This window comes from Cygnus olor, chromosome 4, assembly GCF_009769625.2.
Source record: "Cygnus olor isolate bCygOlo1 chromosome 4, bCygOlo1.pri.v2, whole genome shotgun sequence".
Taxonomy (NCBI): Eukaryota; Metazoa; Chordata; class Aves; order Anseriformes; family Anatidae; genus Cygnus; species Cygnus olor.
In genome coordinates, this window is record NC_049172.1 from 71,807,567 (window position 1) to 71,877,025 (window position 69,459).

Here is a 69,459-nt window from a genome sequence, read left to right on the forward strand (position 1 = left end):
CTCAGCTCTGCCACAGGCATAGGCGGCACGCTCCTAGACGAGCGTGGTCTGAGGTCTTCTTTTGCCAAGCTAGGAAAAAAGAAGAAAAAACTGTAAACAAAGCAGAAGGAAGGCAGCTAAGTATCTGGCATGACCTCCTGTGTCAGGTTTGAGAGAGGTTTTTTTTAGCACAAAGTCCTTTCTACACAATCCTGTCATTGTGAGAGAGACTGTAAGGAAGCTTGCTCTGGGCTGCGAGGGCAGACAGACTCACAGAGGGAAACAAAAGGGCAGGGAAGGGACACTCATCCCGAGAGTCACAGATCGCAAGCACCGACACGAGTTATTTGGCCCAGGAACTTCAGGGTGCATGCAGATGTTGCAGCCGAGGTGTTGTCTGAGACAAAACCCATGTGCATTGAGGGCATCCTGCATGGTCCCTTGATCTGGACTTGCACGAAGCTGCAGCAACAACACCTCTGTTGATTTCTATAAGCCAGGTAAAAGAGCCAGATCTTCCATGGTGCTGAGAAGTCAGACATCACAGCGGTCACCCAACACCTCGCCCAGGCGGCTCCGGCCTCCTGCACTGCAGCAACGTGGGGCAGCACAAAGCACGAGGCTCGAGGCTGGGACTTCCAGGCCCCTGGACAGACCTACAGACAAACGCTGCAGTTCAGCATCACTTGAGAGCAGGGAAAGCACGCTGCGTTGGTGTCCTCTTTCCCTGCCCTCCTTTGCAACAACGCAGGGAAGAGCTGTGCTGTTTGTACTAGCTACTTGCTTATCCACAGACAACTTTATGAGAATGAATCAAATATTATAATTTAGTTTGCACCTGAAGTCAAACAAACGTAAGGATGCAGACTTCACAGAATTGATTAACACTCTGAAGAAAGCACGTATACATACCGTGGTACTTCGGTGTGTTATTCACTGCTGACGTTACTAACACAAGGGAGTGCACACAAATAGAAGTCGTGATTTCTACTGACTTGTACACTAAGGGAAGCTTTTGTCACTGCAGCTCAGGAAGAGCATCAAGAGACTGGTATAATGCAACTAGGGAAGAAACATTTCAAGGGAAAAAGCTTAGTATATTAAATATACTTGTTTAGAGCTATTTCTCATATAGCACCCTACTAACAATAAATGTGCTTCCACTTGTAGAGCTAGAGTTTATAATGCAGATGGCTTGCAAGTGCCTAGCACTAAGTTTTGAGGAAAACAACTTTATTTAAACTATTTGTTACGTGCCAGAAGTGCAGCAGCACCAGCAGTGCCCAGAACCCTGCTTTAACTGGTATCATTCTGAATTCTAAGAAATCCGACTTCCTTTTAAAGGTCTCCCTTGAATCACCCTTTCTGCCCACGCATGGACTTTCAGTCTTCCCCACAGATCTCCGAAGAAAAAAAAAACACAACGCACCACTTCTTTCCCCCTTTCTGCCCTTGATATTTTGGTTTTATTTCAAGCTTTCATGTCTTAAGTAGAGAAAGAGCTGGGACTTGAGCCTGCGGGTGCAAGAAAGAAAGGTCTGTAGCCCGAGGGTCTGTATTTCTGCCTGGTGGTGCTGTGTATCGACCCTACAGCAAAGCTGGGCTGTGATGCAAGTGGTATTCAGCACCCTGTGCGAAGTAGGCTCCTGCAGGGGTTCAGGACTTGGGAACCCACACTGTCAGTCACTTGTGGAAATTGAGACTTATGCCCGAACAGCAGGGATTGCCAACAGGCACCTAGTAGCTATCCTGGGCAGGCGTTTTTCTGTAGCTCTAAGAAAACTGTTCGATAGGAGTTAATGCCTAAATCTTCATGAGAAATAACTGGTGGAATAGCACTTCATTGCTTTCAGCTGGAAATTGATCTCCCTGAAATAAAATACAGAATAGTGTTGCTCTTTTTTTTTTTTCCCTCCCATAGCTTTCCTGCTGAAAGATTTATGGTACTGAACCTACTTCTGGTTTCTTTTTTTTTTTTTTTTGTGACTCATTTTTGTGCTATCTGCATTCTGCGCCAGTTCAGCTGTACAGTCAGACCTGCTACAGCGGGTCTGGGTTAAAAACGATCCTGTGCCTAGCTGCTTAGCACCTCACTCTCAAAATACCAGCAGGATAGGAAATGGGGACAGCTGGAAGGACATGAGCACATCTGGCAGGGCTGAACACTCCTCCCTCAGGTTGTTCCTGCTGGTGGACGAGAAGAGCAGCCAGCAGCTGTAAGATGCTAAGGCTAAAAAAGCTGCAGCGGGACGACCTCATCTGGCACCAGGGGCTCAGCGAGTCGTTAAGCACACGAGAAGCTTGTAGAAAGGCTGGGAAGAGAAAACCCAAATCCCTCAGTCCCCAGCCCGGTGCTTTAACCTCGGTGCTCTGGCCGGTGAGCACAGGCGTTAAGCGCACTGTCAGCTTCTGTAGCGGAGGATGGCAGTGCTGGCCAACAGCTCTGCTCTGAAAAAGCACACTTTAATTTAGTTAGACTGCTAATAGTCCTCCAGCTAGCTCAAACACCGGTTGTACGCCGCAATCTGATTCCACAGAAACATGGTAAATTGGAGATGTAGCTACAGGCATTGCACTCAAGTGATTTACCTGGTTTTCAACTGAAACGCTCTCAGTCTTTAGAAAAATACCCTCGGACAAGTTCGCAGCTGGGGGATGATGAGGGGATGTCTCAGAAGCCAAGGGTAGGGTTAACTTGGCAGGTGGCAGCGCTCTCTGTGCCTCGCTGAAACCACAGGCGGAGTTCAGGGCATGCAGGGCAAGTGCAGCAGTTCTCCCTTTTATCTCAAGACTTGAAACGAGATCCTTCCCCAGTGAAACCAACTTCTTGCTCGCTTTACGGGACACAGAAAGAGATGTCCTATTTCAGTTGTGGTATTTTTCAAACGTACCTAGCACTAGGATCTCACTATGAATGTTTTCACATGTTGCTGCCAGTCACAGAAAAAACAAACTGTAAAAAAAAGTCATAAAAGGGAAACCAAACAATTAAAAAGTGACAGTATCTTGCAGAAAAGCATGTTCATACCACTCAACATAGGACACTGAAGCTGACAGCTGCTTTCAGAGGCGAGCATTGAGGCTCCACGTGTTTCATTGAACAAGCAACTCGAACAGCTTCAGGCATTTCTTGTTAACCCTGCTCCAGCAGAAGGCTGCCTTGCCTCCCTCTGATGCTCACTGCCCTTGTCAGGGTTTAAGCTGAAGTTTGCTGTGAGTGAGAACAGCTGAGGGACAGCGAGGATCCCCAGGGATGGTGACCTTCAGGGGACAGGAAGGGAAATGAGCAGCAGCAGTCTGCTTTGGGAGCAGTGACATACAACAGGACAGAATAGCTCAGCTGGAGCAGACCCACGAAAATCATCGAGTCCAAGCACTTCAGGGCTAACCAAAAGTTAAAGCACATTACTGAGGGCATCGTACAAATACCTCTTGAGCAGTGCCAGGCAGGGGCATCAGCCACCTCTCCAGGAACCTGTCCCAGTGTCTGAGCCCTCCTGCATAAAACACCCCTGACTCCGAGGGGTCTCCAGACAGACCTACAGGTCTGTCTGCTCAGACGTGACAGAAAGATCTGTGACTCCATTTGTTTCTCAAATCAGAACTGGAATGCTTTGGTAGCTTTAATGAGAAGAACAGATGAACAGAATTAGCTTTCACTATTGACAGTGGGTATTCCTTTGCTACCAAGAAGTGGAAAAAAAAAGACATTTACAATAAGGGTAAATAAAGCCATCAATTTCTTTGCTTAGTATTTTTAAATGCCTAGCATGTAGACAGATATTGGCACAAATGTGATAGGCTAGGAACAAAGCAATCAAGAAACACATGAACAATAATCATTATTTATGGCTTCAGAAGATTGGATAACCTACCTAATATAGAGCTGTATGTCACTTGTGCTAGATCAGACAATCAGCTATGCCTCATTTGCAGCATTTGCACCACAGATTAATCTTTGTTTCATCAAAATATGGCACGAGCACTTCTTTCAGGATCTTATCTCATGTTTGATGCCACGAAGTTTTGTTTAGAGCTATTCTACATAGCTTGTGCAACTACTTTCCAGTGGGTGGGGCAGGAAGGTATGGAGCTCAAATGCAGATTTGGGAACGATCACAGAAAGAACAGAAGAAATTCCCAAATCATGCTTTTCCTGTATTTTCAGAGCTGTTGACCTCTAGCTCCTGACTTCCAAGACTGCAACTCTTATTTGAAAAGCAAGCAAACTGGCACTTATTTCTCTTCAACAAATCTGTTCCTTGTGTACATGCCATGATGTGGTCATCATGGCCTTACCACCTGCTGGAGGTCTAATTGCTTCCTTAGACCGACTTCCTAACAAGAGTGCACGACCATACAGAAAAAGGGTTTCCTACTAAGACACAGGCCATATTTGTGCAGTCCCATCTGTCAGAGTAGCAGAAATATCAAAGATCTTGCAGTGCCCCAAAGCTGAAACGGGTGTCCTGGGAGAACAAGTCATTATTTGTCTTACATGGGAAGCAAGCTGCAGCACTGCTCAGGTTACTCCCAGAGCCATGTTATTCTCAGAGCCTATAAAGAAAGAGTGCTTAAAAATGTCCTCAGTTGCACTGCAGGCCAATGCAAGCAGCCTGCAGTTTGCAGTTTTCAACAGCTCACAGCTATTACCAACAGTTAACAAAACTCATGATTGAATCTGCTCTCTTCCCAAATAAATAATGAGGAAAGCAGTTGTTACCGTGTGACCTGAGACTTCCCCATCAGAGGAGCAGGGGTTAAGGAAAGCCAAGAAAGAGTCCTTTGAAAGATACAGAAAGGCACGCAATTACTGAGTGAAGAAAAAATAGCCACCGAGCAAAGTAAAGGCATTATCAGCCTCAAAGCAGGTTAGAAATGGGGACCAGAGCAAGGACTCTATACACACCTTAAAGCTGAAACCTCCTGGACTTCTGACACCAGGTTCCTGAGACTCCTAGGACAAACTTCTGACCAATGAATTGTTATTGGCACCTTTGTGTTCCTGCTCAACTTTGTATGGTTGTGCGTGAAGCTAGTTAAGCTTGACTGCTAGAGGATGGACCAAGTTACCTGACAGCTCAGACGCCAACTGCTCAGATTTATTACGTTAGCAAACAGCAATCCTAAATCCAGGACTGCAACCTGCAACTAAACAAATACTTAAGAAAAACACAGTACGTTATTCACAAGGCTTTTCAACCTACTTCTTCCTGCAAAACCAAAACAAACCAGCCAGAATTCAAGGCTTGAGGGCCCTGGTCTCTATGCCACCCCACACCACAACCACCCACAACAAGAAGATTCAGTTGGGCAGATATACCGAAAGCAGCAGCTCAGCACAGGTGCCCCTACAAACAGGGTACCCAGTGGTGCCACTTGACAACATGGGGCTTTCAGATCCCACATCAAGGCTAAGAAAAAGCTTTCGTGCAACCTGAAGGCACTGAGAGAAACTAAATGGTGTCTTGTGACATTGCTTTTAAATACATAGGACAAACGCAGGACATCAGTTCACGTGCCACAATAAGGCAAATCCGTATTATGAACAAAGGTCTGATGACACTATTTAAAACAAATAAAACGCTGTTACTGATTCTCCAGAGTATTATTTGGGTCATAAATCTGGCTTCATTCTAACATTCCTCCTTTAAACTACTTTGAGCAAGTGAAGTGCAGAAGAGCCTCATGTTAGCTATTACTTTTCTGTACTGCACGTTTTCTGGCTTTTCTAAATTAAACTAAGAATCAGGATTACAATGAGAAAAACATATTAGACGTAAATCTGACAACCAGTTGCATGTTTAATAAACTTTTTTCACTCTCAGAAACGTGTGGAAAAAAAATAACAGTAGCAAATAAGAACTGGAATCAAAAGCCTTTCACGTTCTTCTTTAAGAGTTGTCAGTGAAATGTTACGGATGTAGCTGGGAACTCCATAATGCCCTTACTTATCGTGTCGACCTTATGTACTTTCCTGGAAAAATAAATCTCTATTAGTATTAGGACAAAAAAGCTACACATTCTGGTGAATTTCCAAGAATATTCTGTAAGCTACTGACCCTTATCTGAGGAATATTCCAGAAGAGATTATAGACTTTCAAGCTCACATCACTGCAATGGCTGGTGTACATGTAACAATGAACAATTGATGCATACCTACTACCCAAAAGCCTGTCATAAGACTGGCTTTTCCTCTCTTCCAGATGGGAACAAAACCTTTGTTTTTAAGCAGACAAAAACAGCCACAGCACAGCACAAAGTGCTTTAGAGAAACTATAACCAGAATCAGCTTCTTAAAGCCAAACAAAACCTTTATCAGTATCCAAAGACAGATTCATCCCAAAGCAGCTCTTCTTCTGTTTTGACATTTGTCTGTGGTTTCTGTTTATCCTTTCTGTGCTTTCTGCTCTCTTTCTCAGCAGGGTTTTCTTTAAGACTTTTGCCTTTATAAAGCTTTGATTTCTTCTCATTTACCGAGTCTATGTCAAATTTAATTCGCTTTTGCCTCTCATTTTCTTTTCCAAAACCTGCATCTTCACTATTTTCCTTCCTTTTTGGTGTTGTGGCTTCTTTCTTACACTTCAGCTCTTCACTAATGTATTTTTCCTCCTCATTGTGTTTTATCTGAAGTTTCTGTTCTCTGTAGCAGCTAGTAAAAGTTTCATCAACCTCAAGTTTGCAGTAATCTTTAGATTCTGCAACTGATAGTCTAAAGCTTTTCTCTCTGATGGTGGCCACTTCAGATGTTTGCTCTTCTATACAGTGTCCCACGTTACAGTTACAATTAGGTGTCCTTTCCAGGGCATGCTCACAAGCTGACGGCCAACTGGGAGATCCCTTTTCCCCAGTATTTGTAGGTGACTGGGTTTCTGAGAAAGTGTTGGAGTGCCAGCTTTGTTCACACTTAAAGGTTGAAGATACAACCTCACCATCTTTATTTTGAAACTCTTCCTCTTCTGCTGTTCTCAAATATGTTCTTTGCTCTGGACCTCTAGCTTTCGAAACTTCAATGCAATCTGTTAATTCATCTGGAAAGGAGTCATAAGTTTTCTTTGAATTCTCCACGAGATTGACAACCTTTGTTGCTCTGCATAAATTGGATAGAGAAATCATAGTTATTAATACCGATCAATTTGCTTAGGATTTGTTGAGTTAAAAAAGAAGTCATGAGGGCAGAAAGACATACACGATAAAACTATTTATATTTCCAGCGTTACAAAAAGATCATATTCCAAGTGTGTTGCTCCCTGTACCTACATGAAACCTCTTATACATGATCATATTTCCAAATCAGCTGAAATTACAGGGAACAGATTCAGTCCCACTATCGTGGTTATATTATTATTGCACCTTCAATTAAAATGTCTTATCAGTATGGCTAACGTGAAAATAATTTTGATATTTGGCCTACTTGCACAGCAATCTCAAAAAAGGTACATCTTAAATCACCACAATACCCATTCTGCAATTAACACAGGCTACGGTGCCTTTTCCAGGTTAAAGAGAAAGTAAGAACTATCATCTATCCCATAAATCATCTTATGCCAAATGTAAGATGCATGCTGATGAACCTTTAAGGCCACAGAGTCAATAGAGACCTGGCACTTTTCAGGATCAAGGTCTATTTGCTCTGTCAACAGGAATCTTAAAATTCAGACCATTTCCTTCTAGGCTGACTAAGCACTGAGGGTGCTGTGCCAAAATAGGTGCTGCTGTCCCCAGATAAGCAAATATTTGGGGATAGTAAAATAAGTGGGAAAACCACAAGGTTCAGGACCTTTTTTGTGGGCTGCCATCGAAGATGCAGCTGTAGGCGCTCCAAGAGTGAACATCAGTCATAAGCATGATGTTTAATACAGACAGTGACCCTTAAAGACAATAAACCAAAACCCAATTAAAACAAAAACAATAACAAAAAAACAACAAAAAGCCCACAAGAACAACAAAACCAAAAAACCACAATAACTGGTCGAAGTCCCTTAACAGCAGACAGCTGGGCTACTGAAGAAAGCAAAGTCTTTAGTAGAAACTTGAAAGTAGAATCTACAGAGGAAGAGTAACAAAAGACTTACTGACTTACCTAATCTGGTGTTTCTTCCCTTGCACGTGGGACTTGTACGCTTCTATAGACGAAAGCATGATATTACAAACACGGCACGTGTAAGGACCACGCCAAACCACAGAGGATAAGGAATCTGTAGGTTAGAAAGACTGCAAATGAAAGGCAAAACTCATCACAATCCCCCCCATGCAAGAGTCCTAACATGCTGTTCCCATAATCAGCTCCTACAGACAGATACAAAGTCTCTGCTGCAACATATCTCAATTTTACACTCTTACATTCTCTTCTCCTTCAAGCTGTGTTACTCATAGACATAAGTATATAAAAATAACAAAATAATTACAAGAACACCAAGCAACTGTTTTCCCCATGCAAACCCAAGAGCAAAATGCAGTGTTAATTCCAATGGGCTGTTGCTTTGCATCAAAATGCACGATTTTCTTTAAATTATAGCATAACTTATTGAATGACAATAACAACGACTTGAAACAATGACTTCTGAGTATCAAGTAGGATTTTGAATTCTTTACTAAATGATCAACAGTTCTGTTGCGCAAGACCAGACGATCAACAGTTCTGTTACACAAGACCCATTAAAATAAATGGAAGTTGCACTGGTACTACACCAGGGCCTTGGACACAGTGCTAGAGCTGGAGACTGTCCTGATGGGAGGCTGGAGAATAATGACCATTTAGGAACCAAATTTCCTTATGTGGGAAGACTGAAGGAATTACAGCAATCAGTTTGGTGAACAAAAGATTAAGGGAAGACATTATAAGAATTAAAGTTGTCCGAGACAAAGAACTCCAGCATTTCATTGACTAAACAGAAAGAAAGAAATTAATCTGTTCTGCAGCACAGGAGAAGACTATCATTTCCTTGCATGAATCAGAGCAGCCCCTTGCACAAATCAGAGCTAACTACTCAAGCTGTCCCCATTTGCTCACTTTCTGCTTACCATTTGTTCTGGATTCTGCAAGGAGAGCTTCGTCTCCCAGCTCCTCCATTATTTTTTTCCGTGCTATGTTTCTTCTGTGTTTCTTACCAACATAATGCTGCTGGGCCGAGAGCAGATTATCGAAGGGAGCACAGCAGAGCTGGCAGTACTTTGTATCATTTAACTCTAAACTTCTGTTGGAGGTTGATGCAAACTCTTCAGCTTTTGAAGGCAGCAAGGGCTTCTCAGCTGATGGCTTCTGTAAAGCTGGAGAGATGGAAGCAGAGGATAAACCTGCTGATGGCACAGCAAAGGAAGGGCTAAACCAATTCCATTGAGCAAAATAGGTAACTGCAGAACGGTGGAGCTGGAAGGGAGAACAGCCTGCTGGGGGCTGAACTGCTTGCCAGAGCCTATAAAGTACCTTACAAAGTCCTTACAAAGATACAAGAGCATGGTGTGATAAGGAACACATGGAATATTCAGAAACCCCACCATCAGATACCAGTATTAATCAACTCTGTTTGACAGTTGCTCTCTCTAAGGTCCTTAAACAGTCCAAGAAGAGACTTACCCTGCAGAGGGCGAGTTCAGCAACTTGTACAGGACTAACACCAGTTCAGTGTTGCTTGAGGACTACTTTTTTTTTTTTTAATTAAACATATTAATTTATCAGAGTAATATCTTGTTTGGACTGCAGTGAATATTTTGAGCAACTGTAAGCGTCTTAAAACGCTTAAAATCGATAAAAAAAAATCAGAAATATTTGCCTTTAGCTAGAAAGATAGAGTTTGAAAGAAAAGTTCCCCAGATTCAGAGTTGTGTCTTTGTTTATCCACCTAAGGAGTTACCACACCACAGCTCCATGGCTTCGGCAGAACAGAAGGCATAGAGACATGCAGGTGTAGAAAGACACCTCTGTATTTGCTTCAGAGAGTAACAGGAAAGCACGTGCAATGCAAATTATTTAGTTCTTACCAGAAACAGGCTGCATGCTCTGTGCTGCCATCAGGACTTTGTCTCTTGATGCTTGCTTCAGGTTTTTAGCGTGGATCTTTCCCAAGTAGTGAGACAACGCAGTAATTGGGGAGGAAAAAATCATGTTGCAGAGACTGCAGTATTTGTTTTTATCTGCTTCACCGCTCCCATCCACCTGAAAACAGGCAAGGGCAAGCTCAGTCATAAGCACTTACCGACGGACAAGAAAACAGTTTAGTTAGCCACAAAGAGGAATAGTCACCTGAAAATTAATATAGTTTGTTTTCTTCTTTTTGCCATTCTCCTGCCTCTCATCCTTCTCAGCGTGCGTTTGGGTGTAAAGACAAACTTCCCGAGCATGCTTTTTGCTCTGAGAAGAGATTGGAATTATTCCTGTTTCATTAACAAGGGGCCAAGCAGTGGTATATCCAGCGACTGGGATTTCATTCATCCAAAATTGCCTTCAACACTTGCCAAACTGCATTTGCATAAAGCAGAGCCACAACCAGACAGAGGCCAGCTCATGTAACAACACCGTTCTTTAATCAGTAATACAGTATTTAGCATTACTCCTAACATTTTGCCTCAGGCAGCCCTCAGAGTCACCTACTCTCAACTCACTGGGGAACCAAAAATCCTTACACACCCTCCTACAAACATGGACGTTAAAACAGGTATGGAAGGGAACGAGTCCATGTTACAGAGTAGGTCTGCTGAGCTTCTTTAACACTAAACCTGGTGGGTTTGACATCAAGGCCACCCTGAGTGGCGGCACAGAGGACTGACGGGCAGCATGACCTAATTTACCTTCTTAAAGAAGCCTGGTCTCCCTGTACAGTCTGTGGAGAGAAACAGGTTTCCCTGAAGAAGGTGACATAATCTCCAGCTTTGAGCAAGTCTATGGAGATTTCTACTGTGGATTTATTAGTCCAGTAATCTAAAATCCCATATTATGTATATTTCCCTTGTCTGTGATTATTTTTTAATTCTTAAATACTTTCTCAGTGCATAACCACCTTTGGACTCCTGCACTTATAACATACTTACCCACATGCCACGCTACACACTGGTAACACACAAAGTCAAACAAGTGGCTTGTCTTTTCTAATCGATGCCTTCCAAGTGGCTGTTAAGGATTCTGAGGAGCTACACAGGATATCATATCAGTATTATCACAGACAAAGAGGTCCTATCACGGCTGGCTAGACAACACAAAGAGAACTGAGGAGAAAGAGTCAGTTACTTCCATCTCGATTCATTTTGCAATGGTGAAGTCAGGTAACTTTGCAATTGCATCTTTTATCCTCAATTGGATTTGGATCCAAGAAAGAGAAACTCAAACTGAGAGTCTGGACTCTGAAGTTCTGACAGTACAAGTGCTGCTTAACATAAATCAAAGCAAGGAAATACTACATCTTGCAAGACCTGAATCTTAATTAATAACACGAATAACAAGAAAGACCCCTGAGAGCAACTGACACTGTGAACTGACTGTGGCAAAAAGATAGAAATGTCTGTGCCTGAAAACCGTCAATATCAAGTTTCAAAATAAAGCTCAATTTCCTACGTTGACAGCAATATCCCAGGGTACACACTTGTTGCAGAAAACTCCTTCAGCATGATTCATACAACCTGCCTCACACAGACACCTGCAGACAGAGCAGCATGTGTCCCCCTCTGGGTGAAGGGTAATGAACTCCTCTCTAGTTAGCGCTGCCCCATGCTGTATGTATGTTCCGGGCTCATGCGGTGTAGATCTGCGTCAATCCCATACACAGCATTGCCCAAACCTGCTCAATTCCTTCTGTAATTGTCCTGCAATATGCAGATGACTGCCCTTCAGTAACACAACATTTAAACCTGGCTAACGGCTAAGCCTAGCATAAACTTTAAGAAAGACTATAAAGAGCCTTAAGTATCTTTTTATAACACCGTACAGAAACCCCAAAGAAACCAAAACCCCAGTGCTTGCTGGGAGAAGTCCTCCCTTCCAGCCTACCTCATAGTGGGACATCGTTTGGGACTCAGACTGCAGCACTGCCCTGCAAACCTTACAGAATGTGTCGGTGAACAGGTCCTTCCTCGTTGCCTCATCTAAAACATCTTCTAAACACAGAGCAAAAAAACAAAAACCAACAGTCAGTAGACAGGACAAGATATATTTGTATGTCTTTGCTTACTCAAATTACCGACCACTTGAATATTCACGTGCAGCAGAAGACGAGGGAACCAGCGTTCATCCACTCAATCACACCGTGCCTTGTCGTGGCTTCAAAGCAACGCTGCAGAGCCACCCAAACCTTCCTGCTTACAGAGGTATTGCTCTCACAGACTTAAGTATTACTGTAAGTGTACCTGGACTTTAGAAAGAAGGAAGATAGAGCCTCTTGATCGGGTTTTCAGTTCACTTCAGATAGGGCATATTGTCAGAAATAACGAGACTAATGGCCTAAGGTGATGTTTTCAGCTGGGCTAGGTCACACAGTTACTTAAATATGGGAATACTGTTTAAAGAAGAGATGTAAAGAAAATCTGGGAGCAGCTCAGTACATGAGAAAGGCCAGGAGGTATCAGAAGCTTCCGAAGGTTGTACCTGTGCCACATAAACCATTTATTTTCTTAAGTTATATGGAACAAAACTGCTCCAACTGTTTGTTTTGATTTTCTTGCCCTGTTCCCCCTTAACTCATGGCATGTACACACTTCAGTTCCTACTGAGATTGGCCCAGACTTAACGGTAATCCTGAATAATTTTATGTGAAGCCACATTTGATTTGGGGGGACGCCCTCATCAGCACTTAAAAGCAGTGATCACGTCAATCAAGAGCATTAAAACACTCTTCATACGAACACAGCTGTGTAGGCAAAACCCTCGTGAAGATAAAGCTACAGCACCACCCCATCCTTTCTCCTCTTAATGAGGTTTTAATTCATCAGGGGCACCGGCTTAACTCATATTGCTTCCAACAGTTCCCTGGCAGGGGCAGGCCGTGCTCTCAGGGAGTGAGCTTACCCCTGCTGCTATACGGCCAAATCTTTTTCTGTGCTGCCAGCCTCTAAGGCTACCTGTTTCTTTCTCATCCCCAGCGGGTTGCACTTTAAATATAAGGATGCTGGAATTTCACTTGTTGGCATGCCCTGCCCTTAAAAATAAGCCAAAATTAAACCACTTTAAAGCAAATGTAAAGGAAGCCACACAACTAGACAGTTTAAGGAGACCATGCTCTTTAAGTGAAATAGAGGTTACAGGACCATGGCGGGTTGGCCTTGGCTCCTTCCCATGGGGTGAGCTCTTCAAGAACTGCTCCCACACGGCTCCATATCACGGGGTCCATCCCCCAGGAGCAAACTGCTCCAGCACGGGTCCCCCACGGGTGGGCAGCAGCTCCCCCCAGACCCCCTGCTCCTGCGTGGGCTCCTCTCCATGGGCTGCAGCTCCGGCCCGGGGCCTGCTCCTGCGGGGGCTCTCCATGGGCCGCAGCCTCCTCCAGGCCACATCCACCTGCTCCACCGGGGGCTCCTCCACGGGCTGCAGCGTGGAGATCTGCTCCATGTGGGACCCATGGGCTGCAGGGGGACAGCCTGCTCCACCAGGGGCCTCTCCACAGGCCGCAGGGGAACTGCTGCTGTGTGCCTGGAGCCCCTCCTGCCCTCCTGCTGCACTGACCTTGGGGGCTGCAGGGCTGCTCCTTTCATGTTTTCTCTCCCAGCTGCTGTGCCTTTTAAAATCCTTTCTTAAATACGTTATTGCAGAGGTACCACTGATGGGCTTGGCTCTGGCCAGCAGCAGGTCCCTTTTGGAGCAGCTGGAGCCAGCTCTGCTCTGACATAGGGCAGCTGCTGGGCTCTGCTCACAGACACCCCGACACCCCCAAACCCTTGCCAATACAAAAGGAAAATATTGTGGAAAGTACCACGATGTCCTAACTGAGCTTTACCTCTCCACATTTATCCAGCAGATGATACCGTCCTTCCATCCTGGAAACCACACGCGGAGCAGTTTGCTTTCTGTGCTTTGCACAAAGCCTGGAGAGACTGGGGGAGAGGAAAGCAATGCCCGCTGTAGTCTCAAGGCTCAGAGCCAAAAGGCATCTAGAAACCCATAAAGACATTCAGACTCCACCATTATTTTTAAATATCGTTCTTTTGGCCACTTGCTATGGTCCAAGGGAATATGAAAAAGCAGTGTGTCCTGTAGCTAGCTAGCGATGGCAAGCTGTGGGATGATCTGCTCGCAGAGCATCCTGATCCACCAGGAGGAGACAGCAGCTGCTCGCGATGCCAGCCTCAAGCACAGCTACCTGGCACCTCTGATCCACTTTTAAAAACCACGACCTGGTAATTTCGGACTCGAACCACATGAAAACCATATGAACGCACCCTTTTCCTTATTGTTTTCCGTAGAGTTAGCTGACTTTTGGGTAAATATATTTGCCCTGCATCATGTATTTCTTCGCAGTCTTATAATGAATGGCACGGAGGCAAATTCAGGAATAAATCAGCGTGCCTCCCGCTGAAACCCCAACCAGGCTGCAAGATGAAAATGGTCTTCAGCCTGACCTGGGCAACTGCAGTCCCCTTCCCAACGGGGACCTCGCACATCTGCGGCCCTCTTGGCTAAACGAGGCTCCTCTGCTCACTTCCAGGGAAGGGTCAGGAACAAGCCTGCCCTTTCTGCTTTTCACGGTGCCTCAAGACCATTTGCGACACTCAAAAATGACAGAGCACGGGGAGATTTATGCTACCGCTGCCTGCGAGCAACTGGTTCTAGGAATAGTAAGTTGGACTCGTGAGAAACCACGTTGTGTTTCTGCAGCAGAGAACTAATTTTCTGTATTCCAAGGTAGCTGTGCAGTCATAACAAGGAGAAATGCTCAGTAGATAAGCAGAGAGTAGAAGGCCTCACTGTTCCAAAATAAGGCAGAAGCTTGAGAAAAACAGCATGAGCAGTGTGGGAACAGTAAAACAAAGATCACAGGTTCTCAAAACATAAGAAAAGAGGGAAAAAATGGAAAAGGGAGAAATTAAAGGGTTGAAAAAAAAGAAAAATTGTACATATATGGTACAGAGGAGCGTCGAGTAGCTTGTGAACCTGTAGTACTCAGCCATGAGGAAACAGGGGAGGTGATCAGGTGTCGGGTAATAGGGAATAAAAGGTTATGATTTGTTTCCTACAATGCGCTCCTAACTGGCAGGATGCCCGCCACTGCAATCGCGAATAAAACAGCTTCACAGAAGACCCTGACCGAAGGAAATTATTTGAGATTTTTCTCACAAACTTGAGGTCTTCAGCCTTCAGATTCACAAGACGTCTCTCCTGGCAATGAAGAGAAACTTAAAAACCAGCTTACCTTACAGTTCGCAACCACGCTATCACAAACTTTTCAGAGATTTAATCAAAAGCAGCAGCCTTGCAGGACTGCTGTTTGACCTCATCATTTCGATGCCCCCAAAACGTTTAAATAAAGCTACTGGCATCACAAATTAAGAGTAATTGTTTGAACAAGCTTTTGGCCATTAAAAAAGACAGTTCTGCTGCAAAGCAGACCGACTGCTGTTTGTCACAAAGGGACTGCTCCTTAATAAAAGGATATGGAAAAATGTTTTAGAAATATATGACGTTTTTAAAAATGCAAGATATAAACCATCATGCCACATGATAAAAAGTCAACCAGCAGTAATAATGTAGCTTCTAGGGTATTTTTTTCCCTCTTATTTTCACGTTAATGGCATTGTTGGTTCATGTCATTCTTTGTACGTCTTACAGCCTGTCCTTGCCCCAGTTTTCTCAGCTCTGGTATGAGATCTGCGGTACACGCTCCTGCCACAGACATGCCGTGAGACTTCAAGCTTTGTGAAGTTCACGGGCATCTCAGAAAAGACGTGCTACAACTGCAAACATGAACAGCAGCTGGTGCAACTAAAAGGATGCACAACATGAAGTTTCACGTACAGGAGTTTCTGGCAGTCAAAGGATAAATCTGATCCCACTGAAATACCAAGAAGAGCTTTGCAAGGGACTCTAACACAACCAAATAACCTCATATGCTTGCCAGCTCCCAGTAATGCGAGCGCAAAGATCCCCCCAAACCCTCACAGATGTAATGCCGTGCTCCTGCAAAGCATGAAGCACTCCACAGGGCTGAAAACCAGAGTTCAGTTCTTGATTTGCAGGTGTCTAGGAAGGATTAGACCCCATTTTTAGTGCATATTGCCATAGAATATAGGGACTCCAAGCATGCAATAACACAAGTACAATTTAATACGGGTCAGACAGAAGCTTTGTTAACTATGACCGGAGCAAGAGAACATTCAGATGGGGATTTCTCCCACCTGATCACATGGACCTGACTTATACCCTGTTTCAGAGCAAAGGAAAAAAGTGAGAAATAACAAAGCCAGATATCCATCTCTGGGGACGGACTCCTTCAGCAGCCTGTTAGCTGCCACAGCTGAGGATACGGAGAGATGGCTCCTGGAGGAGCGGCACACCCAGTGTTATCTTAGCTCAGAAGTGGGGGTAGAAGTGGGAGCTGGAAAAAAATCACGGCCTGCCAGCTTTAAGTCGAAAGGAATGTTCTTTTAGTTAGCATAACCTTCTTAGCCAGACCTCTCAAATCTTAAACGTTAATAATTTTACCACCACAGCAGGAATCTCAGCCTGTTTCAGGTCTAGATTCTTTTCCAGGCACCCTGCAGGTTACCTTAGGTAGGTGATACCTCCACAAAAATATCCAAACCATTCCCTTCTTGGGCTCCCTAATGCCTGCAGTGCTACGTGCTCCTGATCCCAGAGGAGCACGAGAAAGCTGCCTTCTTCAATAACCCATAAAACAAGTATATGATCACTGGATTTGCAACGTCGTGCAGCTCTGACCTAAACACCACCACGTACCAAATGAATACTAAGGCTGCTTCTTATCCCACTGCTATCTCCCCATGCACCCAAATCGCTCCGTTAATGGCATGGATTTAAAAACGCATACAGGTATTGACACTTCTGGATGACTGTCTGAAACCACGCTGCATGACTGCAGCGCGCACAGTTCATTTGAGACCTAAGGATGAGATTAAGAAAATGAACATAAGATCTGGTTATCTACAGAAACGAGGACTCAGCTGATAATTGGCATTTGGAGATCTCCAGAGATCTATTTCATGCTGTTTTTTAAATGCAGAGAATAAACCCAGCCTATATCCGTAGGGAACGAAGAACGCATTCCTAAAACATGCTCTATATGACTGTTTTAGCATTCAAATACTGAAACATTGGTACTGAGAAGGCAATGGGAGGGCAGGTGCTCAATATCGATTCAAATAAATAAATAGAGGTGGCTTTTGGAAATCTGGCACCAAACAAGCTGCCTAATAATAAGAAATCAGACTGAGCCACTGTCTGAACTGAAAGCCAGATACTCGCTTACCACTTCTCAATTCCCATTTACTACCTTAGAAGCACATCCAGCATATTTTTTTTTAATTTTTATTTTTTAACCTTGTTGAATTGTTGTGCCACTGAAGAAACGTATTAAATCCCTGATGTGAGAAGGCTTGGGGGCATTTTTAACACGATTGCACTTGTCTATTTTTACCACTTGTAAGAAGTTCCAGGATGTTTGTCTTTTTCTAACTTTAAACCTTTGTTATCTGTTTTCTTACTCTTGCTAGGTAAATTTTAGAGGAGTTTTTGTGGTGTACCATGTAGGAAAGGCAGGGAAAATAATGTCATCCCTCTGGGCAATATAAAGTTGGTAATACTAAAACTAATTAAAATATCAGAAGCCAGGCAATTTAAAAGACAGCCTGTTCAACCTCAGATTTTCTACCACTTGATTAAAAAGGAAACGCACCCAGCCTCCGTGTAACATTAATTTTTCCTTCTCAGTTCTTGAGGGTAGAGAATACAGAAAGAAAAATAATGTAGTAAGGAAAAAGTACAAGCTAGACAAATCCCTAAAGGCAAAGGCACCAAGTTTCAATTTCAAGGTATTCAACTTGGAAAATGACATAGCCAAGTTCTGCCCTCAAATGCCAACAGCAAAGATAGCATCTTAATGAGAAATAAATAGATATACATGAATCAAGTTCAACAGTAGCAAGTCCTCAAGAGAGAAATATTGACTGGCGTTGTTTTCTCATTTTACAAGCCCTTTCACAGGGCTGTCTCCAAGGCATGCTCTGCGCTGGCACAAGCAATGGGGCGAGCACATCTTATCAAGCTGCCACCCGTCAGCATCAGCAGAGTAACTGACTGGGCATGCCGGATCCTTCCCGGCTGCAAAGTAAACCTGGCTCGTTTAAATCACACACACTGCACTACCTTGCTTTGCTCCACAAGCAGGAACAGCAGGACACTGCTGCATCCCTGACATCCAGCCGCTTTCGGTCATGGTGCAGCAGGCAGACGTAGCCACTACACGGTGGGAATCAGAAAGCAATCTTAGAAATTACCCAGAACAGATATGCACAGTCACCCAGCTCAAAGATAACGGACTTTAAAACCGTTATCAAATACACTCAGGTGTGGCATTACAGAACTGGATTCCTGGATGAGAAGGGGAGGGTGAACCAAACTGATTTCTATTTCTGCAGCTAGGTAAAGGCATTTCTCCAAGGAAGCAATACTGTAGTACTAAATGTTAATTTTCTCAAGTGAGTTTAGTCCCTGAATATCTTTCTGTATGATTTTTTCCCCTTTCAAAGCTCATGTGATTGTAAAACAAAGAAATACCAGACTGGATTCTGCTGTTTGAAAATGAATGCTGTAGAACTGAACTTCCAGCACATTTCATAAACTAGATTCATCACCCAAACTGCAAGACTGACTTTTTATTTCCACAGAATACCATAACAAGACATCCTCCAAACATTTACACGTCTTCAAAGGTGTTATTGCAGATTTCTATATTTCATATCTGCATGCTATCACAGATTTGCCGAAGACTGCACACAAGCACAGGCCTTTGGAGCATACACCACCACCAAACCAAGCAGTTAGAGTTAGCATTGCCCAAACTTTCTGAAACTGAATCAAAACAGTGCAAAAAGCCTTTTATGGCCAGATGGATCCACGATCTGCCCTGACACACAACAGAAGGAGCTTACAACTGATGGGAAACACAATGCTCACCCTTTTGCCCAGGGTAAATGGTAACGAGATGCTTTGTCAGCTCTGGAAAGCAGTGCCCTGAAGGAAACAGAAAATGTTTTACAGCATTAAGATGGAAATACAATATATCAATCGCTACTAATAAAGTGGAGGTGTCCACTTCTTGCAACACAGCTCCTTGCTTCTCTTCATTTTTCTCCCTCTTGGCCCACTTCCATACACTACCCTGTCTCTGACCTCTGCTCCCCACCTCCTATCACACCCAGGGGAGGCAGATCAGCATCTCACAGTTGAAGCATGTTGAAATCAGCTATTCTCCTTTTAACACAAAAAAAGTTGCCTTTTTTTTTTTAAATATCAACTGACTTGTACTACAATAAGTTGCTCAGGATTTCAGAAAGTATATCTTTGATTTATTTTATTTTTAAGTCTCTATGGACATATTTAAATCCAGCTGTACTTTTTGAGAGACGGTCAAAACATTAATAAGGGTTCAACAGAAAGCTCATTAAAGTCTATGGGGGGAGGCTGGTTCCTTTTAAAAGCAGACTTAATGCATTAGACTTCTTAAATACAGCAGGATAAGTTGCTAGTTTCCTTGCCAGTCATTAACTTATTTCCTTACAATAACAGAACCATTTCCCTATCCACTCCTTGGGTCTTAAGGACACATAAAAAATACAGCCCTGACTCCCCACTTTGTAAATGCTCTGAGGCAGGTTTAGACAAGTTACCTACCCTTCAGCCAGGTTCTCTTCTGACAAATAAATGCTCCCATGAGATTGTATAAGAGGTAGCAGTTTGTGTAATGTTATTTCTCAGCCTAGTCCCAGCGTTATTTAAGAGGAATTGTGGAATGCTGGGTGAGAAACATGAGACGTGAATCGGTACCCAATTTGTTTTATTTCTCCTCCGGTAGGTGGAGGATGGAGATGTGCAAAATAAAAAAGGAGGGAGATGGGAAAATTAGTAATTTAGAACACAAGCACGTGCCGCATACTGAGTCTTGAAAAAGGAAATGTGTTTGTAAACTACATAACTACACTCTTACAGGTACGAAGTGTTATTATCTGGTTGCTACTAAGCCAAAACAAACCCCTTAAGATAAAACAAGCCACCAAACCAAAACTACACATTAAAAGATGTGTGTATGTGAAGAAATCAGCAAGAACTGCTGCCTCAGAAAGTTTATTTCTGTGTGTTATTTAAATACAGAAATAAACTTTATTTAAAACTTATTGCTAATTTCGTATTTAAGAAAAGGATACCTACCCTCCCTCCCTCAACAAGCTATCAAACCAGAAAATATCAGTAACATCCACTTACATTGCTCTGCTTAGCCCAGACATGAACTGACCATATAACCAGCAATCCCTGCTGTGTCTGGCTAACAACAAGCCTTGTGCCTTTTGTATACTAAAAGTCAGGGTGTGAGCTGCCTCTAACCAGTGAGGAGCTAAGAAACACTACCCTCAGGACCCTTAAAATCCCTTGAAATTCCCTGAAAATGGAATTCAAACCTAAACATAACAAGAGTGTATTCATAACTTGCCCCAAGTATATTCCTTTGAGGAGTATATGTAATTATGTTGCTTTTTTCTCCCCCAGAAAGCTGACTGCTTAAAATAGTTGTCAGTTTCTCTAAACAGCCAAACAGCTACAAGTGATTAATTCCTCTGGAGTTATTTCTGTTTAACAGACTACTACTAAATTTAACTGACAATGGGGAAATCCGCTGTTAGTAGATGTTTTACATATTTAACAAAAGACTGTGTTTATGCATTGCTAAGTTTGTAGCTAGCTTTTTTTTTTAAAAAATACAAAAACAAAATCAACCAAGAAATACCAACCAAACAAAAACCCATAAAACAGACCAGCCAATGACTATAAAAACATGAACCAAAGCCTTTCAACATATGAATATTTTATACCCATTATGAATGGTTTGGCATTCCTGGAAGTTCAACGCTGTTTTTAGCCACTTGCTAGCTTTTTAGCAGGATGATATCTCACAGGACGGATTATATCTGGGAAGGAGAAGACGTGGAAAGTTCTTATCCCTCCTCAGCCACAACAGTAAGATTGATTTTCAGAGCTCTGTGTCACAGGTCTGGTATATAAAAGTAATCCGTTTGACATCTTACTATCCCAGAAGTATGACATTAGTTTATGAAGCAAAGAGGAAAGCCACTTTGCACCAAAGAATTAAATGTATGGCTACCTTTCAAGAGCTCAGAATCAAAGAGTTTAGACCTATATTAGATATCCTACCTGCTCCTCACACATGTAGGACACCATCTCTCGTTGCATTTTGCTCCTTATTAATTTCTGCCTTTGGTTTCAGATTCCTATTACTTTTCAATACTGGCATCGCACCAACACTCTTTATTTCACAGAGGGAACAGCACAGCCGTGTTCCTGCCACTTCCACCACCACAGTAGTGTAAATGTACTACAAACCATCCAACTATTTCAGTTCAAACGTATTACAAACCCTTCTCCTCCCTCTCCCTCGCCCTGGGGCCACTCACCTCCACGGCCGAGCTGGGGCTGTGGGACCGCGTCCCGGTCCCGGTCCCGGCCCCCCCTCAGCCGCCATGTCCCCTCAGAGCCCCTTAACGGGCACGGCTCCGCCGGCAGGGCCGCCTTGACCGAGCCCTGAGGGCCGAGACACCTCAGCGGGCTCCTCCTTTGGCCCACCCCGGCTTCATCCTCGCCCCCCGCGGGGCCCGGCCCAGCCTGCCCCGGCCTCCGCCTCCCCTCAGCGCCCGCAGCCTCCGAACGGCTACTGCAGGCTTCGTCCTGGGGTCTTGTCCTCACACCTGTACCCAAAACACCCCCCAAAACATCCCCAAACGCAGCCCACCCTCTCTTTGTCTTAAATCACCCCCCAAAAACACTGGTCCTTCCTCTTCAGGGCTTAAATCCCCTCCGTTTAGTCAGCCTGCCTTGCTGGTGTGTGTCCCCAGAGGTAAGGAAAAGCACATTTCCCCCAAATATTCCTTGCTTTTGCCCCAAAAAGGGGTTTGTTTCATGGGACAGCAGCGTGGGTACTGCAAGGCCACCGTCACCCTGCAGAAGTGAGATCACATAATGTGAGATCACATTAATGTTAAAGCAGAATTATAATTGCAGCCCAGCAATTAGCTGGACAGGACCAGTGCAAGCAGCACCAGCCTAGGACAGTATTATTATTGTTGTTGTTATTTAATATTCTTATTGTTTTCTCTTTTTCTTTCTAATTCACAACTTGTCTGAGGACTGTGTTCAGCTCTGCACTGAGCAGAGGCTGCAAGGAAGAAGATTCAGCGGGGACTATATTTGATAACGTTCTGATTTGGATAAATGTTTAGAGGGCAGTAGATGGTGCTGTTTGTCCTCCCGGTAGGAGGACAGGCCGCTCATCCCTCCACCCCGCACCAGCCAGGGATATATCCAAAAGAGAGAATAATCTGTTGTTTAAGGGTCTGTCTTTCTCAGTACTCCAAAATTGGCATGGCTTTCCAGCTGGCTTCGAAATGTCATGTTTCCAAGTGGTTGAAAGTAGAGCCACCGCTCCAAATAGATGTTTAAGCAGGACACCCCATTTCACAGCTTCTCTTGGCCCTCTCCAGCTTTCTCAGTGATTTTTCTTTGCACGGACAGTTTTACCACTGCATTTTAGCACACAGTTGTGCATGAAACTGTGGCTTAGTGGTATTTCGATGCTCATCCCAGGCAGATGTGATGTGCAGCTGGATGGCCGATCTCCCCTGCGACCCAGCTGAAGACGCACCACCATGGCATTCACTGGGCTGCAAGGAGAGAAATGAGATTTTTGCTCAATTATGTATTTTTTGGCAGTGCGAATGAGTGAGGGGTACAGCACACCCAATGCAGTGGTGGCTGTCTGTGCAGAGACCCGCTCTGTTGTAATTCTGTCCTAGAAGGAATTTGGTCTTCTGTTTTTAGTTTACTTCTTTGTAAAGATATAATTTTGTTTTGTTTTGTTTTCTGGAATTCAGAAGCAGTGAATGTTTAGTGTGCTTAATGACTGGCTTCAGTATAGCCACATTCCAAATAAATTTTGCACCTAATTTTGAGGTGCTAAAGCACTGCTGATGAATATATGTATCTAAAAGGCACTTAACGCCCAGGGGAATTAAACATGGGTAACAGGTGAGGCCAGCACATCCTGACATCACATAATGTGTTACACCAGAAGATGATTGCAATTAAAATTCTAATTGCTTTTAGTGGCTGATTGCCACTAGTGACTTTTCTGTGCTGCACAGCGTAAATGCTAAGAGGTTTGTGCTGACAGCTCTACGACAGCTCTGGCCATCCTCAGTAGGAGTGGAGCAGTCTGGTTGTTTGGGGAATATTGCTAATAATCACATGAAGACCCAGATCACCCTGACTTTATGGAGTTCTGGATTGATATCATTTGCGCTTGGCACACTCAGGCAAACTGCAACAGAAGATATTTGAACTGAAGCGTGATACCATACTTCATTTGCAGGAAAGGAAAATTGCCAGAAGCTTTCAGCAGAAGATGCTGAGCAGTTCTGAGACTGTCTTGAAGAGGACAGTACTTCCTACTGCCTTGGTTAGGTAAAGCAAGTCCTCTGCAGTCTAGGGATGCACAGGAACTATCCTCCTTACGTCTCTGCACCTTACTTTCCATATCTATTAATCAGATATTTTTCTTCTGTGCAGCAAGGAGGTGTGGGAAGAGGTTTGCAAACAGTGATGTCTGTATGGTGCTTAGAGATCCATGAGGAAACAGAATCGGCTTTCTTAGCAGTGGGAGGCTGAGATGGTAGAGAACCAGCCACACAAAATGCTATTAAAGGATAAAAAAAAATGCTGAATGACAGTCTAGGCTGGGCTGAATTTCCATAGCAAGGCTCACCGTTATACATGGAGGCCTTCCTTTGCATCACCTTGAACATGCTCTAGCTGCTGGAGACAGAGGGCAAAAAAAGGGAGTGGGTTCTCATGGGCTTGATCTCTCTGGTTTTCTCTTCACCCTCCTTTACCCTATGGTGGGTCAAATTCTGCCTTCTCAAGGCTGAGAACTGGAGGTGGGGAGAGTCCTCAAATGTGCTGACGTTTCTGAGTTTAGTGCATCCAAAATTGTGCAAATATCTAAGATGTTCTGCTTGCTTCTGCAGCCCGTGCCAAACCGCCTGCTGCCCTTCCAGCTCCTTCCACGCTGCTCTGTGTGCTCACCGCCGGCATTTGGGAAGCGACGGCCCTTTTCCAGGCCTCAGTGGTCATGGAGGAGGCAGAGGATTTCAGGGCGCAAGTTTCTCTGCTCTCCCTGCCTCTAAATATGCCGTCCATCTCCTGGAGGGTAAAAATAACGCAGCATTGTTTAATTTCTGGAAAAAGCCAGATGACAGTGGAAGGGGTCAGAAATATGCATACCAGCCCTCCCCGTCCCACTGTCTCAGCTGTTGCTTCCTGAGAGACAGAAACATGTGGTTGCTAAAAATACCCCTGCAAAGAGAATACATTCCCTCTCCAATGGGAGCGTATAAATTAATCCGAGTCCTAACATATACAACCGCTCGTGGCTGGGAGCAACAATTCCAAACGTGGGTTTTGGAGAGGGGTTTCCTAATGCAGCAGAAGACCCAGCCCTGCACCTTCTTCCCTGCGTAGGCTGCCAATATTGCACGGGAGATCTTCTCCTCCTGCCTTTCCTGCTCCCACCCCCTCGCCCTCCTATGGGAAACGGTGTGGCCGGGGGTGGGGGTAGGCCAGCCCTTTTATAAGCGTGGTCCTGTGGCAAGACGAAGTTGACAGGAGTGACGGGAGATTTGGCTCACTCTGAGTTACCCTGGGGGTCCCGGGGATGACTAAAGGGGGAATGGAGTCAGTCGAAGTGTTCACGTCTGAAGGCAAAGGCAGGGGCTTGAAAGCGCAGAAGGAATTCCTGCCCGGGGATGTCATCTTTGCGGAGCCAGCCTACGCTGCCGTGGTTTTTGATAGGTAAGAGAAAAGTACTCATAAACTGAGATCGAAAGTTGTCTCGATGCAAAATGTCATCTGGCTGGGCGGGTGAGAGTTTGAAAGTGTCTGGATAGCATCAGAGAGGGGCGTGAAGGGAAGTCAGAAGCACTTCTGTAAAATCAAATCCTAGCTTACAGTGAATATCCTTCCCGGGCTCAGACCTGCTTTTTTACTTTGAACATGGCACGATCTTCTTCCAGGATGCGACCTTGCGAGGTGCTCACTGCTGTCAGCTTTTACCAAAGGCAGTGAAAGCTGCATGTGCTCGGTGCCTCACAAAACGGGACCCATGTTACACTGCAGTGAGCTGCCAGAAGTGCGTGTAACTCAGTTACAGCAGCCTCAGACATGCTTTGCTGAAGCCTCCAACGTAAAATGTGTGATAAAAGTGAGTTACACTGTGCTGTGCTCGTGTGTATTATCCCCCCAACCTCTACATGCAAATTCATAGCCAACTATCTTCAAACTAGAGGCTCCTGGGGATCTGCAAGTGGTATTGTTTCTCTTCATTAATTTTGTATTTCTAACTAGCTAAGTTAACTGGAGACAGGTTTCTACTTTCACTCTTGTGCGAGAGTAATTTTAACCTTTTTGTTCATGCTGATACAGCTAGAAGCTAAAATTTTGGTGCAGGTGCATTTTTCTTTTCTGCAGCTTATTTTAAGGATGAACAGCATTCAGTCAACCTGCACTGCTGGAGTGGCAGTGGCTGGTAGGTGCCCACTTCGCCCTTCAAATCAATGGAAAATTTACTTAATTAGCCTGAAAGCTAAACGACACGAAGAGACAATTTCTGTGTTAATCTCCTTTGGAATGAATTTAGTCTAGAGCCTCCGACATGAATGGAATTTGTTCAGCCTTATAATGCAGTAACCGAGAATAGAATTGTCCTTTTCATTTTTTTATTTTTTCACCAAAGTGCCAGTGCCTTTAGCTGCACACTAACTAGGGCAGTGGGTGACCCTGCCTAGCTGGGCTTTCCGTGATTGAATCAGTCTGCTAATGGAGTCTGCTAATTCAAGCAGAGCTTGTTACTTTGTTTTAACGCTGGTCATCTTGGAGCCTTTAAGTAAGTGCTGTAGCTACAGCTGGTATGTGCTACTGTGTGATCTGACACTAGCAGAGAATTAGGGTCAAATAGTAGGAAATATTTTTTTTTTTTGTCTTTCATTCACTTTTTCCTTGCCCTTTTACTGTCAGTGGATGAACATAGTTGTGAATCTATACCATAGCAACAATGATACTATTTTTAATTTTTATTTTAATATGTCTTTACAAGAGCTCACAATTAAAAATCTTTTTTCTTGTTTGTTTGTTTGTTTTTAAAATGTTAATTTATTGACTTCTTAACCCCAAGTTCAATTACAGTAGTTAGTGACAAAACCTCTCTCCTTGACGTGTCCTTCTAGCTCTCATACTTTCATTGCATTGTGTCACTAGTTGGGATCTTGCTGTGATACTGGTGTTTGCCTCAGAAGTTCCTATGGACGATGACTTCTCCATATGCCTTATTAAATATACTAATTAAATCACTGAAAACATTTTCCCTTTTGATTGCTGGTTGACAATTTCTGTTCTTCTACCCGAAATGTTGTGAGCATTGATGCACATAGTAGAGCAGCCAGGCTGCAGTAGCTTAGATTTCCAACAGCAAACATCAGAAGCGGAGAGAGGTGCCTCCCTCTTAGCCAGGCTGTGGTTTTTTAACTACCAGAGCAGCAAAGAGGTAAAACATCTCTCCTCTGTGACTACAGAGAATGGGGATGGTTTCAGTCATTCTTATCTCTGCTGCTCTTCATGCTGCCGTTGCCAATAGCAGTGGGCTCTCACCCTCCTGGGGCATGTTCTCTATCCCACAGCTACTTTGTTGTGGTCAGTAAGTGAAATCCATTCCCAAAATCTCTGAAGCAGGCATTGCCAGCTGAATACTTGTCAGTTAGCACTCAGCAGGGGATATCCCTGGGCCTGAGATCTAAAGGGAGCGTTCATTTTTCTCGTCAAAACTGTTCTAATGTTTTTCACATGCACACCTTGGTTTTGAAGGTACCTTGCACCACTCTCCCAGGGGTATCAGTTGCATATAACTCAACTGAATTGACTGAAATAAAAGGTAGCCTGGACCTTGCTAGGACCAGTAAGAATAAATCCACACTAGCCATGGTGGTTTTGCCCGGAGAGAAACTGCTGTTTACCTTTGCATTGGTGAAGAGTCCAATGAAGGGCATGTGTTTTTCCATGTTTTTTTTTTCCGAGGTCCTAAATTGGTATTGACCCTACGCTGTTAAAAACGTGCTCAACCTGCACAGGGACACCCAAATCAGTCCATCATCCTAATTACCATCAGCATCTTAGTCTCTTGCTGAAAGCAGTGTATACATGAGTTATGGAAAGGGAATTCAAATTTAGTGACTGGTAGGTTTACTTTTTTGGCTGAGGTCCTACCAAATAGGAGACTAGATTTTCCACAGAGCTCAGCTCTCTTTGGCGTATAAGGGAAGCACAAGAGTGCAGAGCACTTTGAAAATTTGGTCTGTACTTTGCAGCTATTTTAGGAGCTCAGTTCTATGGGAAGTCTGGTCACAGTGTGATGTTGAGCCCCTGTTTATGCTGGTGAAAACCAAGTTCTGTCTGTTATTTATATTGATGGCCATAATACTATAAGACCACACTGCAATCTTCTGTGTGACTGCATGCAGTGTGGCAACACAGCAGGTGAAGTGAAGGCGTCTTTTCTTGATTAGTGGGAGCAGCTCTTCAGAGTACAGCATTGTTTTCTGGGTGTGGCCAGACTACAGAAAATGATTCCACTAACATGATCAAAGGGCTGGAGCAGCTCTCCTATGAAGACAGGCTCACCTACCTCTGGTGAGCCAAATGGCTTTCCACACCCCACTGGGTGTTTGACTGGATCTCTGCTTAGCTAGGGCACAGATGCAGTGTCTAAACGTGCAGACTGCATCTCACCCGGGAAACCCCTGAAGGTCCCAGGGACCTAAGTCACTGAGGCTGTTGGGCGCATGTCCTCTTTAATCCAGTGACAGTCATCTGAGGCAGCAGTGCCTGAGACTTCTGGTCCAAAAGTACAGCAAGCTCACATTGAAGCTAAAGAAGGTTCCTACAGACATTGGCCAGCTCATCTCAAGGCTAACATTTTGCTTAACACCATAGTTACGTGGCGTTGACTCTTGCATCAAGCCCATTACTTTACTTCTACCTGAACTAGAGCAGACTGGAGAGATGGTGAATGCTGACTGAAAGGGGGGTGCAGGTCTCAGTGTGATCTCCTGCATTTTGCTGTTTGGATAAAGTGTGGGAAAACTCTCTGATCTGTGCTTGAATCAGCCTTGAATAGCACTCGGAAAACAGCAGTCAGTTGCAGGCCCTCTTTGCCCTAAAGTAGATTTGGAAGCGTTGAAAATATATCTTCGGTATTCTACCCTACTCTACCCAACCCTATTCTTCCCAACCCTACCCTACTCTGCCCTACTCTACTCTACCCTACTCTACTCTGTTCTGTTCTGTTCTGGAATTCTTTGCCTTCGTGGGGTCCTTTTTGGATTTGTAAAGCCACTGTGCGTGCCTGGTTGGCCATTACCTTCACTGAAGTTTGTACTCGTGCTCTGCTTATGTGCTGAGGTTTAATCCTTCCCTCCCTCTTCCCTCTCTCTTTGAAAGGTCTCCTTTCCTCACAGCTCCCTTCAGGACGATGACATTCCCATTGCCTGGCCTCAATGTACAGTATGTGACCTTCTCCTCTAGCATGCACGTTGGCTCTCAAACCTGTAAGAGTTTACATTTGCTACAGGCATGGGGAGGCCCGATATATTTCTGTCAACCTTCTCTTGAGGGGTTTGCTTTTTACCCAGTGAGATTTGAGAGAGAGTAGTCAAGGTAAACAGTGTCATGTGGTAGAAAGCCAAGATCCCTTGAAGATCTGCTTGATGAGTGATGTATGAAGCAGACATTTTCCAAGGGAAATGTGGGGAGCTCTGTTATTGTAGCTGGGATGACCTAGGGTTATAAGGAATGCAAAATTTTCCATAATAATATGACTCTGAAAGTATTATGGATGCAACTTTTTTGAGTTGACACTAATGAAAACTGAGAGGTAATGTGATCATATTCCTCTTTTTTTTTTTTTTTTCTGGGGTTTGATTTTTTATTCCTTGTTCAAAAGCTTAAGTAAAACTGGGGAGAAAACCCAGCTTTTTGAAAGAAAACCACAGCCACACCTCTTTAAAATGAGGCTGAGAAAGCTTGTAATGAAAGACTAAAAATAAGAAAGTCTCTAAAATAGGTCTAAAATAAATCATTCACTCAACTCAGATAAACTACAATGTGTCATCCATGGCATTTTGAAGATAAAAGTACTGAGCTCCAACCCCACACTTTTAAAGGAGCAAACTCTTCTTGCACTGATAATTCACCATTATAAGTATCTCCAGGAGAGCCGAGTATTGAATACCACCCTCTTCTTTCCCTGCTGAAGGGGTAGGTGGATTTCCTTAGACTGCTGGGTTTAATGTGTTAAGATCCTGCTTTAAAGCCAAGTGGACTTTGCCTACACTTCAGGCTATTCTTCTGCTGTCCTCTGCAACCTGTTGAGGAGAGGGATGCTTAGCCAGCCAATAATAAATACAAAGCAGGTGGACTTAGGTGTAATTTGTCATTTGTGTGTGTCATCTGTCGTGTACAGATAGAATAAACTCACTTTGAATAGTTCTTGAGCTTCTCAGCACGTCCAGCAGCTATTCTGTGAGCTCCTCCTCTGTCCCTTTGCACGGCAGCCATCCCACTTTGCCTTTTTCACATCAGCGAATGAGATGCTCTGGGGGCTGGGTGCGAAACGGCTGGCAGGTATTTGGCTTGGGCATGTTCCAAAGACGAGGTGAATATATTTCCTACGGCAGTGCTCAGCCCTTTGACCTGGCAGGTCTGACGGATCTGAATGCATCTGAATCCAATCCAAGCAGTTGCTAGAGCTGGTTGCTGCTTCTGCTCTCACTGAGAGCCATGCCTGTGGGAGCCATGGTTTAGCTACCAGTGCTCTGTCACCTCTTGCATTAGTTGGCTGGCTTATTGAATCACTGCTTTTGTGACAGTAGTAGCCGTGTGTCTCATCCATGTAACACCAGAGCTCACGAGCCCCTCAGAGTTCAGCTCTGCTGACTCTTGGATGAGAGGCCAAGGAAACTGAGGCTCCCCAGAAAGTCATTTGGTGAGTCAGCCAGTGGCATCTGCCCTCCAAGTCCTACCTAAATCCCTGACCTGGCAAGGCCGGGGTGGGCTGAAGAAATCACTGGGCTAATGAAGATCCTGCTTTTGGCCAGGATAAAATAAAGATGTTCTCACTATCTACAGTACGTGACCACATGGAGGCAGTGAATGAATGGCCGAAGGTCACCCTAGAGGCCACGGCGTACACTGGCACGGCAAAAAGCAGTCTCATTGTACCCGTGTTAAAGCAAAGGAGCAGAGCACTCAGTCTTTAAGGGTTCAGACCTCCACAGTGCCTGGGCAGGTGCCACACATCTCTTCAGAAACCTTCAGAGCTGCCTGGCCATGCAGCATCCTGGCCACACAGGAACAGGCTGCTGTCCCTACAGGGAGAGGAAGCTCTGTCTGAAACATAGAGCCAAAGAATGGCTTTGTGTGGAGGGGACCTTAAAGATCATCCAGCTCCAGCCCCCTGCCATGGGCAGGGACACCTCCCACCAGCCCAGGCTGCCCAAAGCCCCATCCAGCCTGGCCTTGGGCACCTCCAGGGATGGGGCATGCACAGCTCCTCTGGGCAGCCTGTTCAGTGCCTCACCACCCTCAGAGTAAATAATTTCTTCCTAATACCTAACCTAAATCTACCCTCTTTTAATTTAAAGCCATTCCCCCTTGTCCTATCACTCCACCCCCTGACAAAGAGTCCCTCTCCTGCTTTCTCGAAGGCCCCCTTTAGATACATGAAGGCTGCTATAACCCCATGTTTGGTTGTGTTAAACACTTCCGAAGCCAGCCAGAAAAGCTTTAATAGACCAAGGAGATTGGGTTTAGGACCAAGAGATTGGGTTTAACCTCAATTAAGATACCCCATGTCCTTGGGGTACCCTAACTATTGCAGAGGGGATGACGGAGGAAGATTGTGGACCACAGCAAGCCTTTGGTGTTGTCTACCTCCAGGACAGATGGCATCAGAACCTGTCTTAAGGTCAAGCCTTGGGACCAAAGGAGAGTCCCATTTTGCCATCCTCCTTCAGGGCATTTTTTCTCTGAGCACCTCTGGCACGTCAGGGGATTGCAGGACTCAACCTGGGTGATTTAGGTGCTTACAGGGATCAGGCAGTGATTGAGCAACATTTGTTGAAGATTTAGGCAAGGGGGCTCAAATACCTGTGTCTCCTGATTATTATTATTATTATTATTATTATTATTATTATTATTATTATTATTTACAGGACCAAGAGTAGGCCCCTGGAGGCCTGGGACGTTATCAATACATCCATTCTTTTTTAAAACCATTTCTGAAAGCTCAGGATCTCATGAGAGTTTTGTGAGAAATGTGGTATTTTTTATACCTGCCAGCCTACTCAGATTGCTATGAATAATCGTATCTGCAGTTTCACTGCCATATGAACTGTTCTTTTGCTTCCTCAGGAAGTCTTGTATAATGTGTTGGGTTTTTTTTGGGTGCATTTCTGCATCTCCTCAGAAGCGAGAGCTTTCTAGGGCTGGCAGTAAGTTCCCCCAGTTAGGTAAGCTTTGGAAATGTTGGACACCCTATACAATAAATAGCAAAATGCAGAGCCAATATTTTGGTATTTTTCCATTCTGGGAGAGGGGGCTGGGGGGGAGACAAGCCCCTCTTTGTAGACAGGGGTTCTGCTGCACCATATTCTCCTCCAGCCCCTCACTGCTCTGTGCAAGGAGACTCCTTTAGCTGCCTGCTCACTTGCTGACTGTCCCCAAAACACGCGGGTGGCAGGAGGGAGCCCCGCTCCCCGCAGGAGATATCTCCCCGTGCTTCCCGGCACAGCTCAACCATGCGGGTTTTATCAGCTCCCTGCCTCTCCTTTGCCTTACAAGGAGCGTAATCTCTCTTGCACCTCTCTGCCCCCCCGACTTGACAGCTGACAGAGCCCAGCCTTGCATTTTTCACCACCTCCCAGCTCTTTCACCTGACTTAACAGAGCAGGCTGCGTCCCCCTCCCTGGACACGCGCTCCCCCCTGCCCCGTGCCGACTGCTTGCCTTGCATTGGGCTCTCTCCGTGCACCAGCACTGCTCCTGGCATTTCCCAAGCCTCATTTTTACATGTGGTGCTGCCTGCTGCAGGTCATCCTGCTTTAAATCAATGGCCCTCTTCATCTTGCAAGAGCCAGCGCCCCGGGTGGGTTGCGTCAACAGCTCGTGCAATAGTGCCAGAGGAATGAAAATGCATTTTAAGCGTGCTGGGATAGATATAAACATGCATACATATGTTTATACATATATATGTAGACTGGATAGGCAGGACAGTCTTGTGACTGGGACTCTGGGGCTATGGGGCTGATTCCCCCCTTGTGGCAGTCTTCCCGTGTGATTGTCAACACAGTTTTTGTTTCCTCGTGCCTCAGTCTCCCTGCGGTGGGCAATAATGTTCCCCTGGCAATGAAGCCTCAGTGGTCAGTGGGCTTTCTGCAATGAGGAGAGCTTTCCTTCCGGGGCTGGCAGTGTCTAAGCAATAGGAATTTGAATCCTCCCCTACTGTCGAGCCTGGCTGGAGGCAGAAGTGAAGTGTGCAGTTGCTGGAGAAGCTGATTTTGGCGGGCAGCAGATCAGGGAGGGAAAAGCCTGCTGTAGCAGCAAGGGGAAAGTCCCAAAGGGTCTCCTCCTCCTTCTCAATAAAGCAAATGCCAAGAGCAAGCATGTGAAACGGAGCACACGGGGGAGGTTTCCCCCTGATCCAGGACCTTGGGCACTCTTGGAGGGAGGATATTGGGTTAGTTTTCATCCGTGCCCTCTGATATATTCCTCCCCCTTGGTTATAGTTACATATATACAATTGTAGGATGCTTCTTGGAAATCCAGTTTTGACACCCCCAAAGAGGAAACCCGCTCCTTTTGAAAGCTGTTTTCCAGCTGCCCCATGGCCATCTAGCTCACAGTAAACCACAGGAGCCGGAGTAGCCAGAGAGCAGCACTTGCTGCTGGCACCAGAGAAAGACACTTCAAGCTTTGGGATTTGAAGGAGAAATCTGCATCACCAGCCCATCTGCAGGACAGCTTGAAGTGGCCTGAAGAGCACAGTGCTAAAACTAACACCAGACTAAACAGGGAGTTCATGCCCTGAGAGCAGAGCACATCCTCGCAGGCTCTGTGCTTGTCACTTTGCTGTTTATGGGTGGCGTATCCTGGGCCACCGACCAGCACTAAATCACTGATGTTCTCAGCTCAGCACCGCACTAGCCTTGTGAAGCTGAAAGATCTGTGATCCCTTGGATGTATTAATAAAATGTTATGGTGGTCATAAATGCAAGTACGGCTCCTTAAACTCGGTATTTCAGTCTGCCCCAGGTCCTACCCCAGCCAGTGCTCCTGTGAGCTCTTGAGAACTCATCTTTCTTTGTCTTCAGCTCTTTGGTGCTGCCTGTCCATCCTGGGGCAGCTAAAAATCCACTTGACCCTTGACAGTCGTGCCTGGGGGCTGCTGATCGGCCAGGAGCCTGCCTGGGATCCGCAGACCCGTGCTAAGCATCTTTCTGGAGTCACCGGGGCCAGGAGAGCCCCAAACCCGCCCAGCCTGGAGCTGTGCGCTGCCGTGTCCTGCTGTTGGGCAGCCACGAGACGTGCTGTGCTTGCAGGAAGGAGGAGGAGATGTAAAACACCTTGGGATGAGGAGGTGGACCAGGAAGGAGGCTGTTTTCTTGGCGTCCTTTTGTCACTACCAACACAATGCCAAGTGCGATGCTGCCCATATAGCTACAGCTCTGGTCCAGTGGCAAAAAGGAGTGACAAGCAAAGCTGCTTTGCAATCCATGAAAAAACATCTTGGTTTCAAGCAGGGTTTCTCTGTGCAACCACATCAATCTATCGTTGCCCTTTATTTTGATACCCCTCTGGCTGCTCACTGCCAGAGCATTTCAGATGCATATTTGTATCCCCACAGCACGCCTGCGCCTCAGGAAAGCTTAGGATAGCAGTCAGGACAGCTCAAAGCCACAATCCTCCCTCTCACCCAATGCTTTCCTAAATCCCTCAGACCCGGTGGTGGTCTCTGCTCTGTTTTGAGCCACGGCCCATGCAGGATGTAGGATGCAGGGCCTGGGATGGGTTCCAGCTCAGCCAAATCCGGAGGCTTTGCAGGCAGATGAAGCTCTCAGGCTGGCTCGCTGCCTTCACATTGTTCTTCACGTTCGCCTGAGCAAGAGATTCATTAGGCATCTGCTTTCTGCCCAGCATATGGGTGGCTGAGACTTCAGCACGGGCCAGACAGAAAAGAAAAGCAGGCCGAAAATCCTATTCACGGCGGTGGTGCTGAGGAGGAGCAGACGAGCTGCAGACAAAAGGGCTGAGAGACGGGGAATGCTTTATTGCCTTCCTCCTTTAAACAAAATGTTTGCCTCTTTGGCATAGTCAAGCAGCAAAGCAACCTCACTGCGCAAGCGGACGAGGATTAAACCAGGTGGGATGTTTCTGTGTCCTCCCAAAATGTCTCGGGGTCTATCCTGGGTGGGTGGGAGGAACCCATGGGCAGGACCCTTGCGTGGTGGAGCTGCCCCATCACCAAGATATGAGCCTGTGTGTCCTTCTGTCCTTCCAGCCTGACACACGTCATCTGCCACACCTGCTTCAAACGCCAGGAGAGGCTCCACCGCTGCGGCCAGTGCAAGTTCGCCTACTACTGCGACCGGACCTGCCAGAGGGCCGCCTGGCTGAACCACAAAAATGAGTGCTCCGCCATCAAGAGGCACGGCAAGGCACCCACCGAAAACATCAGGTGGGAGCTGGCCCCAAGGACTGGGGCTCACCAACAGGCCTGGGGGTGGTGGGAGGGGATGGGGCGTCCCTGGGGGGTAGAGGAAGAGCTGGGTGTCCTGCCTCGGGTGGGCTGGAGGCAGGAACTGCTTTGGGGGAGGCCAGAAGTGTCCCTGAGCCCACAGGCTGAGGAACTGGAGGATGATCTGTGGTGTGACAGGGTTGTGGTCCCACTCTTTTTTGGTGCTGGGCCCTAAAAACTCTACCGCAGCTGAATGTGGTGAGGCGAATCCACCTTGGGCAGTTTAGGAGGTGGGGAGAAGCAGGGAGAGAGTGAGAGGAGCTGGGCTGGTCCCCAGCTTGCCTCCAGGATACACTGATTTAGATTCACGTCCTGGTACGAAAATGACAGGAATCCCCAGGGAAACGGGGTCTGTAACACTTCTCCAGATGAGAACACAGACGCCACTGAAAAAACCCCACACATTCCTTTCCTTCAAAACTCCTGGATGGGGCCAGCCATCAGCAGCCGATGCAGGACCTGTCCTGTACCACCTGGCTGCACATGGTTTCCCACCCCTAAAATAAATTTCCGTGTCCCTCCGGTCCCTGTCCTTGTGCTGGGTGGAGGAGCACGTCGCTGGCTCTGCTGGTGCATGGTGCTCGGGGCTCTCTCCTGGCCAGGCTGGCGGCTCGCATCATGTGGAAGATGGAGAGGGAAGGCAGCGGGCTGTCGGAGGGCTGCCTGGTCTCCATCGATGACCTGCAGAACCACGTGGAAAACTTCGGCGAGGAGGAGAAGAAAGACCTCCGTGTCGACGTGGAGAGCTTCCTGGAGTTTTGGCCGCCCCAGAGCCAGCAGTTCGGCATGCAGTACATCTCCCACATATTCGGAGTGGTACGTCCGAAGGGCAAAGGGGGGCTGCTTTTAGTGCCATGGGCTGTGCTAGGTGCCCAGAGGAAGTCTCATACCAACCCTTGATGACACTTGACTTGACTCCCATCTTGCCCTTACGAAGCCACAGCAGTTGGACAGGCACTAGCTGCAGGCAGCTTGAATACTGTCACGTTCCCCATCTGCACTCACGTGGGGAAACTGAGGCCCAGCAAGGTCAAGGTCTGGATTTTTTATCTGTCAAAACATGCAGACAAGAGTCTGTCTCAAACTCAGGTGCTGCACCGGCATCACAATTCCCACTAGGCATCTCTCTGCACCTAAAAGAGCTAAGAAAATCTATTTAAATATATATTTTTAATATGTGTACTTAAATAGTATATAGCAGATCTATTTTAGTGTATGCATTAGTCTATTATATATCGTATACATTACATTTTTGCATATATATATATATATAAATAGGTAAAATATACAAAATATACTTCATAATGTCCTTTCCTAACACGTTAACTACACATTTCGTCCTCAGTGTAGCAGAGAGGTAAATTCCCCGAGGCCAGTTCAGGCTGAGCAGCTCTGCCCCCAGCCCTGGCACAGGCTGGTGCATCCTCGTCCATGCTAACCCCATGGGACATCGGTTTCCCCTGGGGGGACACAGAGCATCCTTTGGTACCCACCCCGCAGAGCAAATCCAGCCCACTGGGCACAGGGAGAGCCACGTGCTAGCGACTGGCACGGCTTGCCCATGTAGCAGTAAGGCACTTTGGATGAAGCACAGCATTAGATAAGAGAGGAAATAAAACTATTAAGGGATTAAAGCAATTAGCAGCTGAGTTAATGATTTCCTTTAGTATATCCTATCGTACTTGTTTTTTGCAAATTCTTTGCTTGTTTATGTTTGTGACTCAAAACTGTTCCCTGAACAATTCATATGTGATAATGTATTGTACAGAAAATCATAATCACTCACTCTTGGTATATATGTCACACCAAAGTAATCATTTTGAAAATTCATTGCCTGGGACTCATACCAAACTGCTGCAATCGGTTTTTGTCAGCTCTGGGGGCCACACAGCAGATATGTGTCCAGGCTGAATGCAAGGTTAATTTCCACCACTGACTCCTGGTTTTTAAGCGTGAACTTTGCTTTCTGCAAATGCTCTGCTTAAATTGCCTCAAATTCATTCTCCTGTGGCCTTTTCCTGAATTATTTGCAGAAAGCGAGTATAAGGAAAGCAAAGCACGGTCAGACAAAATATATCTTAAACATCCTGAATGAATATTAACAGGCAATACTCTGCAGCGTTACTCAGCCCTGCTCTGAGCTGGTCCATCTGCTGGAGTCCTGCATCACGTCTCTTTTTCTGATGCTTTATCCCAACTAAAGATGTCATTTCTACAATCACCTCCTACAACAATCTTGTAGGCAATCCTCCTTTCTCCCTAAGGATTGGAGGTGGGATGCTGGAGATGCACCTCTCCTAACCATCAGCAGGAGCCGAGACATCCTGAGTGTAGCTGAGCTCAGCTTTCTCTCCTTTAATGCTTCTTCCTGCCTGTGTTTTGTGACTAGATCAACTGCAACGCCTTCACCCTCAGCGACCAAAGAGGACTGCAAGCTGTTGGTGTGGGAATCTTCCCCAACCTCTGCCAAGCCAACCACGACTGCTGGCCCAACTGTACCGTCATCTTCAACAACGGCAAGTGAGTGGGTTTCTTCCCTCAGGCGCAGCGGGGATGCATCCTAACAGGCAACTCACATAACAGACTGCTAACCCCAGAGCATCAGATCCCTGCCCCAGAAAATCTATTCATCTCATTTCCTTTTGTAATCCAGAACCAAAAAAAACCACAGGATTTTCTTTCTAAAGAGGAGCTGTTTTATCTCTGCTTGTTATTTAAAGAAATGCTGTCTGATGCACCAAACAAATGCACACAACTTATCAGCAGGCTTTGACCTCAAATCCAGCAAACCAGCAAATAATTTCCCCGTGCGTCTTGAAATCAGACTCAAAATAGACAGATAAAGTGGTAAGTAGCTGACTAGATCACTTTAATTGAAGTTTTATTTACAAACAGTTAAGGAACAGCTTTGGTTAATGAATTATTGAAGATTAAATTGAGTCCACAGTCCAAGAATTTTTCCATAACCGAAGCTTGCAGTCAGGTATATATCGCTGTTACTGATGTTCTTTTAGCCATCTATAACAAAACTCCTCATCCTTGTGAGAGTGTACAATCTTTATTAATTACTGATTAACTATTTAGCAATGGGTTCTTAATGACAAACATGACTGTTATCTGCAAACACGTGCGACTGCAGGATACCCCAAGGCACCGTGTGTTCCCCATTACCACCCAAACTCTGTAAGAAAACATCTGCAGGACGTGTGAGATAGGAAGGGGGTGAGAGGCACAGCGGGGAATGCAGGGAAGCCCCAGCAGAGCTGGGAGCAGCAGCTGCTGCTCTCAGGGCTCAGGGCAGGGATGGGAGGGATGCTCTGCCCCCCACAGCCTCCTCCCAGGCCAGAACGGGCATAAACCGCTGCTGATCCAGCAAGTGCATCGTGTGCAAGGCATTAGCTGTGGGGAACTGCTTGCCAAAAACTCCACAGCCACAGCATTTCATCAACATTTTCTGCTTGGTCCTAAGATTTTATAAACTCCTGTGTTCAGCAAGCTTCAGTGCTGAGCCTAAAAGGTGACCCCGCAGCCTCCTCTTCTTTAATTAGTGCATTGGTTGTGCACTCCAGTTCTCACTGCCAAAAAAAAAAAATGCAAGCTCCCACATGTGGCCTGTTACTGACTTGAATAAACCTTAACGGTCTGGTTGGGTTGTGCAACTGGCCCGGTTTCTTGTCCTTCTGTGGAAATCTGGTGATAAGACCAGCTACTGCTGCGGGAACTGAGCTCTCGATCAGCTCTCAGGGCACAATACCAGGTTTGGGGACCCACTAAACTCATCACAGAGAACACAGACCTGTTGCTGATATCCCAGTCTAATTTCCATTTCAAGCTACGCTTTGTAGAGCATGAGTACTGATGGTGGTGGTGACGTTTCTGGTCTGTGCAGGAGAACTAGCCGCAAATGGCAAAATGTCAGAAGCGGGTTTTGCTCATCCTCTGGCTGACAGCACTCCTAAAATCACGGTGCAGGACAGCTGTCCCCCAGATCCACTGTGATAGGGTTACAGCAGCTGTAGAGGAAAAGCAGAGTGCTTTGTGCCCTCATGCAGCGAGACACGAGCCAGGTGCCAGGAGCCCCATCACCCCCAGCCCACACGATCCCAGTTCACCCAGTTTCTTTGGTTGTACTTGCACCTGTGTAAACTGCAGATGTCTGTTTTGTCTTTCAGTCATGAGGCTGTAAGATCAATGTTCCACACACAGATGAGGTGGGTCATTCCTGAGAGCATCGTCCTTCCCCTCGCCCCGTACCCCTCATGCCCTGTGTTAATGAAGCGGCAAACAGCACCGAGGGGCTCCGAAAGCCCTCTGTTTGCAGACAATTTGACCTTCTCCTTTTTCTGAACTTCTACTCCTCCCCTGTGTAAAGCCCCACTAAACCCAAACCTCACTTAACTCTGCATTTTGTGGTAAATTAAAACAATAGCAGTAATGCCTCCCCGACTGCAAATTCCCTCCCTTCCCTTCCAACCTTTCTCCTGTCTCCCTCCATTTCAGTATTTCCCCTCCACTTCTCATTTCTCCCCCCCAAACGACCTCAGCAAGAGCATGAAAGTCAGAGCAAGGTCTCGCTAATCTTACATGGCCCAAAATAAAACCTTGCGTACTACGAGATGGGAAATGGCTGCATTACTGACATACTAAACAGCCCATATTTCTTGTGCAACAGACAGTGCCCTTTGAATGCATTGACTACAATAGCAATACCATGAGGTGTAGGCTTCATCCCTTTTTTTCATGATAATGCGTGATTAATGTTTTACCTTTTCATGATGCCACTGTTACCTGATCCAAGCATTTCTCTTTTGATGACGAAATCACTAAAATGTATACAAACAAACAAACAAAAGAACAAATTTTCTGCTTATCTCACTTCACCTGGTATGTTATAGTCAGTCCAGTTAAAGGGACACTGTTGTCTTTAAACTTTAATTTCAAACAAGCAGGCAACATCCTCAAATAAAAGGTGAAATACTTTTGCAGTGCCTTTCCCCACCACTGGCTGAGAGCATTACAATTAGGACCATAAAAATGGGCAGATGCGTTTTACTTCTGATTAAAGTTCCTATTCCTGTGTTTTGAGCTCCCCGGTGCTCACAGTGCCCGTGCCCACACGTTTCAAGGTCCGAGGCGCTATCTCGGCTGACAGTGTCTCTTTAACTGTAGCATTTAAAATATACCATCTGTGTCCAGGCTTGTCCGAAACGCTATCAATCCCCTCGACCCAAGGGATCACGGCTTAAAATACACCTACGGTGCTTAGGCTACCAGGGGCATCATAAAAGTCAAGGCTTGCTTCTGCTTCTCTGGTTGCATGAGTCACGTTAACGAGGATCCCGTTAAGTGTGAAGGGGAACGTTTCTGTGTGTAACTTTCTGATGGAAATTGCTCTGATTTGTGCTCTTTCTCCTGGAGTAGCTGGTCGCACCTTTCTCCCGGTGGCATTTTCCCGTGGTTACGGCAGAACTAATAGCTGCCCTTCATGATGATGGCATGTTCGGTGATAAATTCAGTATGGAATATGCTGTTGCTATGACCTAATGCCCAGAGAAGGTCAAGACCATCCTCAAAGTGTAGTTTTCACAGCAGCTTTAGCACAGTGGACAGACTTAGAAACATGCCCCTGGAGGGTTTCCTAATGGGAATTACAATGCCTTTACAGAAATATGATCATGCAGGAGAAGTTCCCCCCATCTGTTGCAGAAGATGCACCTGGGTACGCCTTTGGTGAGACCTTCACTGGGTCCCACCTAAAGGACCTCATGTTCAAGTGGGAGCCAGCAAGCCTCCCCAGGTCACATAAAACATACCGTTGGGTGCAGCAGGATCAGGCCGCTGATGGTGGAAGACCCCTGGGTGACTCCCATCCTGGTGGCCTCACTGTCCTCGAGCTTTGATGTGCCACTGCCCTGCTTTTAGCCACCAGCCTTGCTGTGGTGCTCAGTCCAAGCACTTCCTCGTCCTGGTTAGGCAGCTGGGCATCCCCTAGAGCCTTCTCCTAAAACACGGAGCTGAGCTGATACAAATGTCCTGGCTTCTGGATGAGCCCTACAGCAAGGCACTAGAAGATGGAGAAGCAGATGGACATGGAAACACCACTCACAGCTGGTGTTTCTGGGTTAATTCTTCAGCCCTCTGTGCTTATCCAGACCCCGTGGTGGAGAGGTGACCCAGATTAACTGAGACATTTCTCTTGCTGGAGTGGAACTGCAAGGGCATTTGGGATGTTTTACAGGTAAAGAGTTGAGATAAAGGCAGGTGCAAAGATCTGGCCTTCCAAAGGTCTGTCATCTTGCGAGGGTTTGCCGTGGATTTTGGTTTGGTAACAGACTGGTGATTTCCTTGTGTTTGGTATTGGCACTAGGCATCGGATCAAATGGGCCATAATAGAAAATGAACCGTTCCCAGTGAACTGTTCCTAAGGGTTTATGTAGAGATGCACGAAAAGGGCTAGGACGTCTGTTTCACAGCGCCCAGCGGGAACATCTCTTAGCTTTTCCAAGTGAAAATGATACCGAAAGCAGCCTGGCTCGGGATCTGGGAGTCTGGCCAGGGATGTGCGAGCAGAACACAAGCGGCACTTAAAAAAGCCCCGAAGTCCAAACTCAGCATTTTGCAAGGCTCGTCGTGTACTTCTGATCTCAGGTTTTTCTTCTGGCGAGATCCCCTGTGGGATAATAAGATTTTATGCCTAAATTTACCCCTCCATTCACCCTGAATGGAGCACTTTCTGCTTTCCAGTGTATCCCAGACAAGGACTGGCAGAAGGGCAGGAGAAACTGGTGTGACTGTGTTTTCACTCCCTACTCAGTTAACTGACTGCTGCACATCCCTGCATTGCTAAAGCAGTACCTTAGGGCAAGGGCTGACCTCTGGGGCCATTAGCAGGATTTGTCCCTGGTGCCTCCATGGCTGCATTCGCTCCTCCAAGTCCACATCTTGCCTTCTTTGCACCCAGGATCGAGCTGCGGGCACTGAGCAAGATCTCCCCGGGGGATGAGCTGACCGTGTCCTACGTGGATTTCCTCAACGTGAGCGAGGAGCGGCGGAGGCAGCTGAAGAAGCAGTATTACTTTGACTGCACCTGTGAGCACTGCAAGAAACAGATCAAGGACGACCTGATGCTGGCGGTGAAGGAGGGGGACCACAAGGTATGGCCCTGTGGTGCCCACACCCAGAGGTGGCTCCATCTCCTCCACAGCCTGAGGACACTCAGGAACAGCAGAGGCATGTTTTGGCAGAAGCCCGAACAGTTCTAATGTGAAAAATGAGGTCAGAACTGAAACATTATTGAGCGCAATGCCAACTCAAACACACCGTGCAAGGTTGGTTTAGTCCCTACTGTGCAACATGCATACAGCTTTTCAGTTTTAAAAAGCCCACAAAAGTTGCCTTTAACTCTAACCTAACAGTCCAGCAGGCAGCATGCTAAAATCTTGGAAAATGAGGTCTAGAGATGACAAAAATGCTGACATTTAGATTGGGCTTTTTGTGAGGAGCTGAATGGAATTGAAGTTTTGAACAGCAGGACAGGGAATAATATACTATATTATGATATATATGTATTATATATATATCTATAATTCATGATGACAGGACTAACCGGCCCTGCTGAAGCTGTGGTATTTGTAAAAGATCATCATTCTGGCTCTGGAAAGGTGGGAATCTGATCTTCCAGCCCTTATCGCACCAGCCGGTCACAGTGAATTTGATCTTTCAAATCTGGCTTTCCTTTGTGCATGGCTGCTTTGGGCAGACTTACTGGGAAGAATTAGTGTGTCGGACCATTCATTTTCCAGTCACCTGTGTTTTCTCTGGAGGTCCGGCAAGTCACTGAGTGGCCAGCAGCTTTAATTTCTGGGCATGCTGGTAGCTGTAAGATCTCCTTTTTGGTTCCTCTGCCCAAGGATATAAGTACTTTATTATTATTATTTTTGTTTAATCTGTGACAGTGTTAGTTTAGGAGGCTTCTACTCCTGCAAGCTTTACAAAAAGCAAGCTATTGCAAAAGACATTGCTATATAATCCCTTTTCCAAATTATCAAGCTTCATCTTAAAGCTAATCTTAGCTACTGAAACTCCCCACTTCTAATGTAAAGCTGTCCCAGAGGTAGAAGCCCTTTCCTCTGACATCCTATAGAAGTATTTTCGAACAGCTCCTGCGGTGGGCAGGATAAAAAGGATAAAAAGATCCCAGCTCTGCCCTCAGGAAAATCTCAACACCTGCTATGGAGCATTGAGAGGCACCGTCCCCTTTTCGTGATCATTCCAAGTGCCCTGCAGTGCAGCAGGAACACACGCACTTTCAGATATGTGTGCTCCACTACCTAAAGCTGGCTTAAAAAAAACCCAAACACCCTTGTAACTATGCCAGGTGCATGATTTCAGCTATTAAAAATACCGTCCCTCCCTGACAATAAGTATCCAGACTGAGCTCACCCGCAGAGCACGCCGGCTGTATCGCATTCCCCGAACCCAGGCTCGCTCTCCTGACAGTGGCAGCGCTCACAGCTGTGTGGAAAAAGCTCTCTGAATACGTGCAGGATTGACACCTCGCATCCTCAACAGCCGCTCCGGCCTCCGGTCCGTCACCCCTTCCAAATAGCAGCATTGTTTATGATGGCAACAGGATTAGGGGGCTAGGAAATGCAGGAGGGGGTTTTTATTAGATAAAGCTGCTGTGGAAGTGCTATTAAAGTGCCTATTCTGGGAGTCTTTGCTCAGACAGCAGAGTGATGCGATTTGCACTGACATTAACGTTGCCTTTGAATGTGCTCTTGCCACTAGGACACCCCGCGTACTGCTCAAACAGCTGCTACGATCTGATTAGCTGTGATAGTTCCTGTCTAATAACATGTAATAGTAAATCATAACACATACATACACACCCATGAATATATGGGGCATATAGCTCTGAAAAGCTTCTGTTTTCCTTCTGTACTAAATTTTCAAGAGTTTGAAAATCCAACTTCGAACAGCTCAGAAAAGGAGAGGATACCTGATGGTGCTGGATAAAGTTATATTTCAGCATTAAATGGAGGGGAGCTAATTAGGGGCTGGTTAGTGTTTGGCCAGGCATGCCTGGGTGTGCATCATGCCTGGATGTCTTCCAATACATGGTGAAATCCAAACGTCTCTGAGGTATATGGGAAAACACGTTTCACTCTCTGGATGCGACTGAAATCTGAGGTAAACTGTCTTGGGGTATTTAGATCTAAAGGGAGCAGAGTAGGTAAAATTTATTAATATAATCTTTCCTATCCTTATTCCACCTAATTCCTCCTCATTTATTCCAGGCAGCTGTGTTAGGAGCTCCTGGTACACACCAACCAGTATCTGTTCACCTTCTCCTATTTTCACAGCCTCTCTGGCTGCTCGTGAGGCCTCCCGGTAGCAGGGCCGATTCTGTCCTTTCTCCAGAGGAGGGAAGCGGACGAAAAAAATGAGGAACCAAGCCAAATGTATATGGCTGCTGCCCTGATCGGTGGCCCAGCCATGCTCTTGCTGAAGCCAGCAGGAGCTTCACCCCTGAGTTTGGTTACGGGATGGTTTAAGGCCAGGCCTGGGTAGGCCTGAGGAGGCACCCCAGCAAACCCAGCCAGCAGCGGGAATGGTGGGTTTTCCTCACCGGGTTTCCTAATTTTGTCCCCAGCCCTCTGCAGAGACGGTGAAGGAGGTTATCCAGTTCTCCAAGGACACGCTGGAGAAGATCAACAAGGCCCGCCTGGAGGGACTTTACCACGAAGTGAGTCCCCGTGCTTTTGTACACATGGTGCTAGGGACAGCAGGGCTTGTCCCTCTTTGAGTCAATGATTTATGGGTGAAACAAAGACCCACCTCTGTAACCTGAACGTCCCCAAGTGCCTCCTGCCCTCTTGGCAGTTCGAATCGCAAAAGCTGGCACAGACGAGAGATGGGCATGGGGCAGTGCCTGTCTGCAGCCCCACGAGGCGATCAGGAGCATTCCTTGCATCAAGTGTGGCAGGAGGTTGGGTGGATGGCATGGGGGGTATAATCACGTCTTCCTCACCAGCGGATGATTTGAGCCCCGGTCATTTTGTTAGACTGATGTTTCTGGACAGATAAAAGCATATCCTATTTTCCACAGCCTTCACAGAGTCTGACTTGGCCTCTAGGGCTGGTGTGGACCACACAACACACGGGGCTCTGGGGGTCAGATTCAGGCTGATGGTGCTCTGGCTTTCTCTCTCTGCTTCCCCTGGATGTAGGTTGTGAAATTGTGCCGTGACTGCCTGAAGAAACAGGAGCCTGTGCTGGGGGACACGAACCTCTACCTCCTGAGGATCCTCAGCATCGCCTCCGAGGTGCTCTCCTACCTCCAGATGTTTGAGGAAGCAGCTGACTATGCCAAGAGGATGGTGGACGGCTACATGTATGGCATTGCCCTGGTTTTGGCAGCTCTCTGTGGTTGTACAATGTTAGGCAGTGTGTTATAGAAATTATTTTCTTAGTCTGTTCCCATCAGGACAGCAGTAGTGACATTCAGATTTGGTCCTGATTATATTAGCAGACAGAGAGCCCCTTTCTAAATGCACAAGAGCTCCCAAACACCTCAGTTTACTGAATTGTAACTGCCAAGTGGTTTTGGTCATCTTTCATTAGCCTCTTTGATTTGTTTAGAAGCATCTCAGAGCTGCCCTGGTAGCAAAGCACAGAGCCTGGGTGCAGGACAGAGTCGCTGCAGGGCATGGTCTGTTCCTCTGTGGCCTGTGGGAAGGAGAAGTCATAGAGAAAAGAGAAACTGTCATACTGATGGCACTCAAGATGCCCCTTGAATATGTGGATTTGGGCCTTGGCTAATGAGAATCTGATGATTGTTGCATTCTCAGTTAAGGCCTTCATTAAATCTCTGATTTTATGTTTTGTGCCATCTGGGCTGTAGGGTCAGGTCTGGGTTTTGTCTGTGTCAAAATCCTGTGGAATGATAAACCTTGCTATTCTCCAATCCAGATGTCCGGCTCACACTGTCTGCAGGTTGTTCACCCTCTTTCACAACATCTTGTGTCCCTATGTAACTCATGCCCTCCTGACCCTTTTTAAGCAGGGCTGCACATTTAAGTGGCACCAAATTCAATAGGGTCTTCACCTGAATACACAGTCTGCTCTTTGGAAAACGTCACATCGTTGAAAAACACTTGGGAACTCAGATCTCTCCTGAGCTAAAATTACTCAATGTTTTTCCAGGAAAATATACCATCCCAACAATGCGCAGCTGGGGATGGCTGTGATGCGGGCAGGAGTGACCCACTGGCATGCTGGCCTCATCGAAGCCGGCCATGGCATGATCTGTAAAGCCTACGCCATCCTCCTGATAACCCATGGACCTTCCCACCCCATTACCAAGGATCTGGAGGTAGGTGTCAGGATCTCCCTTCTTGTCTCTGCTATCTGCCCCGGTACAGTTACATTCATTATCATGTTACAGTCTGCTGGAAAATGCTTGTTCCTTCCCATCGGAAATTTTCATCCCTGAAAAATAGCTTTTATCCAGCACCAGGACATGCATTAAAAATAGCCAGTGAGCCCCTGAATCTTTTTTTGAAACTGCTGTGCCCAAGGACAGAGGCTCCCATTCTTCAAACAGCCTGATTGCATTGCTCCCAGATGGATGGCATTACAGTTTGACTATATCAAATTACGTATGGGGGGCCTGTTCCCAGCTTACCAACCAATATTCTTCATCTTATATTGGTGACCATTCTTCTTTATTTACCCCTCCCCAGTCCTTCTGGGCTGCAATGCATTTTTATTCTCAAATGACCGATAGGTCTATACCCTAGCTTAGGGCCAAGACCTGCAGATCCCATGGGAATTATATCTGCTCAGCTGTGATGAACTCCTTACAGTTGCATCTGGGGATTGATCTTTTATTGAACCTTTAACTCACCCAGTGTGACCTGCTGGCTTTACAGAATTCTCCTTTATTAGCGAAAAAAAAATTACACAACACCAAATGAAATCTTTTATTGATGTCTTAGTCCCCATTACAGCAGAGCTATAATCTTAGTGCAATTTTATATCATCAGAAAAATAATTATCTTAGGCCTGAAGCCAAACTGGCTGTTGGCTGTTTGCCTATATATATATATATATATATATATATATCAGGGGGTGAGACTCCAGCACCTCCATTTCCCTTTCCACTTTCTTCAGGATGAAAATAGTGGATATATGCCACATGCTTACTTCTGTGCTCCTAAAGAAGGTTGAAGAAACTCACAGACAGGTGTAAAAACATTTCCTAAAATCCCTTCTGAACCTATGCCACAACGCAGCACTATGAATGAGTGCTCATGGCGAATCCAGGGATGTTTGGGAGCGTGAGGTTTCCCAGCAGAAAAGCTGGGTGCAGGAAGGGCTGATGCCTTCTTCACCTTCATAGCTCACAGGCAACCAGGACTGAGAAAGTAAATGCTATCTGTGTCCAGTCAGCCCTGGTCCTGCTTTTGGGACACCTGGAGCAGGGTGCAGCAGCCATTACATGCTCTAGGACTCACCTGATGGCTGGTCCCCACTTTTAGGCTGTGTGTTTTTCACTTGCTTTGAGATCTGTGTCACAGGTCTTTAACCTGTTGTGTCCCTCAGGTCATGCGTGTCCAGACTGAGATGGAGCTGCGCATGTTCCAGCAGAATGAGTTCATGTACTACAAGATGAGGGAAGCTGCCCTCAAAAACCAAAAGATTCAAGTCATGCCTGAACCCAGCAATGAGACCACACCCAGCCTCTTCCACAAGAAGGAATAGACCCTGAACTTGACACAAAGTCATGCCTGTGGGGCATCGTCACCTGTGGCACCTGGGGAACGTGATCTATGAATGAGACACATCCATAAGGATTGTTTCCAGTGGCACCAGTCTGAGAGCATGGACCTGCTGGGGGAGAGTCCTGAAAAACCTTCTGAGGGCTCAAAGCAAAGGAGCCCTTGGCAGAAACAACATCCTTTTTCTACCACTAACATTAAAAATCAAAGCAAGAAACCTGTTTTAAAATTATTTACATTCTTATTGAAAGCCTGTTTCTCTCTGAACCTGAAGTCCTTGGTTATTTTTAAAATTGTTTCTTTCTAAATATTTTTTCCATCACTTCCTTGTTGATGTCATCACTTCTTCCCACTGATGCCTATGGGTAGCTGACCAAGGGATGGTAGAAATAGGAAGCTGGTTCCAAGAAGAGTCTTGGGCATTGAGTGCAGAGTGGCTAAGGCCCACAGATTGTATTTAGTGGAAAGTAAGTTTTTTCTGATGAAAAAAATGATGAAGAATGAATCTGCAGGTGACACAGGTACAAAAATTCCCTACCTGCTCCTCAGCAGAATAGCAAGGAAAAAAAACCAAAAACAAACAAACAAACAAAAGAGCACACAACAAGGCTTTTCCTCTTCTCAGAGCTTTTGCTGATGCTCTCCAGCTCTAAGACAAGCTTGCTGGAGACCAGCATATGCTCTTTAGGCACTGTTGAGCTAAGTCCTTCCATCTGTCCATGGGTTGCAGAAGGAGGTGTGGAGGCATTGGTGGTGTTTTCCTAACATCCGCTTTGAGTGGCTGTGAGAACACCATCCCAGATAAGTCCATCACACCAGCAAAACACCCATTTCCCAGGCAAGTTCCCAGGCAGCCTCCAAGCACAGGGCTTGGAAAGGGCAGCTAAGAAGGAAGAATTTCCTCTCTCCTGCCTGTCAGAAATCCAGGTCTTCACAAAGCCTGCAGCAGCGAGAAAGCTTTGGTGCTGCTGGGTCTCTACTGTGCACAACCAGTGCTGGCCTGTCCTGCCAGCAGAGAAAACCCAAAATTTCACCCCAGAAGGAGGAGTTCAGTGCCAGTAACCCAATTTACCAGGCATGGTTCAGGGAAAAACCACACAGAGAACACCTGAAGGCTGTCTGGGGCCATCCTGCTGGTGGTTGATGGGGTGGGTGGTGATGGGGTGGCCAGAGCCTGTAGGGCTGGGAGTTCTTGTGGGGGATGAGGGTAGGGATGGCAGCTGGGATGCCTGAACTCCCCCAGTGCTGGTCCCTATCCCAGGGCAGTTTTCCAGGCAGGATCACCCATATTTCCTCGTCCCCAACCATCTGCCACCCTCCACCACCCCATTCTCTGGCTCTACCAATCACCTTGTGGTCACTTTGGCTAAAACTTTAAGAAAAGGGGACAGAACCCTTTCCCTGGCCTTGGCGCTATTCCATCCACCCAGCCGCGTGGGTACAACCTGCCGGGATGTCCCAGGAAGGATGCTGGTGCCAGAAGGGGGCTGACAGAGCACTCGTTGGGGTGGAGGACATCTGAGTCAACAGGTGAGCAACACAGAGGGTCACACACTGGCTCTGTGCCTCCCCTCATCCCTGCTTGATTCACCACCATCATCACAGCCTCGGCTCAGGCTGTTGCCCAGTTGCTACCAGGGTTTGTGTGAGTTTTGGAGGCTTGCGCCTCTTTAAAACAACAGTGAAGAGGTTGATGATAATAATGAAGAGGTTTTAATATAAATTTTACTTTAATGGATACATTTTACACAGTAAAATGATAGGTGTGCAGAGGGTCTCTAGATTCTCTTGCTGATTCTCTTGCAGGTGAGGTCTCCCATGGTCATTGTCTGAAAAATAATGGAAATGGTTAACTTCGCATTGCACTTGGCTCCAAACTCTATTTAGAAAGGACCTGGTCTTGCAAAACAGGACTGGTCCCCAGTCTATTGCCCATAAATCAAATTATTAAAGCTTTGGATACATTCATGACTATTCCAAAGCAGATAGGGATAATCTGACATTGGCTGGGATCTCTCTGCCGCACACCTCTTCTTTAAAAGTGCCAGGCCCTGCCATAAGCCTATGCCTCTGGCTGAGAACATGCCCCCATTACATGTAACTTTGGTCATCAATGGGTCTCAAAGGGTACTTTGTGCATCACACTACACCCCAAAAATGCCTTAATTGCCTGGCCAACTGATCAGCTTTGGCTCCAGCACCCGTCTGAGGCCCCCAGCACCACTGGAGGCTTTGTAGGGCCTGGCCCCAGTGGGAGCCCTGCAGGCAGCTGTACGCACTGTTACTCCACTTACATGGGTGATGGTGTCTCCGTTGAGTTCGGTGACAGATTTCAGCCCCTTCAGAGTTGCAACCAGCTTGTTGTTGCCCTCCATGTGAACAACAGTCTGTTGAGAAGGGATGAGACAGAGGCATCACGTTAGCACTACACACCGCATCGCCCCCTGCATTTTGGCCTCCCCCTTCCGTACTGAGTTGCCACCATCCCCTGTGCAAGCTGTTGGGACCAAGCTGCTCCCCCAGCGATTTTGGCTTTCCCAGGAGGATGAGGGAGGGTTGTGCTGGTGATGACTACAACACAACAAGGGTATGGCTATTTACTTTGGGCTCTGCAGGCCTCCATGACAGAGGTGCCATTTTGCTGCTGCACCTACCTCTTCCCCCATCCAAACTGGGACTCGCTCATGGCTCCTGCACTGTTATATGCTAGAGCAGGGAGCCACAGCATCACAGAAAGACCAGGAGGACCTGCACACCTCCAGGTGGAGCGCTGTGGAGCCACCTGAGCTGGGCCTGGGTCTCACATGAATGCTACATCTTCTGTTCACCACCCACCCATTGCACATCGCTGTAGGACCCTCCTTTTGGGGTGGAGGGATGGCGACCTGAGGTATGGGGCTGGTGTGGGTCTCAGTCAAGCTGGGAAACAACTTAAAGAGCTTCTGGAAACACAGTCATGACTGGGAGGGTCTCAGGGGGATGGGCATGTCTGTTGAGCCTCTGCCCCCCCAGAGTTGTACGTATAAAAGGGCTTCAGACAGCACTGACACCCCCAGGGCAGCTATCATTGATCACTGAAATTACTCAGACAGCAAAACCCGCTTCTGTTCATCTGTTTGTCCAGCTGCAAGACATCTTCATTTGCCCTCAAGCTGCTGATTTAGGCAAGGTAAAACTCATCAAATAGCCCCTCATTTCTGAGCAAGGGACCTCAGTGATGCTAGAAATCATGCTAGGGCAAGTACTGCTCTCAGAGCAGGGCATTTCTTTTGTGATCATTCCTCCTGTGCCCAAAATCCCTGCAATATCATCTTCTCCCAAGGTAGAGGTGAGAGGCAATATTTGCCAGCAGTGCCATCCTGACATTTTATGAACCATTGTTAACTATCACCCAGGAACTGGAGCTGACCCAATTTCAAGGGTGATAAATCCTCACCTTGCCAAATCATCTCACCCAGCGTAAACAGAAGCAGTGGAAAAGGCTAGCAGACAAGCTAAGAGCCTCTGGGACTTAAAAGGACAGTTTTATTGGTTTATGATTCATTGGCTGCCTTTCCTGTGCTACCTTTGAGTCAACAAAATGGAGAGGGGGGGGTATGTCTCGCGTTGGAGCGTGAAAAAAATTAACCCTTTTCCACCTTAAATCTTTCAGATCTTTTGTTGTCAGAAGGATTTACCAAAGCCTCTCTATTCCCCTTTTCCAACCCGGCTATTAAAACACTGACTTCCAGTGTTTTCCAGTAAAACAGCTTTAGAAATGCAAAGCTTCATCTGCAGAGATGCTGAGAGGGGAGCTTGCATGGTGTCTCGTAAAAGCAGAGAGAAGGCGAAACCTCAGAGTCTCAGGCTCTGAGTTTCTCAGGAAGGTCGCACAGAAACACACTGTCATTTTCTGAAATGTGTCCCTAGGGGACTTGCTGAGGACCCACAAGGAGCAGGGCAGGGGGTGTCACACCTGCAGGCTTGGTTTCAGCAATCAGCTCCTTCCCATTATCTTAAATCCCACATGCAAACTGCCAGAGATGGGACCAGGCTGGCAAATTTACCCAGGTCTTTGTCCGGTGTCAGATTTAATACACAAGATGTGGTCATTCCCTTTATCCCAGGCACAGGGGGGATGGCTGGAATGGAAATGCAATGCTCTGAGCCCCTGTAGCCCTGGTGGAAAGGGAGCTGGTCACTCACCTTGGCTTTCTCTCCCGTCAGCAGCTCCATTTCACACTCCTCGCCGATGGTGAACTCATTGCTCAGCACTTTGGAGCCAGTGGTGACGGTAACCTTGAACTTATTCCCATCCTGCACGATTTCTGAAATGCTCTTCATGTCCTTGCCCTTCTGGATCTGGTCATCGGGAAGCCCTGCACAGAAACAGGGATGTTAGGAGGAGCCATGGGTGGGCAGGTTGCTGCTGCCTAATGAATGTGGTGGGATTTGGGACCTCCACAGCTGGGAGGATCCCATGTGGAAAAGCCCCACAAGGATGACAGTTCCCCAAGGGTAATGTGTCCCTGAGTCTGGTGGGGAGGGGGAATAACAAATCATGTCCTTCTGGACATGGTTTGGTGTGGGAACTAGACTTCTTCCTTGTCCCACCAATGTGGCTGGGAGCAGAACAGCTACCTCTCTGGCCAAGCATCAGAGGGAAAGAAGAAACCCAATTTTCCTTCCTTTGCTGAGAAGCAAGCAGAGAAAACAGAATAAATCAAGGCAGAAGGAGGAAATCAAGTATTTTTATTATTATTTTTTTTTTTTCATGAGATTCAGGGTCCCTCAGAAGCAGGTCACCAAAGTATTCTCCCAAACCCTGGAGCTGACCTGGCAGGTAGAGCCCCTCCTGCACGTGGTGATGCAGAAGTAGTGCAACCTCTCCTGAGTCCCTGCACATCCCCTGATGGAGATGTCACCAGCCACATTCATCACTGAGCATTTAAACAGCCTGACTGTTTTTCTGATGAACAGTGGAGCCTGGAGCTTTGCAGCATCACCGAGCAGCATCACAGTGAGCTGTCTACAGCTGCCCTGAGCTGCCAGGACCATTTTCGTGCCAGCTGTACAATTTCACCCAGTGTCTCTTGATCTCTAACCATCATGAAAGAGATGCTTCCCCTTCTATTTTGAGGTCACATCTCCACGCACACATTTAAAAAACAAGAATTGCAAGATGGGAGATATTGGAAAATTTTCAATGCACATCACCAGCACATCAGCACGGATGGGTTATTCCAAATATTAGCGCAAAGTGAGGAAGCAAAGCAGCACCCGATGCATGCAGGCACTTACCAAGGGCTTTCATAAAAGGCTCAAAATTTTCCTGGGACTGGAGCTCGTACTTTCCAGTGAAGCTCATGATGAAAGGCTCTCTGTGCTCCCAAAGCAAGAGAAGATGCCTTGCTGGTAAGCAGAGCTTGGTTTTATAAGGAGCTTTTGCCCTAAAGTTGGTCAGAGGTAAGATGATGTAATTCTTTTATTGCCATGTTCAAACATTAACATAAAACTGGGCAATGGTCAGTGATAAATTGCTCGACATCTTACGGACCTCGATTTACAGCGTGGGGGCAGAGGAAGTCCCATAAATGGGTTTTATGGAGGTGGCAACGTGGCATCCATAAACAAACTAAATAAAAAAAATGTGCAAAAAGATTAATTATCAGGGTAACGAGCCAAGTCACCTAATCAGCTTGCAGACTGGAAGTGCACATCTGGAAGAGAAGGTGGGGAGAGACGGTGGTGTCCCCTGGGACTGACAGCAGTGGGGTTTCTGGTGTGTGCACCAGGCCTTCAGCGTGGGCAGGAGGAGCAGAGGCTGTGCGCTGGCAGGGAGCAGCCAGCTCCCTCCTGCAGATGCCTCGTGGTCCTTCGTAAGTGGGGTTTTGATGTCATCCAGGTGTAGCACTAGTCACAAAATCATCATTATCTCCTAAGAAGAAAACACGCCTCAAATTGAAATCCTGGGTTTCATGCAGCCCAGCCTGAAACTCAGCCTGCATCACTGCAGCCTTGTCCTCATGTGGGTGCCACTGGTGATCAACCAAGGCGATTGCCAGGAGCCACCACAAAAAAAAACCTTTCCTCTACTTTCCCCAGAGGAGCCACAGTCCCTTGTACCCTGAAGAAGCATCCCAGCCCTTGGAGCTGCATTTCTCCCAAATCCTGCATCAGAAGCAGGGCCAGCAGCAGCCTCCTTGCTGAGCCCATTTCCTCCCTTCAGTGCAGGACTCGGGGCTTGGGCTCCTCTCCTGGCATTGTGCTCTGGGCCGAGCAGCATCCCAGCACCCATCCTCTGGGTCTGGGCTCCCCAGGCTCAGCTTCTTCCTCTCTCTCTTCCTCCTCTATCCCAAAGTCATCATTTTTTCCCCCCTTTTCACTCATATGCCTTCTCCTCTTTGCGATTCTTTTATTCTGCCTTCTCTCAGCATCTTTGGCCTTGTTTTATTGAAATCACGGATAAGCATGAAAAAAAAAAAAAAAAGCTGGCTCCCTCCAATTCAGAGATGCTACCATCAAACAAAAACACAAACAAACCCCAACTTTCTCCTTCTTCTCCCTCTCAAAATAAACCCCAGAAAGCTTTGCAATGAGTAGGGACAGCATCCATCCCCTCTAGGACCAGAGAGCACTCATGGGGGGGGGGGGGTTAATTTAGGGCATCCATGCCCTAAACCTCTGGCTGCTCCTCCAGATGGTCCACGTCCCCACACTTACATAACAGGGAGAGATATTCAGACTTAAAAAACCACTGGAATAGTCTTCTATCCGACTCATTTTGGGGCCCAGCACTCCCAACGCGCTGTGCTGTGATCACTGTGGGAAAGCTCCAGCCCTGCACGGCTCATTTTTCCACCCACTGTCACTGACTGGAGCATCCCGGAGTTGTTCATTCATTTTTCAGTGGGATCGCTCTTGGACTAGCCATGTCTGGCCACATCCTGCCACCAGGGCAGATGCCCAGTCCTCACCCGTTTCCACGGGCAGGCTGGGGAGAAGGGGTGGCTGCTAAGTCAGTAGGGACAGAACTTTCTCCGGTAACCCCAGCCGTGTGCAGTGCAATGACTACCCCTGAGTTAATCTGTAGAAAAAGAGAAATAGGGAAACACATCAGGAGCAGCGTCCCAGGACTTCCAAGCCCCCACCAGCCTCTCCAGAAGAAGCCTACATGAGCTGGGCATCTGTGAACATTTCATATTAGGAACGATGAATCCAGTCTTAGGTGCTTGAAGCACCTGGTGTTGTCCCTGGCCCCCAAGGAAGCCTGACATCCCAGCCACTTTGGACATCCCAGGCCCATGCTCACCCTAGGAGCCCCATGCCAGCTGGAAATGAAGCTCAACCACCAAGCCTAAAACAGCTAATGGGGCCTGAGCCTGAGACAGGATCCAGAAAAGCCCACCAGGTATTGTCCCACAGACCGATAAATGGCTGTTGTGCCTAATTAGGGTAGCTGAATTAATTAGTCAACCTCTGGGAACTGTCATACAGCCTGGATGTCTCCCACCAGATGGCAAAAGGAGAACATAACTGTTCAGGACTCTCCTGGTAGGGGGCAGAAATATAAATGATCAAAAATAAAGCTTCTTCATTTTGTCTGCAAGTGTTCTGTTGGGCTTGTATACTTTTATTTCCTCTACTAAAGAAATGGTAAAGTTCCTATTAAAAAAAAGAAGAAAAAAAAAAAAGAAGAAGAAGAAACCCTTACTGAATGAAATTTGGCCAGGGTAATTATTATCTAGCCAAGCTGGCTGAGCAAACGGTAGGTGAGATAAACTTAATTTCAACAGCAAAGTTCAGAATGCCTGTACATCTCCCTACCAGAATACAGGATCTTTTAAAACGTGAGATCACTTTAACTTTCCAGGGCACTGAAAATGCACCTGGTTAGCACTAGCAGAAGGCCAAGTCAATTGGCCATGTAATTAAATCTAAATCCATAGCCTAAAACTTGGACATGGTTAGTAAAAGAGTAAAGGCAAGGATTATTTTCAAAAAATTATTGAGGAGGCTGTCTTGTGGAAGGCCAGCAGGTACTTAGCTGTTTAAGTTGCCTTGAAAATAATGCTTAGGACCTCAGAAGCTTGTCTGAAAAAAAAAGGACACGTGTCTCATTTCTCCTTTCTGCACCTGAAACAAAGATATGGATATGCAAAACTTCTCAGCTCCTTCCTAGCCACGGAGGTACCCGAATTCTCTGTGTCCCGAGGTGATGAATCACAGAAATGCTGGTTGGGGAGGCACCTCTGAAGGTCTCTGGTTTAACCTCTTGCTCAGAGCAATAACATCACCAATACCAACGAAGGTCAGCCATGGCTTTGGCCACGTCTCAAAAATGTTCTCTGCCTCTCTGGTTACCCATCCTGGACCTGCACCAGCCGCCTCTCAAGCAAGAGGTGCTCAGCCCCAACCTCCCAAAGAGCAATTTGTGGCCAGTGCCTCCTGTTGTGTCATCTGCCATAACCAAGAAGAGTTTGGTCCCATTGTCTCTGTAACTGCCCTTGGAGCAGTTGCGGGCTGCTATCACCTTCCCTCAAGCCTTTCCTGGCATTCCTGGTCTCGGCTCCCATGATTTGAACACTTCTACTTGTTGTCTGCCAGGGCAATGGGAAACCACCCTCTTACATGCACTGCTTCTTGGTGACTTGGACATTGTGGTGAGGAAAAATCCTTCTCTGCCTCCTCTGGTTTGAGCCATAGCTCTAATTTAGGCTTTGAACTCCAAAAAGGATGTCACAGTCAGAGCGCTGTGTGAACACAGGCACTTTGCTCCAGCCCAGGATGGGGCACCTGGCAGCCTTGAAGGAGTCTTGGACAGTATTCTTGCACCTCTTCTTATCTACCCCACTGGTGACTCCCCAGACTTTCTGAAGCCTTTTCTTTCTCCTCAGTGCTTTGGGAAGCTGGGGCTGGGCACTACACTAGGATTTTCTTAGCCAACATGGGAAAGGTTGCAAGCCAGCTGTTGCTGATTCAGTCATGGATTCCTTTAATGCAAACCCAGGAGAGAACCCCCAAAACCATTTTTTAAAGAGTTTGGTCACAAGCTTGTCACAATCACTGATCCCCATGTGGGTTTCCTTCTATCTTAAGCCATATTATTCCTTGAGTCATCTCTATTTCTGCTGTGCTTGTACCTGGCAACTTGGCCTGCTGCCCACTTTTCACATCTTTGGTTATCTCTAACCTTGAGGAACAAAGGTTTCTTTAAGCAGGCCACATGGCTGCGTTGCTTCAAAAGGCTGGACACGATGGGAAAAGATGCTTCTGCTGCAATAAACTCCCTGTCCTTCTTGGTATTCGCCAGGTTTTCATTGGGCTGCATTACCAAGACAGCACTAAGATGAAATATGGCACCTTTCCCAGCTTTTTCTTTTTTTTTTTTTTTCTTTTTAATGGTCTTGATGGTCTCCTGGGATCAACATCAGGCTGGCTGGCTCCAAGCTGTACCTTCCAAACCGTAGACATGCAAGCGCCAGTTCGAATTGCTTTAGATTAGATATGCCAGTATCAGAGCCTCGATAACACTGCTGAAAGCGGCAGCTTGTACAGAGCGCTGCCGCTTGATAACACTTTCTATTAATGCCAAAATTCAGTGAAGGGCAGCCCTTGTCATCAGCCATGTCCCTTTAGGACAAAGGTCCCAAAGGGAGCAAAGTCCCTGTATTGCTTCTCCAGGGACAAGGCGGAGATCTCCATGATAACATGAAACCTATCACTGCCTCACTTCGGCTTGCCAATGAACCCCTGGGTAGCAGAGTGCCCAGAAGCGCTGGCTGTGGCCGTTGGTACCCATGGTGGGAAAAGGCTGTCCTTCATCCCACCACCCAGTTTAGAGAGTAGAGGAACAGGGTCTGAAAATGGTGTCATTGCTCATGGAGATAGTTTGTGCTAGGGCAGGGAAAGAAAACGTTGGGAGAGAAATGGAACCATTCACCATTATGTGTTTGAGTGAGGATGGTCTGGAAGAGCCCCTCAGAGCAGTGAATATTCAACCCACGCAAATGCATTTCATCTCATCTCATCACACATCTGCAGTGCAGGTATCTCCGTCTGGTCTGGGTGCATGAAGAGCCCCTAAGACACAGTGGGGATAAGCAAACCTTTGTCTGACCAAGTGGAGACTTGCACGTTGGGATGAGAAGAGTGGCGGTATCAGAGTGCCTCCAGGCCCTCAGGTGAAATCCATCCCAGAGGGACACCCGGTTGTCACTCTGAGACAGTGCTCACCCCTCCAGCTTGCCTTGATCCTGATTTATTAAACACAGTGGCTCACTTAATGAGTGCTCACTGTGGATGGCAGCAATTACTCAAGGAGAGCTTTTCAGGCCCATATAGGCACGAGTGCCGAGGCACCACACTGCTGTGAGGAGGGCAGAGCGAGAGGCTGAGTGTGGTCTGAGAGCATCCAAATGTGCAGCAGGTTCACAGCCAGGGAGACACTCCATGGGAAATGACCACGGTGCCAGCGAGCCCAGAGCTGTGGACAAAGTCCAGAATTGCCACCATGCGCGTCCTGCTTGGTGCTTCTGCCACATTTACGATACTCAAAGCACCTCTGTAAGCACAGGTATCTCTGCTTTATACATGATGAAATGCCCAGAGACTGAGTGACTTTCCCAAAGGAAAGCTGATAAAGAAAACGTGCTGTAACTGTGTGGCTACTGCAGCATCTTCCTCGTCTTCCTCCTTGTTCATCTTCCTGCCTGGTTGGCAGTGACAGAACCCACATCCCGTGTGACTGCAGATTTGGAGATAAAATTTGGCCCTATTAATGCGATCTTGGCAGAGCAGGACCGGATTGCACAACCTCCTGGAGAAAGGCAAGGGTGTGTTTGGTGTCTCACCAAGGGAGTGAGCATTGCACAATCCCATCCTCACACTCCCTTTCTGCTCTGTCCTTATGAGTGGGTCCTGCACTTTGGTCTCTAAGACCCAAACCACAACACAGATGTCCCTGAGCCCATTGTGAAACACCTCACAGCAGGAAAGAGTCACACCTAGCCGTGGCGAAAGGGCTGACATGCTGGCTGCTCTTGGCACTGCAAAATCACCATGGGTCGGGGTGGAAAACTGCATGTGTGTGTACACAGTTGTGTGCAGGGACAGGTGGCCCACGTGGAAATCCTACCTCATGTCAGCTGAGATGCCTACAATTCATGTTGGATTTAGAAAGAGGGGAGAAGAGCCAGGTTTACCGGAATAGAAGTGCAGCTCCGAGCACTTTGATTCACTTGCAGTTGTACATTTCTGCCTTGTACCTCCTTGACGTGAAGCTTGAAGATATGAGTCGGGGTGCATGCTTGCCCGTGCAGCTGCAGATGCTCTCTGCAACCCTCCTAGCCCCCTTCCTGCTATGGATCCCAAACCTCACCAATATGTGAGGTTCTGGCCTGCCACCTCTGAGAAAGGCAAAAATTAAATATTTTGATTTCTGGCCCAAACCTTACAGGTTCTACCCCAAAACTCCCTGTTTCCTCTGTGAAAACTCAAACTTCTGTGCCTGAGAGGGGACGGGATGCATGGCTTCTTCACCTACCTCCAGTGACAGGCTTACACATTTTTTCCCTACAGGGATGTACTCCGATAGGAAATGGCATTGCAAAACCTCAAACATCCTTATCAGCCATTTGCTGGATCTGCCCAGTATTGCTTGGGTTGTTTATAGATATGAAAGCTTTTTTTGCGTATGCAGTTTGCAGACATCAGCCAGCTCACGGGCAGAGACAGGACTAGGAGAGAACGGGATTTTTATGGCGTTGAGGCCATCTTTGTGTTTTGTGATTAAATGTGGCACCTTCTAGTCCTGGTTGTGAGTTGGGGTCTTTCTACGTGCCCCTTTCTGAGTTTCTGCCAGGCTGTAGGCTGCAGAGACCCCCAGAGAAGAGAGACTATGCTGGAAGAAGGGTGAGCATAGAATCATATTTACAAAAAGGGATAAACCCCCAGGACCCTCAGGGAGAAGATGGGGTGAAGACGAAGAACATCTTTCCCACCATAGAATCATTTAGGACAGAAAAGACCTCTAAGATCATTAAATCCAACTGAAAACTAGGACGAGTTGTTGCATGTGCTCAGGCCACCCAGCTCCATAACCTGGCCTCCTGCCAAAGGACATCTCCTGTGCCTCCCCTTCCTCAGCTCTATAAAATAGGAGCCGTGTTTCTTGCTGCTGCCTGAAATTGCGGCTGAGCACACGTGGCCTGGGTGCAGTGAAGGCGAAATGCCCTGTGTGAGGTGTGAGAGTGACTGCAACCAGGGCAAGGCTGCGTTTGTGCATCTCCTCCCTGGACGCAAGGCATTGCCGCCATCTAGTGATGCAGGATTCATCGGTGGCTCTGGCAGAACCTGGGGTCTGCAGCTCCCCTGGGCCTGGGAATGCTTTGATGGAGGTATAGAAAGGGCACCCAAACCCAGCTTCTCACTGCTATATATGCCTTTCTGTTTTCTTACTCTTTGCTACGCTTTAGGATGCCTTTTGTGGGTAGAGAGGTTGAGGAAATCCAATCTGGAGGGATGGAAACTGATGGAAACTGTTAAAAAAAGCTGGAAAAGTGACACAGTAGCTTTAGCTAGTGTTTGCAAACACAGCTGATTTCTGATAGGCAAGTCCAAAGAGCAACTGAGCACCCATCAACTCCTCAGGAATGTACAAGGTCCAAAGCGGAAGCGCACATCCAAGCAGAAACACGGAGGCACTGGGCAGTACCAGGTTAGTCAAAGGCTGTTACATCTTCCAGATCTTGGGTCTGCTACTGCAGCTGACAAGGAAATGATAATTTCAAAAATGAAAGCACGGAGACTGCAGGGCAGAGCATGGGAAAAGCCCTCCCAAGAAATGGCACTGCCCACGTGCTCCTTGTGCTCACCTCTGGCCGCCACATAAGCAGTAGTTAGCTCATCCCCAGCTGCAGCAGTAGCAAATGCTGACATCCACGACAGCACTAACCCATGACCTTGTTAGCAAGAGCTATCACCACTGACAGGCACAGGGCATAGATAAAGCTGCATCAGCAGCCTTGAGACTATTTATTTACAAGCACAGAGCAGCAGGTATCCTGTTTCTTTTTTTTTATTATTATTATTTTTTATATATGTTTTTTCAGGGGTCCTGTATGTGCTACATTGTAAGCTCTTCACTTGAAAAAAAATACTTTTAGATGAAGCAGTGAAATAATCTCATGCAGCTAATTCACACATGAGAAGTCTTTGATATATATGAGGTAAATGCCTGGAGGCGCCAGTGGTGGGAGAGGTGAGGTGACCCTGCAGGGCCATGTCACTTGTGAAGAAGATCATATACACGTTGGTAATATTAAATTATGTTGGTAATAAAAATTACCAGCTTGTGTGGGTTTTCCTAGGGATTTGATCCTTCCCTTGTTCTGCTGAAGGTTCTGCTCAAATTGTGCTCTGCCTCTGCATGAACCCCAAATTCAGCACACTGTCGTGGCAGAACGAAGAGATCAGGGCAGAAGAGGCAAACCACGTATCCTGCAGCTCTCAGTGTTTTATTCATTTCTATCATTTTGCTGTCCTGCCCAGAAATGCTATTTATTTATTTTTATTATTTTGTGTGTGTGTGAGCTGCTGCTGAAACGTGATGGAGAAAAAAACCCTGCCAGAGCTGGTAAACAAGGGATTAATAACTAACTGGAGCATGTATTAATAGATCACTTACCTTCTGAAAATACACAGGGCATTAAAAACTTATGGGACTGAAAACATCTATTGACACCACTGTGGTACTGCGGGATTTGCCCTGCATGTCAGGGCCAGCTTGAGGTAAGTGGCCCGTGTCCCCAAAACAGGGTCCTCGGGTGACCCCAGGGCTTTTGGTGACTCTGGGAAGCACCAGGGATGGCCTTGGGGAGGTTTCACAACTGACTGAAGCCCAAGCTGTCCCTGGAGAGCAAGGTCCTGCCTTGCCAATTCCAGTCCCCCTATGAACAGGCCTGGGATGGGGACAGACCCTGATCAAGGGGTTGGGAGCCCGTAACGTGAAACTCTTACGGTGAGATGTGGGCAGGTTGGGTGATAGTTTGTATAATAAATTCAGGGATCTGTTGTTGGCTGGTTTCTGAGATGCGGCGAATTTGGAGACTACCAGCATTGCTCCGTCCCACTGGGTAGCCTCGCTCGCTGGTACCCGGGCTGGTTGGAGCAGTGATGTGTTTTGGGTCGGTTTCTGGCACTCTGGAGGCAGCGTGTCCCTTCTGTCCTGTGAGCTTTCTGACTCACAGCTGGTGGTTACCAGGCACCCTCTGCACCTTGCCTTACTGGGCTCCAGTCCCTGCACCCGGTGCAGCTGTGCATGCTGCACAGCCCCATACAGGCACTAACCGAGGAGAACCAGGCAAGGAAATACAGTAAAAATCAAGAAAAGGGACACACAGCCCTTCCCTGCCTCAGTTTCCCCATGGAGGGACGGCGCTGCTCCGAGTCACAGCCTCCCAGGGTGAACTGCATGGTGGGAAGGCACTCATGGAGCTTTCTGATCCTACTTCCAGCAGATTTAACCTTAAATTTAAACCCAACCCGGGGCCTGTCCTGCTGAACTCCGAGCTTTCCCCTGCAACCATGGAGCAGCCCCCCCCCCCCGCGCCTGGCCGCCATTTCCCGGCTCTGCTCCTGCCTCCGCCCCCTCACGGCCCCGGAGCCGTGGCTGAGCTGATCCGGGTTAAAGGCTGGTTGTTTACCAGCTCTGGAAACTCTTTTTTATTTTTTTATTTTTTTTTATTTTTTCCCCTCTGTCTGCTCCTGTGGGGCAGCTCTGAAGGGTAATTGTGTGTGTGTGTCGGGGGACGGGTTGGTTGCTTTTGGTTGTTTTGGCAAGGAGGGGAAATTTGGAAGGAACAAAAGCATTGTGCACAAGGTGCTGGGGCAGAAAGCCCTGCAGGCTCAAAGCCCCAGACCTTGTGGATACCTTTATGAAAAAGAAAAAAGGGGATCCTGGAAGTTTGCTGTACCTGTCGTGCAAATCTTGTCCTTGCTTTAACCCCGTTGAACAAAATCGTCCTGCACTAAATGCATAATCCTTCCCCCCTTTCCTCCGCTTTCCCTCTCCCTCTTACTCTCCTCCCTGTTTTCCCTGTTTCCTCCTTTACTATTTTTTAAAGAGATACATATTTGCTTATTTTTATTTTAAAGCTCCAGCGTTTGCACGTAGCCTGTAGGGGATGTCAGGTGCAGGCACGGTGCCTGCTGCAGCAGCAGGGACGTGTCCGGATCAGGGGAAGCCCGACAAGAGGGCTCCCCGCAGACACCTGGGTGCAAACCCCACTCAGCGCTTCGCCTGCCCACAAAATACCCCACAATGCTGCCCTCCGGCTGTGTGTGTCCACATTGGAGGTGTCTGGGAGGTCTGCTTGGGCGTTCCTAATGGGACGGCCGCTCTGGGGTCCTGGCAGTGACTGTGGTGTCCCCCGACAGCACCCATGGAGTATGTCAGCACACGGGGAGGCTCGAGGGCTGTCGACTTCGAGGGAGCCCTCTTCTCCGGCTACGCTCCTGACGGCGGCCTCTTCATGCCCCGGAGCATCCCCTCATTGGACGGGGCCACCCTGCAGCGCTGGAGCCGCCTCTCCTACCCCGAGCTGGTGAAGGAGCTGTGCTCCCTCTTCATTGCACCCGAGCTGGTCCCGCAGAGCACGCTCAACGGTGAGCCTCAACCGGGCGGTGGGAGCTATTAGCAGGGACACGTGTGAGGATTTTGGGGTGTTTGGATGCTTCCACCTGCATTAGCCCCATCCTCTTGCAGCCCCCAGAGGATGGAGCCAGCTGCACCATCGCCTGATCCGTTCTCTTCCCTCTTTTCCCTCGCCTTGCTGGGGCTTGTTACCTTCTGGACAAGGTGTTCTCTATGTGCTGGGGACTGTGGTGATTGCAGCAGCGGTAGCTGGTGCTGTGGCACTGCTGACTGCTGGGAAGCTGCTGTGCTGGCTCCAGACCTGATATCCCATCAGGGTTTTCTGCTGCTCCATGCTTTGTAATGTTTTTAAGCCATCCCTTCCACCAGAGGGCAGCTACAACCTCTGTCTCAACAGGGTGCTGTAATAAAACTTGGGTTTCCTTTATTTTATGTTTTAACGCAGTTTGCTTTGATTGTGTCAGGTTTCCTCTGGGGGTACTCACTGTAGAGCTATTGAAGGCAACAGAGCATGTCTATATTCCTCCTAACAGCTAAGAATAACTTGTTGGATATCTGTCACCTCTCCAGCAACTGAGAGTCTTTGGCTTCGCAGAAAGCTTCCCAGGAGCATAAAGAGCACAGATGCAGGAAGCCACCGATCAAAAAAAAGTAGTTCTCTGCCTAGCCTGACATCCTCTTTAATCCTTTTCCCTCTAGATCTGATTGACAGGGCCTTCAGCAGATTCAGACACAAGGATGTTGTCCATATGTCCAGGCTGAAAGATGGGCTGAATGTTCTGGAGCTCTGGCATGGGGTTACTTATGCTTTTAAGGATCTGTCGTTGTCCTGCACTGGGCAGTTTTTACAGTACTTCTTGGAGAAAAAGCAGAAACACATCACTATTCTGGTGGGTGAGTATTCCTCTGTGTGGGGGGTAAAACTTCTGGGCAGGTCTTTACCTTGAGAGCCATCATCCCACGGCCCACCACATAGATGCCCCAGGGTGGTACTGCCTCGTGGGTGGCTGGTGAGCGATCTCCAGCCAATGCCAGGGAAGCTTCTCTAACCAAAACCATCTCATGGAGCATCTCTGCATCTTTTTCTTGAAGTGTGATGATGCAGGTTTGACGGATGTCTTGATATTTTATTTTTTTGGTTCTCTGCTGCTTTGAAACAGGGACTTCGGGGGACACAGGGAGCTCAGCCATCGAGAGTGTGAGAGGTCAGCAGAACATGGACATCTTTGTTCTGCTGCCCAAAGGGCTCTGCACGCAGATACAGGAACTTCAGATGACCACTGTCATTGAAGACAATGTCCACGTCTTTGCTGGTTGGTATTGCTGTTGGACTGTCTGTGTTGTGGTCCTGCTGTGTTGAAACTGTGACCCTGCAAGTCTGTGGGGGCTGCTGTTTTTGCAGCTGCAGCCAGCCAGGTCATTTCTATTGTGGTCACCGTGCCCAGATGTCTGGCTAACAGGAACTGTTAGCACATGTCCCCAGTTTGACAGTCAAGTGGTTCAAAGCTTCCTTTTCTTCCGGTCTCCGACTAGAGTTGTCTCCATGCAGGCATTTGGTGTTCAGCTGTACTGGATTCAACACCATTTCTTGGAACTAAAGGGCTCAAAGGTGACCCCTTCCCTCTTCCCTCACCTTCATGGGCAATTCACACAGCTAACTGTGCCCTCCCTATGGATCACCACAGAGTGCTTGAGCTGTCTTTTCCACTCAACCAGCTCTCACCGTGACATCTCACAGGAGATGCAGGCATTTGCCTTCCTAACAAATACGTATCGGTGTGAGCAAGAGCCCGGAGTGTATCTGCAGCTGGTAGGGACTGAGAATATATGTCAAAAACAGAAGCCAGATGGTGTCCACACTGTGCTACTCAAACCCTGGCTCATATAGTCCATGAGACAGACAGCTCAGGACACCCCTGGCTGCAGCAAACCCAGTGGCTTGGGTCTGGTCCTATTTGTGAGCAGAAATGCTTTGTGCCTGATGCACTGATGTCAGTAGATCTAATTTTTCCTTTCTTTTTCTGACAGCTCATGGGAACTCCGATCAAATCGATGAGCTGATCAAGGAACTGTTCGCTGATGTCGATTTTTCCAGAAAATACAATCTGATGAGCTTGAATTCGGTCAACTGGTCAAGGATTATGGTGCAGATTGCTCACCACTTCTATGCTTACTTTCAGTGTGCCCCGTCCCTGGATACCACCCCGCTGCCAGTGGTGGAAATTGTTGTGCCAACAGGAGGGGGAGGAAATATCACAGGTGAAGGGAAAAAATATGGGTTAGATAGGGACGAGAGAGAGTGTTCTATGACCTATGGACTAAAAGCGCTTTGCAAATGCTGGGTATTGCTGTTTATTAAAACACCCACTCGCTGGTAGGATTTCTTCAGAAGGCCTTACATTTATTACTCATATATGGTTATTACTCATTCAGGTGTCACTGATGATTTGCAAGGTGCAGAAAATCCCAAACCACCCCTTGATGGTGACCATAGCTATCTTGAGGATGTGCACGTTAGAAGAGGGTAGAATGTGTTTGGTCCAGAAAAGAGGAAAAATACTGTGGCTCCTGTTCCCTAAGTAAAACTTTAACAGAGGCGTGGAGTCCTGCCTAGTTCTACTCTGGTTTAGATGGTAGTGCACAGTCAAGAGAACCACTCCTAATTGCATAATCTGGCCTTTTAAATTTGAGTTCTTGATTGCCTCCATTCTGAAATAGGTGCACAACAGTTTTACTAAAGCAGTGAAGGATTTGATGCATTCAACTGCATTCAGTGTATTTCTAGGCCACCCCTCTGAGGCAGCATTAATAAGCTGCAAGAACCCCACAACTTCATCTCTCTTGCTTGAATGGCAGCTGCCTGACCTCTCAGTCCTCTGCTCGTCCATATTCAAATCTGGAGATTTTCCTGGGCTGGTTTGTTAGGAGCTTTGTGTCCCAGGATTTTATGTTCTGGGGTTCTACCAAAGCGTTTAAGATAGGTGTCTGGGAGTTTATTAGGGACTGTTGTTTGTGGCTACTTCTGAACTAGACGCCCAATCAATTTATACAGTGACTTCTTTGCTAAATCTCCTTTGAATGTTTCTTTGTCAAATGCATTTTTTCCCTTTTTTTTTTTAAGCTGGCTGTATTGCCCAGAAGATGGGTCTTCCGATTGAACTGGTTGCTGTGGTTAACAGCAACGACATCATTCACAGGGCTGTTCAGCACGGAGATTTCTCAGCATCAGAGCACGTGAAGGCTACGTTAGCATCAGCCATGGATATTCAGGTACATAATGAATTGGTACAAATGGGAAAATACTGAACATTACATATTTTCATAATTTTTTCCTTGTACTTTGTTATGCGTGGTTTGTAAGACCGTAATTCTGCCACTGGCAATGCCTCTCAGTGGTGCACTGAGAGCTGTGACTCATACTGAGCATTTATGCTGCGGACTGCTAAGCTGAGATACACCACCTTACTTTTCAGGGCTTGACTTTGTAATCTTCCTTGTTCAATGCTGAGCTTCTAGGGGTTCATTATGTGTAAGCTTAGAAAGAGAGAAATTTTCTCAAAAGCTCCGTGACACTTAGAAAAGTATAGATCCTGTCACATTCCAAGGGTTCTGTTGGTGCTTCTGAAAGGCTCTACCAAGAGCAAGAGAAGAAGGAAAGAAAGTAGAGTAGCCCAGAAGAAATGCCTCTTCTGTGGCTGTCTGCAATTTGTGCAGAGCAGAACAAGTCCCGGCAGGCAAAGGCATCAGAAATGAAAAGTCATGGAGGGACAGAAAGCAAATGCCTGGAAGCAAATACCAGCAAATAATAACAGCAAATACACTTTCATACCTACCCTGTGATCCGTGGGGATTGGATCTGCTTCCAAACAAGTGACCAAGGTCTGAAATACTTGGTGTTTTATCACCATGGCCTTAAGCTACCTGGATTTTCCAAAAGCTGTTCAAACACACTGGGAGGACTTGGGAGCCTGGAGGAACTGCCATGCTTTGCAGAGAATAAGTTGTTGTGCTCCTGTCACTGGACTACTGTGGCCAATAGCTTGAATTTCATCCTGAGGCATGAATTTGTGGGGCTCCTCAGATCTCAAAGGGTGGCTGCGCTCCTCTCTTGGCATATGTTGGGGTGGTAAGGGGAGGTGGCTGGGTGAGGTGATGGCCAGAGGGTCCCCCAAAAGCTGAACAGCTGTATCCCTCTGCCTGTCCTTCTCCAGAGCTGCATGGGATGTCATTGTTTAGCTCATGTCTGAAGCATCCATGCAGACTTTTCCGTAGCTCAGCACATCATGGGGTGGTTCATGCTGGAGTGCAACTCAGGTGGTCTCTAGCTGGGACCTGCTCAAAGCAGGGTCAGCTCTGAGGTCAGACCAGGTTGCTTGGGGTTTTGTCCTTCTGTGCATTGGGAACCTTCAAGGAAGGAGACTACACAACCTCTTTTGGTTGCCTCTTCTGTGGACTAAACTAATGCAGGAACGGTTCCTATTTAGTCACTAACTGGAAAGGTGAAGCAGGGAGTGGAGTGTGGATGACCCTTTTAAGGAGGAATTTGAGGAGAATCGCAGCAGATCTTGTGTCTTTGCAGCGTCTGAAGCAAACCAGTGTTGGTCAAGGCTCCCACTGGTGTCCCAGCCCAGTTTGACTTACTAGAGTTCGTTCAGAAAACTTCAGCGGAAACCACAGGCTGGTACGAAAGGAGGGTAAAGGGTAGGTTCTGGATGTGGGAGCAGCAGAAGGAAGGAGGGAAGAAGGGACAGCAGGAGGGTGATGCTGGAAGCACCCCTGGTAGCAGGTCATCGACGTCCTAGCGTGCTGACATGTAGCTTCTCAGGACACCCAGGTCAGGAAGCAGACGACAGCCCAAACCAGGGGACAGCCTAAAGCAAAGGGCAGGCTACGCCCAGGCTACAGTGAAGATTACAGGCTGAAGGCACTGGGAGATAATGGTGGGAAGATGAAGAACAGGAGTGGAGCCCTAAGCCACCCAGATAAGGACACGAAAGGCTGAGTAAGTCCTAATCACTCGCAAGGTAGGACAGGATGGAGAGAGAAAAGGTCACAGGTGCTGTCAGCTCTTAAAAGGTGTAAAGAACTCATCCAAAACGGGCACTTGCCTGCAACCTAGGAACAACCCCAGAGATGTGAGGAGGACCCAGTCTGGTGTCCCTTGTCCTGTCTGTCCCAGCAAGATATTTCAGCAAAACCACCTGGATGAATGTTTCTTGGTGCTTGTGAGCATGTGGGAATGAGAGAGGGAGCAGTGAAATTTGTTCGGGACCCTCCTGAATGGCCTTTCACTGAGTTTTGCTGCAGTGTCGCAACACTGGTTGCTACATAGCCATACAGACCTGTCAGGCCCTATATGTGCCTTACATGTCCCTAAAGATTATCGGTCAGCCCTGCAGGGAGCTGAGTGCCTCATTAAGTCACACAGGAGCTGCATGATTCATAGCAGCATCTGCAACACTAAGTAAACAGCTGGATATTTCTGGTTCTCGAATGCATAGTGTGTTATTAGCTTCCTTTCCTCAAGGTGATTATACAGATGTGGTCTTGCTGTCAATTCATCAGTTGTCCCCTCATTATTATTTTTTTTAATCTGATGGTCACTGCCAGACTGCTCTGACAGGTCAGAGGTCTGAAGGATATCGAGTTCCCAAAGACAAGGCTTGGGGGATGTAGCTGTGCAGGGAGAGGATGCAAAGCCCAGGGAGAAGACGCAAGCCTTCTCCAAGACAAAGGTAGCAATAGGACCTCAACCCTAATTAGACATCAGAGAATCCACACAGCTACTCTCCCTGAGACAGACAGACACGTTTCCGTGCTCACATATTGTCTTGTCATCCCAGGAGCCTTGCAACGTGGAGAGGATCCTCTGGCTGCTCTCAGGCTGTGACAGCCACCTGACAAAAGTGCTGATGGAACAATTCACTGCGTCGAAAAGCCTGAAG

At 46.9% G+C, this 69,459-nt stretch overlaps 4 protein-coding genes across 13 annotated transcripts in view; 2 read left to right on the forward strand and 2 right to left on the reverse strand.

Moving 5' to 3' along the window:
• Positions 1–2,446: 2,446 nt before the first annotated feature.
• Positions 2,447–21,617, reverse strand: KRCC1 (lysine rich coiled-coil 1). Of its 8 annotated transcripts, none has more exons than XM_040554989.1 (7): positions 13,899–14,827; positions 12,974–13,103; positions 10,223–12,066; positions 9,961–10,135; positions 9,004–9,249; positions 8,063–8,177; positions 2,447–7,069 (listed from the first exon to the last, which is right to left on the reverse strand). In XM_040554989.1, the coding sequence occupies exons 3-7, from the start codon at positions 10,409–10,411 to the stop codon at positions 6,298–6,300; spliced, it is 1,497 nt and encodes a 498-aa protein (XP_040410923.1). In that variant the 5' UTR covers positions 10,412–12,066; positions 12,974–13,103; positions 13,899–14,827; the 3' UTR covers positions 2,447–6,297. The 8 variants fall into 8 exon arrangements, with proteins under 8 accessions (XP_040410923.1, XP_040410924.1, XP_040410927.1 ...); XM_040554990.1 differs by lacking the exon at positions 13,899–14,827 and having other exon boundaries at positions 10,223–11,106; positions 11,960–12,066; positions 12,974–13,307; XM_040554993.1 differs by lacking the exon at positions 13,899–14,827 and having other exon boundaries at positions 10,223–10,330; positions 11,008–12,066; positions 12,974–13,307.
• A 2,828-nt stretch (positions 21,618–24,445) lies between these two features.
• On the forward strand, positions 24,446–48,153 carry SMYD1 (SET and MYND domain containing 1). 2 transcript variants are annotated; one of them, XM_040556270.1, is made up of 10 exons: positions 24,446–25,048; positions 34,859–35,035; positions 35,698–35,911; positions 37,485–37,615; positions 39,268–39,306; positions 42,057–42,249; positions 44,751–44,843; positions 45,328–45,491; positions 46,304–46,472; positions 47,705–48,153. In XM_040556270.1, exons 1-10 carry the CDS (start codon positions 24,912–24,914, stop codon positions 47,861–47,863), a joined length of 1,476 nt encoding a protein of 491 aa, XP_040412204.1. In that variant the 5' UTR covers positions 24,446–24,911; the 3' UTR covers positions 47,864–48,153. The 2 variants fall into 2 exon arrangements, with proteins under 2 accessions (XP_040412204.1, XP_040412205.1); XM_040556271.1 differs by lacking the exon at positions 39,268–39,306 and having other exon boundaries at positions 24,448–25,048.
• Positions 48,154–49,596: 1,443 nt separating this feature from the next.
• FABP1 (fatty acid binding protein 1) lies at positions 49,597–53,284 on the reverse strand. Of its 2 annotated transcripts, XM_040556053.1 has the most exons (4): positions 53,161–53,284; positions 52,066–52,238; positions 50,175–50,267; positions 49,597–49,709 (listed from the first exon to the last, which is right to left on the reverse strand). In XM_040556053.1, the coding sequence occupies exons 1-4, from the start codon at positions 53,225–53,227 to the stop codon at positions 49,659–49,661; spliced, it is 384 nt and encodes a 127-aa protein (XP_040411987.1). In that variant the 5' UTR covers positions 53,228–53,284; the 3' UTR covers positions 49,597–49,658. The 2 variants fall into 2 exon arrangements, 1 of the variants encoding a protein (XP_040411987.1); XR_005819544.1 differs by lacking the exons at positions 52,066–52,238; positions 53,161–53,284 and adding an exon at positions 50,535–50,766.
• A 9,183-nt stretch (positions 53,285–62,467) lies between these two features.
• The window catches only part of THNSL2 (threonine synthase like 2), an 8,661-nt gene continuing 1,669 nt past the window's right edge, over positions 62,468–69,459 (forward strand). The window contains 7 exon segments of the mRNA XM_040556148.1: positions 62,468–62,645; positions 63,298–63,525; positions 64,214–64,408; positions 64,675–64,827; positions 65,543–65,773; positions 66,636–66,784; positions 69,358–69,459. The exon segment at positions 69,358–69,459 is cut by the window's right edge and continues 24 nt beyond it. Of these exon segments, the coding sequence (XP_040412082.1) occupies positions 63,303–63,525; positions 64,214–64,408; positions 64,675–64,827; positions 65,543–65,773; positions 66,636–66,784; positions 69,358–69,459 (1,053 nt within the window). The 5' untranslated portion in view covers positions 62,468–62,645; positions 63,298–63,302.

Excerpts from the sequence above, each read along its gene's own strand:
- KRCC1 (XM_040554988.1), bottom strand. The coding sequence starts at position 10,411 with ATGAATGAAATCCCAGTCGCTGGATATACCACTGCTTGGCCCCTTGTT. Across the intron at positions 10,136-10,222 it reads CAAACTATATTAATTTTCAG|GTGGATGGGAGCGGTGAAGC; the intron begins GTGACTATTCCT and ends GCCTGTTTTCAG. Across the intron at positions 9,250-9,960 it reads GAGCATGCAGCCTGTTTCTG|CTTTACAGAAGCCATCAGCT; the intron begins GTAAGAACTAAA and ends CCATCTCTCCAG.
- FABP1 (XM_040556053.1), bottom strand. The coding sequence starts at position 53,227 with ATGAGCTTCACTGGAAAGTACGAGCTCCAGTCCCAGGAAAATTTTGAG. Across the intron at positions 52,239-53,160 it reads GCCTTTTATGAAAGCCCTTG|GGCTTCCCGATGACCAGATC; the intron begins GTAAGTGCCTGC and ends GTTTCTGTGCAG. Across the intron at positions 49,710-50,174 it reads ACGGAGACACCATCACCCAT|ACAATGACCATGGGAGACCT; the intron begins GTAAGTGGAGTA and ends ATTATTTTTCAG.
- SMYD1 (XM_040556270.1), top strand. The coding sequence starts at position 24,912 with ATGACTAAAGGGGGAATGGAGTCAGTCGAAGTGTTCACGTCTGAAGGC. Across the intron at positions 44,844-45,327 it reads TGGAGGGACTTTACCACGAA|GTTGTGAAATTGTGCCGTGA; the intron begins GTGAGTCCCCGT and ends CCCTGGATGTAG. Across the intron at positions 46,473-47,704 it reads CCATTACCAAGGATCTGGAG|GTCATGCGTGTCCAGACTGA; the intron begins GTAGGTGTCAGG and ends TGTGTCCCTCAG.